Consider the following 72089-nt stretch of genomic DNA (forward strand, 5'->3'; position numbering starts at 1 on the left):
TGTTATCAAAGTAGAAGGGAAATGCCATATTCTTAATAAATATAATTTTTTTGTTATTTATTTTCTTCATGAGATTTTAAGAAACATTTTTTAAATATTTTTATTTCTTTTTTCATTGCCTGTCAGTCTTTGAAATACTTCAGGATAATTTGAAATTTAAGCATTTTGGGGGATTTTCTTTCTTTTTTTTTTAGTTTAGAAGCATCATAATTTCTTTAAACATTGAACTTCTTCATATTCATGCTGCTAGGAGAGATATAAAATTGTTGATTAGAATTTTTTAAAATATCAAATTATCTTAGTGAGTAATTTAGAGAACATAAAAATCTCAAATTCACAAGGTTTAGTGCACAACAACACACCTGAATAATTTTCTCTAGGTGTCAGCTTTCTCAATAGTATTTTCCTGTATAATATCCACTGTGTGTGTGTGTTTGTGTGTGTGTGTGTGTGTGTGTGTGTGTGTGTGTGTGTGTGTGTGCATGTGTTGTAAGGATAGACCAGGCTGAGGTTCTTGTTATTTCTTCAGGTGAGTTCTAATGAAGCACACCTATGATCAGGGACTCTGAGATAAATTTCACAAGCCTGAACAAGAGTGCTTTTGAGCTTTGGGGGAGCCAAAACAATCTTCTCAAAATTCAAGGTGGTTACAATTAATTCTCTGGGCCACAGGCTAATGTACCACCTGAATCGATATATTACCTGAATCTCTTTCTTAGGCCCAAAATTTTATCAAAGCTATCCTGTGATCATTTGGTAGACTTTTGTTGTTTTTTTGTGTTCTTTTTGTTTTATCAGGTAGTATCTAAACCACAATATCCAGACTGTCATTCTTTTTTAAGAAAGTAAAAAAATGTGACAATGTAGAGATTTGCTGCTATTTCTAGCACATCAGGTAACCGCTTACAGGTTCCCTCATTGGTTGAGGTTAGGACAACTGGCTTACAATTTAGTAGTGATGTTTCAAGAAGCAGAGAAATGATATGAAATGAAATTATGCATTATATATATATATATATATATATATATATATATATATATATATATATATATATATATATATATGAACATGTGATGACCCTTATGGGAAATTAATGCAAAGGAGATAATCATTTCCTAATAATATTTGGCAGGATTAGAAGTTTGAATTTGAAATTAAGGAATAAGGCAAAAAATGTGTTGAATACACATATTTATGTTTGTTTCTTTTTTTGTTATATATTTATATATAGCTTCACATCAGCTTTCTTCTTTTCAATTACCACAACAGTACATTTTTATTCCACTCGATTCAGCTGATAAAAATAAGACCCAATACTATTCGGTTGGTGAATTAGCAGAGGCATTAGAGTATTGAGTAGCATGCCTTGTAGTATTTATTCCATTTATCTATGTTCTGAATTATTTTTCATTTACAGATGTATATCAGCGAAGATGAACACGTTGGCAAAACAATTCGATAAATTGCAACATTCAAATAAGAAAAAAAAAAGCCTAGTGAAATTTTATTTTATCTGGTTTGAATTGATCCTATCTTGTCAATTATGCCACTCAGAAATCCGGGGTCCTAATGGTCGGTACATTGAAATGTACCAACAATATTATTGTTGGTGAAACACTTGCTAGGGTTAAAAAAATGAACAAGGGAGAGCACTTGCAGGTTAAAATAGCGACTTGAAATATTTGTTATCTACCTTGTTTCTCTGTATCGACTAACCAGATTATTAATCAAGAAGGTGGTTTGATTAATGTATTGACAGATGTTAGCGTGCTATAGTTTCACTATCTGAAGCTCTTTCATAGATCATTTGTTTTTATAAGTTCAAACGATTTTAAAATTAAAAGCGGATTGAGCAGATTTTGTTAACACGACAATTCCTCCAGCATTTTCTAAAACATTTATTCAATGGAGGAAGGGCAGTGTACAGGATTTTTTCTCAGGGCCTTCAAGATTAAAGGGCAGAAGGGATGAAGCTATGTTTACACCAGACAACTGAACTGCATACTCTCAACAGAGTCAATTCTATTAAGAACAACCAAGAGCCAGGTGAGTTTAAAATCAGGTGACAGATAAAATACAGCAAGAGTTAAGAACAGCTTAAATTAGGTTGGCTAATATTTTAGGGGTTGGAACTTGTTACATGGAAACTGTGCAGAAACTTGTTTTATATAAAAATGTGTGTGTGTGTGTGCTCTTACATCAAAAGATATAAGTATTAATGAGAAAACCAAAGAACCAGGAACCTTTTAAACAATGTCACCAGTAATATTTATTCTGTATTGAGAGACAAACACTCTCTTGTCATTCACATCATCCAAAATGCAGTAAATCTGAAGTTGTCCTATTGGAGAACTGTGACAAATGACATTATTGTTCAACAGTTATGATATAAATAAAATATGGGCCCACAGCTGTTTAGTATTTTGCTGAAAAGCCTGAGGGAACTACAGGGAGTATGGGTAGATGTTTTCAAGAAGAACCTTTATTTTCTGGTGTCTAAGATCTCCAATGAGCCTCTATCTAGGTAAGAAACATAAGTGAGGGCAGCAACATCAAACTCCCTCATTCAACAAAAACCAATCACATTAGAATGGACATTGAAAAGGTGATGAAAATGGCAGTACATAAGAATGGACAGAAAAGGTGATGAAAATGACAACATAGCCACAGCCATTTGGCTGGAGCATATAAAAGAATATAGGAATCTCTTCCAATTAAGAAGTAACAATGTGAATGAAGGTGCTCAATACACAAAGCCTTACTGGTACCAATTGGTCATTACAAGAAGAAACTACCAATATGAGAAGACAGATTTTTGATTAAGTAATCGTTGCTACCACTCAGTGTTGTTACAACTGTGCATTTTTTGTTCTGGTGAATCTACCATCACCAATTTCCATCCTACCATCACACTACATTATCATTGCTATACTATCATCACTTTATTATCACCATGACATTATCAACCTTTTACCGTACCATCTCCACTCGATTGTCACTACTATATCATTGCCATCAGCAAATATCATGAACAGCACTTTGTATTGGAGTAATCCCTTTTGAAAATGTTTCATATGTCGTGGCATATGACTTATATCTTTATTTCTTGTCTTTATGTTGATTTTTTTAATTAAAAATAGTGTAAAGGGGAATGCATCTTAATTAATGTGTAGAAGAAAGTTATATGAAAATGTGTAGATATGATCATATTTTAGTTAATGTATGCAGGAGAAGCAGATCAAATCATATAAAGGTGAGTGGCCTTTACTTAATGTATGAACGTAGGACAGATCAAATTGATACAAGAGAGTGGCTGTAAGTTAATGTATGCAGTAGAAATAGAATCAAATTGTATGGAAGCTATGTTTTTTAGTTATTTCATGCTGGTGAAATGAATTAAATTATGTAGAGGTGTATGTATGTTAGTTAATGTGCAGGACAGAGACACAGGTCAACTTAAGTAGAAAAGACTGGATGTTAGTTAATGTCTAGAAGTTAATGGTTTTTATTTAATGTATGCAGAAGAAGCAATCAAATTGTGTAAAGTCACGTGTTAATATATTCAAGGAGATCAGATAAAGATTTCCTTGCTTGAAATGAGTGGATGTCAATGTATTCTTTTTACAAATAAATCAAAGAGGGAGGTGCATGGCATGACCTTTTACAGGGCTTTTAAGAACTGATGAAAGGAAGAAAAGAAGTTATCTTCTGTTCAGAAACCTGCTTTTAACAGTGAACTCTGCTAAATTTACCCAAGCCCTAAGTGGTAGTGCTAAACTGGTGACAGATATTAAGCATCTTCCAAGAAGAGGAAACGACCCTCCAGTAGGCTTCCATACAGTTTTACATCTACCAAATTTCAGTTACAACGCATTGGTTAGTCCAAGACTGTGACAGAAGCCACTCACCTAATGTGTGTGCAGAATAATCAAACACTTGAGCATGTAATTGTGAAACAAACTTCTTATTCCTAGAGTCATGCTTACAAAACAATTAAGTGCTAGTTAATGTATGCAGGAGAGGCCACTCACATTGTGTAGAGGATTATGAGTGTATGTTAGTTAATGTATGCAGGAGAAACAGCTCAGGCAAATGCCTGAGCAATTAAAAATATCAGATAACATAGTCAGGAGAGGCATCTGCACTGAAATAGAAATTTGATACAAAATGAGTGATTCCTACTGGATGAAAATATGCCATATGCTATCGGTAAAAATTAAGTATCTGTTACTGAATAAAACTAAGAAAGAGATAAGAAAGAACAGTGGGGTCAGATTTCAGGAAACTGGTTTTCACAAAAAAGATAGCCCAAGATTTAGAAAAAATACCCTGTATTATAGATATATGTACACATTAGCAGAGGAAATCTGTATGTGATAAATATTGTTTTCTAGTTTATTATTCCCTCCATCCCACCATTCTTGAAAGCTCAAGAAGGAATTAGAATCATGAGATGCAGGCATGGATGTGTAGTTAAGATGCTTACTCCTGAACAATGTAGTCTTGGTTTTCATCCCACAGTGTGGTACCTTGGACATGTAACTTTTACTCTGTGTATGTGTGTGTTTTGTATATGCCCTTGTCTTGACAATATGTGATGATTGTTGTTGGCACTCCGTCGCTTACGACATCGAGGGTTCCAGTTGATCCGATCAACAGAAAAGCCTGCTCGTGAAACTAACGTGCAAGTGGCTGAGCACTCCACAGACACATGTACCCTTAACGTAGTTCTCAGGGATATTCAGCATGATACAGTGTGACAAGGCTGACCCTTTGAATTGCAGGCACAACAGAAACAGGATGTAAGAATGAGAGAAAGCTGTGTTGAAAGAGTACAGCAGGGTTCGCCACCATCCCCTGCCGGAGCCTCGTGGAGCTTTAAGTGTTTTCGCTCAATAAACACTCACAATGCCCGGTCTGAGAATTGTGATGATTGTAAACAAGCATGAAAAACAAGTCTGGCTATGGGAGATATCACTTTGCTTGGAAAGTTAATGGTTGGCAACAGGAAGGGCATCTGGACATAGAAAATCTGCATCATTGAATTCTGTCTGACCATGCAAGCATAGAAAACTGGACATCAAATGATGATGATGGTGATGATAATGATGAACACTACCCTTCCCTCCCTGGCTCAGTAGTAGAAAAAGTTTTTTAAAAAATACTAGAGTTGTTTTCTGTCCAAGAGGAGCTCAATCTCTCATCTATGTATCAAAATGGAATCATGGGTAAGAATTCACCCCATGCTTTTGTCTTTTAATGATCTTCTCAGATGAGAAATCTAGACTGAATGCCTACTAAATTGATGGATTCTATTAAAACTCAAAGACCAGCCAGATAGCAATGTTAACTGAAGGATTAACTAATAATAATGTTAACTGAAGGAGTGAGTCTACCAAGGCAAGCTCTGATCAAGCAGACTGATGATCAAAAAGCATTGAAAATATGACCAAATCTCTTTATCCATTTTTTTTATTCAGTGTGACTGTGTAGTTAAGAAGCCCACTTTCCTACCACATAGTTTCAGGTTCAGTTCCACCACATAGTACATTGTGCCAGTGTCTCCAGCTATAGCCCCGGGTTGATTAATGCCTTGAAAATGAATTTGATAAATAGAAACTGTGTGGAAGCCCATATTATATGTGTCTGTGTGTGTTTGAGCTTGTTATGCCAGCATTGCTTGACAACCAGTGTTGGTTTGTTTACGTTCCTGTGACTTAGCACTTCGGCAAAAAGGGAAAGAATAAGTACCAGATTTATACTGGGGTCAATTTGTTCAACTAAATACAAGGCAGTGTCTCAGCATGATTGCAATCCAATGACCAAAAAAAATAAAAAATAAAAAATTTCTTTATTTTTTTTTTTTTGAAGTGGCATAGTTAAGACATGACCATCATCAATGATATCACCAGCATCATCATCTTCATCATCATCTCCACTACCATCATCAGCAGCATCATCATCATTGTCATCATCACTACTACCACCTTTGCCACTGTCATCATCATTGTAATATTATCAATGTCATCATCATTGCCTTCATCTTCATCTTTGTACTCATCATCTTCACCATCATTTTCATCATCATCACTACCACCGAAAACTCTATGACACTAATATTTTTTAACGCTATCTTAATATCCCTAATCAATCATAATCATCATCATAGAAGATGATTGCAGCAGAAAACATTCTTTTTTAAACCTCACATAAACCCCACCATCAACCATTTGATGACAAAGATTATCTTCACATTAAGCTGTGAGATAAAAAGGACTGTATCATATTTATATAGTCAGAAGACATCCTAACATTTATGGGTTCCTGTTATCGAAACAGTTAAAAAATATTGTAATTTGTGAGGGTCATTCTTTGAATAAAACACACACACACACACACTGGTTGTATTCATGGACTACTTTTTTACTCTTTTACTTGTTTCAGTCATTTGACTGAGGCCATGCTGGAGCACCGCCTTTTGTCAAGCAAATCAACCCCAGGACTTATTCTTTGTAAGCCTAGTACTTATTCTATCGGTCTCTTTTGCCGAACCACTAAGTTACGGGGACGTAAGCACACTACCGTCAGTTGTCAAGCGATGTTGGGGGTGACAAACACAGACACAAACATATACACAAACATACATACATACATACATACATACATATATGCATATATATATATATATATATATATATATATATATATATATATATATATATATACACACATATATATACGACGGGCTTCTTTCAGTTTCCATCTACCAAATCCACTCACAAGGCTTTGGTCGGCCCGAGGCTATAGTAGTAGGAATGAACCCAGAACCATGTGGTTAGTATGCAAGCTACTTACCACACAGCCACTCCTGCGCCTAATTCATTATTTTTCTTTTGGAGTTAGAGAATTTTTCATCACACATCTTTGACCTCAAATGATTTTGATTTTGCAGCTGACTTTTCTATTTTATGTTTGCAATTTATATGTTGCCTAGTATGTGGTCTTTATTGTGTTAGTATGTGCTTGCATGTATGTGTGTGAGTGTAGTTTGTATTGCTGTGTTTGTGTGTGTGTGTGAGCTTTGTTTTCATTGTTCATGTAGGCTAATCTCAATATAAATTTATGTTTTCGTATAAATGATGCCTGGCAAGAAGGTCACAGATGTATGGCAAAAAATTATTTGATAAACCAAAAGAGATTAAATCAATAATGTATAAATTATTGATTAATTAACACTGACAATAAATAAGTGTAAGTGCTTTTATTTGCAGTATAACCCTTTGAAAGTACAAAAGTATCTGTTTCAGTATAGAATATCATGTTAAAAATCTTGTAAATCAAATACAAAAAAGAAATAATTTAAAAGAAAAATTAAGATGAAATTACTCTATTCTTTGCAGAGAAACAGTTTTTCCTCAGAAGTAGAGTATGGTTAGTTGAAATAAAATGACTATGTTACTGATATTTAATCAATAAAACACTTGAAGAGATGAAAGACAAAGTTGACTGAGACAAAATTTGCTGTTAAAGTATAGGATTAAAAATTGAAAAGGTTTTAGTCATACTCTTTATTCTTTTACTTGTTTCAGTCATTTGACTGTGGCCATGCTAGAGCACCGCTTTTAGGAGAGCAAATCTACCCAAGGACTTACTCTTTGTAAGCCTAGTACTTATTCTATTGGTCTCTTTTGCCAAATCGTTAAGTTACGGGGACATAAACAAACCAGCATCGGTTGTCAAGCAATGTTGGGGGGACAAACACAGACACACAAACACACACACATATATATATATATACACATATATACGACGGGCTTCTTTCAGTTTCCGTCTACCAAATCCACTCACAAGGCTTTGGTTGGCCCGAGGCTATAGCAGAAAACACTTGCCCAAAGTGTCACACAGTGGGACTGAACCCAGAACCATGTGGTTGGTAAGCAAGCTACTTACCACACAGCCACTCCTGCGCCTATAAGCCACGCTCTTAGTTATTTTTTTTTATTTATCAATTCTATCAATAATCTTATATACGGCCACTCTCAAATGGTGCTTTTACATCTAGCTGACGAGAACTAATCAAAATTACATTAACAAATGTAGTTTGGAGAGTTCAAAAACTAGGTCCTAGATTATTCACATCTAGCTTGTATATTTATCTAATGTTCTTCCTACAAATATCTTTGCCAGTATATATATATATATATATATATATATATATACAGATATACATTGGGTTGTCCGGAAAGTTCGTGCTGGTTTTTAAAGGAAAGAAAAAGGTCAATAAATACTTGCCGTTACATTTTTAATCAACCAAATATGAACCATTTTGTTGCACAATGCATTTCTATCTTTCCTTTAACTTGAAAATACCCTCTTACCAGAATTGAGGTGGTTTCATGGCAAATAACTCATAAAGATAACTACTATAAATCAACACAATCTTTCCGGACAACCCAATATATATATATATATATATATATATATATACGACGGGCTTCTTTCAGTTTCCATCTACCAAATCCACACTCAAAGCTTTGGTCAGCCTGGGGTTATAGTAGAAGACACTTATCCAAGATGCCACACAGGGAATTGAACCCAAGACCTCATGGTTGGGAAGCAAGCTTCTTAATCGCACAACCCAACCTATGCCTTTGGTTGTGCATGTGTGTATGTGCGTTTAAAAGTTATTTTCATCTATAAAAGTGATTGTATTCTTTTTTTTTCTTCCCACCTGTTTTAAAAAATTCCATCGGAATGCATCTCATTATTTTATATAAAATGGAGGTCAGTATAAAAATAGGTTTCACATAATGGAATTCCAGATTACATCAAGGTTTTCAGGAATGCAATTTTTTCTGTAATGTACAGGATGTCTGCACTTACATTAAATAATGCAAATGTTAACAAGAAATTTCATATAAATATTGAAAAGTTAATAATGGGTTGAATAGACGATGTTTATGCCAAATAGTTGGACAGATTCTCAGAGAATATTCTGTTGGATTGTCTTAAAAGAATGACTGGAGAATGGGGTGGGATTATAACTTTCCAAGGTCACCTTCTGAAGGTAACTTGTAAAGTGGATGCTCGCATACTTGATTTAGAATACCATTTAATTTTAATGATGATAACAATTATTATCTAAATTACAAATGTTGGTTAAAAAACACAAGGGACTTAACTCTGAAATTTAATTAATTAAAATTTATCCTATATTTAAATAATTTTTAGGAGCAGGAATGGCTGTGTGGTTAAGAAGCTCACTTCACCACCAATTAGTTTCAGGTTCAGTTCCATTGTACAGCATCTTGGGCAAGTATCTTTGACTATAGCCTTAGGTTGACCATTGTTTTGTGAGTGAATTTAGGAATTGGAAATTGCAATGAAGCCCATTGTATAATATAATACACATATATATTCTTTTATTCTTTTACTTGTTTCCGTCATTTGATTGTGGCTATGCTGGAGCACTGCCATAAAGGGTTTTTAGTCGAAGAATTCGACCCCAGGACTTATTCTTTGTAAGCCTAATACTTATTCTACCAGTCACTTTTGCTGAACTACTAAGTTACAGGGACATAAATACACCAGCATCGGTTGTCAACCAATGGCAGGGGGCAAAGACAGACAGACACACAAACACATGCATAAATATATGTGAAACCTATTTTTGTATTGTCTTCCATTTTAAATAAAATAATGAGATGCATTCTGCTGGAATATTTTTAAAGCAGGGGGAAAAAAGAGTACAATCACTTTTATAGATGAAAATATCTTATAAACACACACACACACACACACAACCAAAGGAGTCGGTATGTGGTAAGTGGCTTGCTTACCAACCCCATGGTTCCAGGTTCAGTCCCACTGTGTGGCACCTTGGGTAAGTGTCTTCCACTATAGCCTCAGGCCGACCAAAACCTTGTGAGTAGATTTGGTAGATGGAAACTGAAAGAAGCCTGTCGTATATATATATATATATATATATATATATATATATATATACATATATATATTTGTATGTATGTATATATGTGTGTGTATATCTTTGTGTGTCTGTGTTTGTCCCCCCAACATCACTTGACAACCAATAGAATAAGTAATAGGCTTACAAAGAATAAATTCTGGCGTCGATTTCCTCAACTAAAGGCAGTGCTCCAGCATGACCACAATCAAATGACTGAAACAAGTAAATAATAAAAGAATATATATATATACTATGGGCGTCTTTCAGTTTCTGTCTACCAAATCTACTCAAAAGGCTTTGGTCAGCCTGAGGCTATAGTAGAAAACATTTGCCCAAGGTGCCATGAAGTGGGACTTAACCCAGAACCATGTGGTTGGTAAGCAAGCTTCTTACCACACAACCACGATCACACCTATGGACTTTTATATATATAAAAGTCTTGGCAGTCATGCACTTTCAAAAATTCCATTTGTTCTGATATATACCTTCAACAGCCTCTGAATCACCACTGGCAACTTCACTGATCATTTTAATGTCGAACAATTTAAGGCTCCTGTTAAACCTTTCAAACTAGACATTATTAGTTAGAAAACATTTTGTATCAGAAATTGTACTTCTTCCAACAAATCATCATAACAATGTGTTTTTCAGCATGTCTGATCATCCCTACACAATCAGGAGCCACACCATATTAAGTAGCACTTCAAATCTATGAAAAAACAATATCCAGCCATTTAACAGAGTAGCTGCTTCAGCTGTTGGTCAAAGTTTATCTTTATTGTCAAAATGTGGAAATTGCAAGCTTTACTGATTTTGCCCAAAATCCAACTTTCATAAGACATCAAGTTTAACATCCTACATCCTTTATAATTCCTTTTACCCTACTGCCTTCATTTCTATTTGCAAGTCTCTTTTCGGTCATCTCAAATAAGGATAATGCACTGTACTGTACATAGTAGTAGTTAAATCCAGCAGTGGTTACTATAGAGAACGAATCCTCACCAAATAATAAAACAGCAGAATCTGAGAAAAGTGACGATATTCTGTGTAAGCAAAAATAATCGTTTTATTATTTCAGAAGCAAGAGTGTAAATGAGAAGATGAAAAGGTTGAAGTATTGATCTTGAACGGTGGGAGCTGTACAATGTGGAGAGAATTACTGTGTTATAAAAGTTAGTAATAAGACTCAGACCAGTTGAATTTATGCATCACAAATAATGTGAAGGAGAAAGGAGTGGTGAGTAACTACTGGTAAAATTGTCGCAAACAACAAGAAACAAGATATGGAATGGATATGCATGCAAACAGATGTTAAGAGCCAGAAAAACTTTAAGAAAATGCTAGTCAGAGAAAGCATAAATAAATTTAAATAATTGAATAGTAGGATTATAAGCAACAAAAGTGTACAAACAATATAGGCAAGAAATGAGAAGAGAGCAAGGTTTATAAAAGTGTTACACAGAGAATATAATTTCTCAAAATAGCACTTTTTATACCTGTAAACATATTGTTGATTTTCCTTTTAAACTGTTAAAAAATCTAAATTTCCCTGAGATTTGAATTTTAGACCATATCCTGAAATTAGTGGTAATAACTTACAAATTTTATAAGAGCAGAATTCCATAATCAGAGAATCTGTGGTGCAAGAGTTACCTGTATATTAATTGAATTTATATGAATTGAATTTAGTCATTAAACCTTTCAGTAACTTTTTAAATGAACACCTAACAACTTCAATGTTATTTGGAAAAACATGAAAGACCCATAACATATTTATGCCCCTCCTCATCTACACACACACACACACACACACACTAGGGAACCAATACTTAGTGTGTTTCCTGTGTTACAACAATAAATCAGCTGCTTAATTTTATTAAGGGACTGTGGCCATTTGATTTTCTATACCACACTTACACACTTAAGACAAGTTTGAACACTTTATTACAGCTTTTCCTATTCTTGTAGAACTAAAGATAGTAATAGGCTAAATGGTATACTGTTAGACTAAATGGTACAGTACTAGATTAAATTGTACAGTGGAAGATCTGGTACAGTGGCAGATAAAATGATACGAGAGATTTACTAGTATAGTGACAGACTAAACATTACTGAAACAGGTTAAATAGTGCAGTACCAGACAAAAAAAGGTATAGTGATAGAGTAAATACTATAGTAACAGGATATACAGTACACTGGCAGAAAGTATCAATCTAAATGGCATAGAGGCCACTTAAATGGTACAGTACCATACGAAATAGTACAGTACCATACTAAATACTAAAGTAGCAGATTAAATGGCACAATACTTGACTAAATGCTACAACAACAAACTAAATGGTATTGTGATAGATCAAATGATACAGTAGAAGATTATATGTTGCAATAGTGATTAAATTGTACAGTAGCAAACTAAATGGTACAGTAGCAGACCAAATAGCACAGTGGCAGGCTGAATGGCACAATACTAAATGGTATGGTACAAAATTAGATAGTACAGTGGTACATCAAATGACACAGATGAAGGCCAAATAGAACAGAACTAAACTAAATGAAACTGTAGCAGGCTAAATGGTACAGTGGCATGCTAGCTGGTATGATACCAGATTCAATGGAACAGTGGAAGCCCCAAATCCTATGGTATGAAACAAAATGTTATGAATTCAAACTAAATGATACAATATCAGTCTAAATGGCATTGTATCAGTCTAGGTGGTACAGCACCAGAATAAGGTTTCAGTATATTTTTACATATTATCACAATGATAAAGTTTTTTGCTGACAATTTATTTTATTAATGCCTACTACCTACCCTGTGCGTTAACTCACAGCAGGTGCCTGATATAAATGAAATGTTAAAATATCTAATAGCATGTTAAACATATGATATTTCATATCATATAATAAAAACACAAGCAAAGAAAAAAAAAACGAAAAAAGCATAAAGCTTAAAATTACTTAGTAAATGTATTTTAATCTTTTCAAGATTTAAATTATAATCTTAATTAATTTCATAAAACTATATCAATGTAATCCTGGGAGTTGAATGGTGTTTTACATCAATTTATTTCTTCAGCATCAGCAACAGCAAAATATTTATTTTTTTAGCCTCTTTTGTCAGTGTCAGCATCGTTATGTACATTTTTTCTCTCTTCTAATTCTGTTGCTGAACTATTAACAATCTATGATGAGATTAAAAGCAAAATCCTATGAAAGACTTTTAAACTATAAATAATTTTCTCTTTATAAGAACTGTCAGGCTTCATAAAATATTTAATTTAGTGTGATTCATTTGCCTCAGGTTATGCATGCTGACAATTTCAAATGATGATGAAATGGCACTATACATTGCTACCAATGACTTGAAACTTTAAGATCTTTATAGTGGATAAGAAAAAACGAAATATGAAATGTGTATATCTAGTGTATTTTGTTCTTTACTCTTTGATTTAAAATTCAAACTTCCAATCTCACCATAACTTAATCTAGAAGGGATTGTCACCCCTATGATAGCTGACCACAAGGGCACACCATGTGAATTATTTTATCAGCATCAGCAGCGTCCTTATTAAGGGCAACAGTAACTCTTGAATTACATTCAGTAGTAACAGCAGCATTTAAATTAAAATTTTCAAAAGTCATTGCCTTCTCTCTTCAGCCTCAGAAACTGTTTTACATTTGGACTGCTTCTGACTTCACACATGCTTCAAACATGACTCACATTGGAATACAATTCACATATCTGAACTTGAACATTGCCTACCTCTAATTGATGTTTGCAATGAGAAATAACTCCATGAATGATTCCAAAAGGCTAAGTAACTGACCACTTATTTTACAGAAAGTAAATAACACTGAGAATAATGAAAGAAAAATAAATTCAAGGTCAGGGGTGGGGGAGGCTCTTTTATTAGTCTTGCTATCAGAAATGGAGTGAACCAGAGATTGGCTCATTAAAAACCTATAACTAATTGGTCGTGAGCAGTGATACAAAATAAATAAAGAAAGAAAAAATAAGCAAGTGTCATTATTGAGAAGATGAACTGGCAGACGTTTTGTAGTGTATTAGTAGTAATGTATCAGTTGCGTGGACATCTGGTAAATGATATATGGTTTAGGGTGGCAAGCTGGTAGAATTGCTACTGCACTGGACAATATGTTTAGCAGCATTTCAGTCATCTTTATGTTCTGAGTTCAAATTCTGCCAAAGTTAACTTTACTTTTCATCCTTTCAGAGTCATTAAAATAAGGACCAGTTGATCACTAGAATGAATGTAATGAACCTACGTATCCCCCACCCCCGAAATTGCTGGCATTGTGCCAAAATTTGAAAACTGATGTGTGGTTTGAATCCTGTGAGTGACCTGTAACTTTTGTCTTTCTCAAATTGCTACTTGTGTCAAATATCACTTTATGCTGAAACCCTTAGCGGTTAACTTGTTCATAAAGGTATAATTTTTAAAAAATGGAAAATTTTTTAAAATACCGTTTACTTCTTCTTTTAAGAGAAGGTAAACTGTGATTTATATAATACTAATAATTCTTTCTACTATAAGCATAAGGCCTGAAATTTTGGGATAGGGAGCTAGTTGATTACATTGACCCCAGAACTAAACTGGAACTTATTTTATCGACAGTGAAAGGATGAAAAGTAAAGTCAAGCTTAGCGGACTTTGAACTCAGAACACAGAGATGGACAATATGCATCAAAGTATGTTGTCTGGTACAGTAACAATTTTGTTTAAATATCAGTTTAGTTGAATAAGCTAAGTAGATGTCACAAATTCACTTTAAAAATGTAATAAATTGTAAACATATTCTGCGGGGAAAAACAATGCAAGCTTGTTTATTATGAGTGAGAATTGCCGTTTCAAGAATTCCTCGATTTGGTATTCTGGAATTTATAAATGTTAAAACTTCGAGTTATAATACTTTGTTATGACGTCACGATAAATGACATAAACGTCATCACAAGTAGCGTACGAGTTTGCAAGTTCGATAACTCTAAAAGGAATATAATAGAGTTTATTTATGTAAAATTAATTTTAATAGTTTCCTCGTCGTTTATGATTGTTTACAGATTTTGGAGGAAGGTGCTTCGTTGAATGTTTGCTTTCTCACGGGAATTAGTAGCTCAATAAAACGAAAGAAAGTTTTGTATACGAGTTCCCAAATGGATCTAGAGACGAAATGGCGAAGTTTATGGAAACCGGATTTGAAATGTTGTCCATGGCGTGTCCTACAAGCCGATGAGTATGTCTATTTGATCAAAACTCGCTTTGGAGAGAATTGTTACGAATGCATGATTACAGACCTCACTAATTACTGGTGCGAATCATTAACAGAAAGCGAATGTTGCCAACGTTTACAGGTAAAGTTATTCTACGGATATTTACTTATTCTCTTGTTTGTTTATGTTTATATATTGCCAAGTAACAACGTTGTAATACTCATATAGATGTGTAAAGACTGAATCGTCGACATTTGTTATATATATATATATAACAGTATTAATGGAATAGGAGATGCAATATGTAATAGACATGTGGGTCGAAACGTGTTGTACCCAATGAAGTCTTATTACAAATTTCATCTCCTACTTTATTAATACTGTTACCCCAACCGCCACTACGAAGTTCCTGCAATAAATTTAAGTATGAAACTGCCGGTGCTTTACTCATCATCTGTTGATGCATTTTGTATAATTTCTCCATTATATATATATATATATATATATATATATATATATATATATATTTATTTATATTTATATACACACACATAATTAAGGGATCAGCAAAAGTTGCTTCACCACATACCGAAATTTATAAATAGCAGTTAAATACTAATTCTTCTGGCACTAATAGCGTGATAGTGCCATTCTTCTACTTCAATATGTCTCCATACCGAACTACTTGGTAAAATTATCAATTATTAATTTATTAATAATTCTTTACCCTATATATATATATATATATATATATATATATATATATATATCGTCTGCAAGTAGTTCTACCGTATTTTATCACGCCCCCTTCAGCAGGAAATTACTTAATCACCAAACTTATTCTACATTTATACTGATTTTTTTTTTTAACATTGACACAAGGAATAACACGGAGTTAACGGCCAGAATGCGATTTTTTTTCTAAGATATAGGGTCACCGGGCCAATTGAAAGTTTCCAAATTTTGGGAGAAGTGTTCCTCGTGAGATAAAACTAACGGACATCACATTTCAGTAATGGCTATCATTATATTATTCAATCGTCGTTTCAGAGTTTATTTCGAATAGTAATGAATATTTTGTGCATTGACAGAATCATCAGTGTCGAACAAAATACGTAGCAGTATTTAGTTATTGCCCTTTGCGATCTAAGTTCAAACCTTGCCTGTTCTGAATACAAGTTTGCCTTTCATCCTTCCAGGATCGATAAAATAAGTATAAGTACTGGGATCGATATATGAATTGGTTTCAAATTCTGGTACAAGGCCAGCAATTTGGGGAAAGGATGTAAACCGATTACACCCCCCCCCCCCGGTGCTCAGCTGGTGCTTATGTTATTAACTCCTGAAAGGGATGGAAAGCAAAGTCGTCCTTGCTGGAATTTGAACTCGGAGCATAAAGACGGACGAAATGCCGCTAACCATTTTGCCTGACTTGCTAATGACTCTACTAGCTCGCGACCTTAAGGGTCAGTATATATATATATATATATATATATATATATATATATATATACTACAAATAATAAATGAGTATATGCATATATACGTACATGTATGTGCATACCTACATCTACCTGTATATATAGATGCATATCTGGGTACAAGACATTGCAAACAAAATGTAGACAAAAAAATAATAACCAGAGTACAGAAAACACACAGGCCACATAAAGAACATTTTCCTTCATCAGCTGCCACCATTCTAACACTGGCGTTTCAAAGAGTTAGGGCAGGACACATCGTTAAAATGGCTCTTCCCACGGACCACAAATTAAATTTGTACCATGGAGGAATGTAGTGGCGGACAGAAAACAAGACAGGAAATCAAACGGAAAAGGCTATAAGACCAGACGTGATATATATATATGCAATCCTTTAATAATGGTACACAACTTCATTCACCCATAAACCTCCCCTCATGACATAGATAAAGAGGCTAAGCTGAAAAAGAGGGTGAATGACGTCATCTCCTTACAATGACACTCTGTAGACCAATATCGAAGGAATGCCATACATATTCTTATATAGCATCATAAAAGTGAACAGAATTCTAATAGAAGACTAAAATGAGTAACTTGTTTGGTATACTCAGCACAACAACACATGTCCAGTAGCACCCTCTAGACTTATAATACATTTGGAACCTTTTGCTTTGTTTCTACAGTAACATATTATTTAAGAGATTTGGCTGCCATGTTTAGCTAGTCAAGTGACTATGTAGAGCCACAGTCACAAATTTATCAGGAACAAGTATTCGATTACTCCTTTAGTTGATAATATTGATCCCCAGCATTTTGGTACTTTATCAACACCATAAGAATGACTAGCAAAGTGGTCCTTAAAGATAGATAGCTAGATTGGATATGAATACTACTAAGTACTTCTGTTTAATTTACTGGTTGTTCTTCATATACAGGGTGAGTCAAAAGTAGCACCTGGTCTCTGAGAAGCCATGCCTTTCTTTGTTGCTCTGCAGGTTATTACTGACAGTTTTTTGAAAGTTACTAAATCTGGATCATGTTGTTAATACTCTTTGATATCCCAACCTGTGAAACAAGAATTAAGAGTCAAAATTATCTCCCAGTTGGGAAGTCGTACATATCAAACCTAAAACAGGAATTGAGCACTACTTTTGACTCACCCCATGTATGTAGATATATCATCATCATCATTGTTTAACGTCCGCTTTCCATGCTAGCATGGGTTGGACGATTTGACTGGTGAACCAGATGGCTACACCAGACTCCAATCTGATTTGGCAGAGTTTCTACAGCTGGGTGCTCTTCCTAACGCCAACCATTCCGAGAGTGTAGTGGGTGCTTTTATGTGCCACCGACACGAAGGCCAGTCAGGAGGTACTGGCAACGGCCACGCTCGAAATGGTGTATTTTACGTGCCACCTGCACAGGAGCCAGTCCAACGGTACTGGCAACGAACTCGCTCGAATGTCTTTTCACGTGCCACTACCCTTTCTCCATCCACAACCACCATTTCTGCCTCAGAGCTGCAAATGTTTTCTTTGGTTTATTACTGTAATAACAGGTTGCTGATCCTTAGCTGAATCCTCTTTTGGGACTAGCTAGCATCTTTGTTGGAGATAGCTGATTCAGAGAGAGAAAGGGAAAGAGGAATCAATCTTAGTACTCAATTGATACTTTATTTTATCGACCCTCAAGTGTGGGGTGGTGATAAAGTTGACTTCAGTGGATTGTGAACTCAGAAAGTAAAGAGCAGAGAATTTACACACAAAGTATTGGTCAACACAAGGTTACAGTAGAAGACTGTGTTGTATGGTGAGAGCAAACTGAGAAATACATGGTTGTAATGCAAACTTCTTAGCCTCACAGCCATTTTTGTAGTAAATCCAATAATCCCCAGTCAGTTGATATTTAATCTCCCAAACTTACAGGGATAAAAGATAGTCAACCCTAGTGGAATGTGATTTCAGAGCTTAAAGTACTAATGCACTCTACTAATTCTGTAATCCCTGCCCTTTGACCATCATTATCATCATTTAACATCCATTTTCCATGCTGGCATCGGTTGGATGGTTTGACTGGAGAAGCTGGCAAGCCGAAGGCTTGCACCAGTCCCCCATTATCTGTTTTGGTATGATCTCTATTGCTGGATGCCCTTCCTAATGCCAACCATTTTACAGAGTGTGCTGAGTGCTTTTTACATGGCGCCATCACAGGTGTTTTTACATGGAACCAGTGTGTGTTTTTTACATGGCACCAGCACAGGTAAAAAAAGACTCAATATAAAATGTGTCAGTCACTGTCTGCATTAGAATAACCTGTTACTGCTGCTAGTTAAACGTGTGAAAAAATAATATAAATACACTGAAGATCAGCTGCAACAGTGACTAGATCTCTTGACCCACACTGTGTGCTTTATAAGCAACTTGCCGACACTCTCACACTGTACCTTGTATCTACAAAAACTACAATGGTGGGTGCAGTATATTTCTACATATAAATGGAGTATATTCTACACTCTCGGAGTGGTTGGTGTTAAGAAGGGCATCCAGCTGTAGAAACTCTGCCAAATCAGATTGGAGCCTCATGTAGCCACTTGGTCCACCAGTCCTCAGTCAAATCGTCCAACCCATGCTAGCATGGAAAGCAGACGTTAAACGACGATGATGACGATGATGATGATGATGATGATTCTCCTGCATGTTATTGTTGTTTAGCCTATTCTGTCATGGCCATCACATTCATTTAATGTATGTCTAGGAATACATTTCTCACTGTGTTGTACCCTTATTTATGATGGCAGTAGCTGCTGCTCTTAGCAGGTTGAGCAACCATATAAAAGTTGGTTTGTGTGTGTCTCTTGCATGTTATATCTTTAGGCTCCTGCTCATAAATCTGTCAATTGTTTATATGCTGTTGAAGTCACTGCTGGATGAAGCTACACAGTAACTAGATCACAGATTAAACATGACTGTTTGGTTAAGTTTATTTTACATCCACGGGGTGTGGATTCAATTCCACTGTATGACACTTATTATGGCCTTGGGGTGACAAATTCATTGTGAGTGGAACAGAATAGATGGAAACTGTATGGTAGCTCATCAGAGGGATTGTTTCTTTTCATGGGTGGTAAACTTCATCTATCATTCAGTTTAACATCACCATTTGGCCCCTGATTGCCTTTAGTGGAGTCTACTCTGTTACAAGTATTCAAGCTAGCTTTCTGCTCTGTGCATAACTTCCTGCCACCATTCAGAGAGCTTGAAAAATGGTCACAGTCACTGCTGTAGGTATGGGCATGTGGTTAAAAAGTTTGCCAAGCAACCATATAGTTTTGGGTTCAGTCCCATTGCATTCTACTTTGGATAATCACTGGGCTGATTGTGAATTTGATGGATGGAAACTGCAGGAAGCTTTGTGTGTGTGTGTATAGAATATCCAATTACCTTTACAATTTCAAAAGTTCAGAGAAATAAGAAAAGTAAGGATAACTTAGAGTTTATTGGAAAACACAGGCACACAAAACAACTTTTATTAGAAAAATCAGAATACTTCCACATAGGCTCCAGTGGTTGTATGCAACATAGCTTGATGATAAATTGTGGAAGTTGTAAACACAATTTATGGACACCCTATATACATACATACATATGTGTGTGTGTGTGCATTGTTAATATTGTTCATATTCCATTCTTGTTGCCACTCAAGTGAAATGATGATGTTGACATTATGACCTATTGTTCTGCTCTTTAAAAGACTGCTAATAAAAAAAAAAACCTTTTATTTGAAAAACAGAGGAGGACTGGTGACAAGAAGTGCATTAGGCTATAATATCTTGCCTCTAATAACTCCCCATCTAATCCATGGGGGGGGGGGAGAATGCTAAATGAATAACTGAATGAACAAATACTTATAGATCAATGGAAGTAAATATCCATCACATCATAAATCAGCATTTGGATGACACACTTCATGATAACTCTGGTTCCATAGAAGAAAAGTGGAGAAAGCAATGGTAGGCTACCCAAAAGAAGTACTGCAGTCATTCAGTATAAAAAAATAAAAGCAGAAAGAATTATCTTCACAGTTGGCTATTTCTTTATATGTGTAATTGTGAAGAGCTGCAGTATCCATAGTTTCTGCTTTTTTTCTTTATTGACTGAGAAATTTAGATGACTGTTGTAAGAAAAGGATTCCATAGAGATTCAAATTGAGCTTATTAACCATGTATTCTTAGTATATTTCATTCTATCGCAGGCCTCCAAACAACCATAATGGTGAAACGTACCTAGGAACTTTAATATAAATTCATGCTTCACTCTGATTTATTGATGTAGTTATAATTTTATCTCAGTTTTATTTATTATGAAATGATACTATATTTTCTAATTTATTTTACTTTGTTTTAGGAACTTAATCCCAATCTAGAAGCTCCAATTTCTAAAATTCTTGAGCATATTAAACTGAATATAGATAAAAATCCGTCTGACAATTTGAGAATTTCCAAAGATGACAAAGGAACTATGCATATATGGATTAATTCCAAACTTTCTAGGTTCCCTTTCACTTGGCAATTGATTGGAGAACCAGCACATGAAGAAATGGTAATTTTTATCAATTTTCTTTGTTACAGTTATTTATTTATTTATTTTTCTTGGATGAGTTAATAAAGAATTCATTTATCAGAAATGCAGACTTTCTAGTGTGTATTTTAGTCTAAGTCAGCTTCTAAGCCTTTTTATATATTTGTGATGAAAAATATTCTGAAAGTAAATAAAATAATTTTGCTTCTAAATTTTTCAACTATTTTGTTATTTTAGTTTTCTTTCTATTTTTCCCTTGTCATCAGGTCTCTGAGAACATGACTATTCCACTTTTAATGATGGTGTCCGAGTTGAATCGTCGCCAGAGAGAACTTATTCATATTATTTCCAAAAAGGATTTAGAAATTGAGGATTACAGAGCCCAGTCTGTTAAACTTAATCAAAGTAAATCATTTTAAATATTTTTTTGTCATTTTAACTGCTATATCTTAGACCAAACTGAGAAAGCAAGGAACCACAAGCTCCTTCAACCTGTCAGTCATTAATTTAATGCTTCTCAAACTTGCAAGAATAATTGCATGTTGTAAACTTTGATATTAATTCATAGTTTATTTGTAATTAAATAAGTTTCTTGTCAGAACCTGTGATAAAATACTTAAGATTAGATTAGTGCTGCAACATGGTTTAGCAATCATTATCTCGTCCTATGCCCCTCAGCTGGGGCTACCTGATGAACAGAAAGACCGATTTTATGACACCCTCTTGCAGATTACCTCGACGACGAATGACAGAGACCTTCTCTTTGTAGCTGGTGACTTCAATGGGCATGTTGGACAACATGCAGGAGTCTTCCATGGCATACATGGAGGCTATGGTTTTGGTTCCCGCAATGAGGAGGGAACCAGGCTGCTGGATTCTGTGATGCAAATGACCTTATGGTCTGCAATACTAACTTCAGGAAACCTGCCAGTCACCTACCGATCTAGTAGATACACTAGTCAAATTGGTTACATCCTCACCAGGAAACGGTAAAAATGGCTACTTATAAATGCCAAAACCTTCTTAGGTGAAGAATGCACCCCACAACATGGATTAGTAGTTAGCGACTTCAGGATCGGGGCTAAATGGATACCCAGAAGATGACCAGCATGGAGAAGAAGGGTCTGGAAGCTTAAGGATCCTGCAAATGGACAGAGATTTAGAAACGTGTTATTCAAAGCTTTTGACAAAATAGAGGGGGATATAGCATCACATGATGTGGAAGATAACTGGAGGTTTGTATGGGACAACCTGTTGAGGGCTACTGACCAGATCTGTGGATGGTGCAAAGTCCCATCTCAACCCAAGGTAACATGGTGGTGGAACAATGTAATTGACAGGGCCATTAGGGAAAAGAAGCAGGCTTGGAAAGACTGGAAGAATGGTGGTAGCAGGGAATTGTATCAGATTGCCAGAAGGGAAGCTAGGAGACAGGTTTACTTAGCCAGAAAAAAATTTGCCAATGTTATGGGTCATGAGGACCAAAGACTTGAGGTGGCTCGTGTTGCAAGACAGTGTGTGAGAGAGAATCGTGATGTCATAAGAGAGAAATGTGTCTGCATGAATGATGGCTCACTTGCATTCAATGAGGCTGCAAGGAGAGAGACTTGGAGACATCACTATGAAAGGTTGCTAAATGAAGAGAATGAATGGGAGAAAGAAAGTCTACCGAATGTCGACCCAACCAAGAGACCAGCTATCCGAATTGACAGTACCTTGGTAGATAAAGCAATTAAGGGTATGAAGACAGGGAAAGCCCCCGGCCCACCAGGAATCACCGCAGAAATGCTTAAAATATCTGGTGGTGTCGGCTATAGTCTAGTCACCTGTATAGTCAATCAGGTGATACATGAAGAAATCATACCCAATGACTGGTGTAGCAGCACCATAGTCAACTGCTACAAAGGTTAAGGTGATGCATTAGATACGAATAATTACAGAGATATCAAATTGTTGGATCGAAAGTCATGGAGAGGGTCATAGCCCACATACATATACATGAAAATTTGTAAATATATAAAAATTCATACACATATAAAAATTTACAAACGTATAAAAATTTATAAATGTAAATATATAAATATATGGATTGAATGAATATATACATCAGCCTTTGAATTTGTTTTCTCCCCTCCTTAATTTTATATTCCTGAAGCTCTATCCGAGCGCTACTCAGTTGAGCTGTATGAAGTGGATATCTATATCCTATATCACTTATTTCTTCCCAGTCAGCAGAAGCTATGATAGACCGTTGACCAACACCATTCAATTTTTTTTCTCCGTGTTTTTCTCCTTGTTTTCTCCGTATTCTTTCTGTTGAAGAGCGTAGCTCGAAACGTTAAAGACTTTCCGTATTCCCGAGCGTCATACTAATACATCCTTTTGTTGTTTACACCACCTGTCCTCGTCTGTTGTTGTTTTTTTCGTACATTCTCCCATATATATATATATATATATATATATATATATATATATATATATATATATATATCTGTATGTATATATATATATATATCTGTATGTATATATATATATATATATATCTGTATGTATATATATATATATATCTGTATGTATATATATATATATATCTGTATATATATATATATATATACATAGGCAAAAGATGTACACATCAACAAGAAGCAGTTTTTAAATTGTTCTTTTTGAACAGAGTTCCTGTTATAGATTGATACATTGACAAACTGTGTTCTGTTATTCTTCACTATTTGGGTAAAAATTAAATCTTCTAATATTAATATTTTTATATCATCATTTCAGAGCAATTAGCAACTGTCTACTTTGATGAAACATCCTTTGGAAACAATATGGTGCTATCAAAGGTGAGTGGATTGTTATTTTAACCCAAGGAGTCCTGATCAAGCTAACCCTATGATCAGAAACATTCCAGTTGTTACAACCCTGTCTTTTTTGCCAGGACATAGAGTTTCTTACTTAAGCCCTTCATTCCCAATTTGAATATAGCCCATAGAAGACAACTTTTCTCCACTTTTCTTGACCCTGGACTATCTCTTCTGTTTCCTACAAGGCTATCCATAAAGAAGAGCTGGATATGCAACTGATCACTGACTTTCCCTATGGAAATGTTCATCTCAGAAGTAACTCTCCAATGACAAACCTATACATTGTGGCCAACTACCCCATCTGCTATGTGTGTACCAGGTTCAGTCATGAATATCACATAGCCAATGCTACTTGGCTGTAATGCAACAGAATCAAGAAACATCTCTAGATGGACATCATTGTTCATGAAACACTTTGATAAATTTAGGAACATAAATAAAGATAGGGCAGTCACTGTCAAAGCTACAGGCAGTATAGTTGGTAACCTACAGATTAAAGAAGCCATTCAGATCAAAAGACATAAATCAACCTTCCACAACTGGTTGAAATTGAATGAGCTGCAGTGGCTACTATAGCCACTTCTTTCAGTCACTGTATCTGACAATACCTGGTCCAATTCCTTGTATTCATCACAGTCCATGGAACTTAATCCACAGCCGAAAATTCTTCATCTCTGCATATGAGATCTTTTGGTTATAGTTATGCAGAACTCATATGCTAACCAAACAGTCATGTTTCCTTCCAGTTGCTTTAATACCATTGGAAAGGATCATTTTACATGTAATATCAAGTCTTATTAAATATTTCCAAGGTAACAGTACTTATGTTTGTTATTGTTGTTATTGATGTTTAATGTTCCAACTGCATTGCCTCATTTTTTTTGTCTTTGATTAATTGATGAAGCTTAATTATTTTGTTTTATTGTTATTTCTTTCTTTCTTTTTTCTTTGAAAAATGCAGGAATTTGAAGATAATGTGAAACTGTTGGGGACAACTGCTTTTGAAAGTTATGGTCAGGATCTTTATCGGCAAATTATGACAAAATACACATGGTTGCACAAATGTAGCAAAGCAGATCCAGGTAGTTGTCCTAATTCTTTTGTAAAATTTTGTCATTGTCACCTGTTATTGTTGTCATCATCATCATCATCATCACCACCACCATAGTCAACAATCTGTTTTTCAGGTTTACAGTGGTCCCTTTTGTGAGTTTTGTCTTGGCATATCCTTTCTGTATTTATCATTGTATTATGTTCCAAGAGCATAATACAGTTAAGAATCTTCTGAATCAAAAAGTTTTGCTTTTGATTTTGCTGCAAAGTTCCTTGAACAAGTGTCTTTTATTTCATGGCCTTGAGTCAGCCTGAATCTTGTGAATGATATTAAATAATCAGCCAGTCAAATCATATAATGTGTCACTGATTCTGCTTTGGTATTATGTCAATGGTACCACTGTCTGAAATACTTTGCCATTTGCATTATAATCAATGAATAAACAGTTCCATTGATCCAATGACAGGAATACATGCCACTAAAATAGAGAAATGTGTCTGTTTTATAAAAGGTGGTTTACTCAGCCTAAAAGAATTACCATTCTCATCATTATTTATTTTCCCTTGCTGCCATCATTTACTTGCGTTTCTCCATTATTATTTTACTGTTTACACAATTCTTATAACTTTGTTCATTATAGTTTCATAAATATCATAAAACTTCATATCATAAACCAAAGTTGTTGTTTTGTTTTTTTCTGTTAATTCCCATAAAATCTTGTGTATAAAACTATACCAAGACAGATCTTTCCTCCTCTATATCAAAATCACATCTACATCTGACTGAAATTCAGATGGTTTCTTTTAGGCCCATATTGACAATATGGACAAGATTTTTTTGTCACTCGTTAGCCCTATGTGTTTCACTATCTCACAGTCTTGGCTCTCTGCAATGGATATGTTAATACTAACTGAACCCTTTTGTGACTATATTTTTTAAGAATTACACAGATTATGTGTTCCAATTAATTTTTTAAATAATCAAGAAATTGATGGGAATTTAGTAAAATAATTTTTTCACTATTATGGTGGTGTTTGGAACATAAAAGAGGTTTTTATTTCTAAGTCATGGTGGAAGATTTTAATTTGAATAAGACTTTAAAACCGAAGTAGTCTCAAGCAGGTTGATATTAAAAGAATTAACTGTCTCTGAATCATTTATTCTCTAAACAATTTTATTTTCCTACTCCAGCAAATGTACATTTACTAGTTAAATATACATTGAATGTTCCCTACATTAAATATGTTAACACTAATCTAATGTGCCATCTAGTTTGGCTATCAGTCTGTCTTAGCTAGGTTAAGTATGGTATTGATTGAGAAAGTGCAACAAACCAGACATGGTTGTAGCAACAAATCAATTAGAACAGAGCATGTTGCTGTTGAAACCAAAAAAAATTGATAAGTTTCCAATACTTGTTATGTTAGTTACTAATGCTTATCTTTTTACCATTCCTGAAGGGTGCAAACAAAAGAACTAAACCAGTTTACAACAAATTCAAACTCTGCTTAATTAAAAGCTATCTGGCAGCTCAATGTTTTTAGTTTAATTTGGTATTTTTCATTTGAAGCATTATTTAATCATTCTATTTTCTTGTATAGAAATTTCCTTTTATGGCTTAATTAGAGAGGAAAGAGAACATCCATTGCAGGTCCTTCAAGAATGTTTAAAGGAGAAAGGAATGGAAGAAACCATGACTTGTTGGTTGCTGCTGGTATCAACTTTTGTATGAATTTGGGGTTGATAGACAGATGGGATAATAGAAGAGAGGTAGATGTATTAGGTCACACCCAGCTTGCTGGTTTATCATCATCATCATCATCATTTAGTGCCTATTTTCCATGCTGGCATGAGTTAGACAGTTTGACTGGAACTGGTCAGCTGGAAAGCAACTCCAGGCTTGGTTTCTACAGCTGGATGCTCTTCCTAACACCAACCACTCCACTGAGTGCCTTTAACATGTCACCAGCACGGGTGACTTTAATGTGTCACTGGCACAGATGCCTTTTACACATTGCTGCACTGGCCATGACTTTAATTCCACTAAGCATAATGTGTCTTCTCAAGCATAGCAAACTGCCAACAGTTTTGGTCACTTGTCATTGCCTCTGTGAGATTAAGAACTATCATAATCATTTTTATGTCTGCTTTTCCGTGCTGGCATGAGTTCAGCAGGTCTGTTTCTATACAATATCTTCCCACTTGTCACAGCCATTTGTCATCACCTTTGTGCGGTCCAACACTTTGAGATCAAATTTCACCACAAATTCCCAAGTCTTCTTTGTGTTTCTTTTTAACTTCCTCTTTGTTTCATTTTACATTGTTTTCGCCCAACTTGCATTCTTCATACACATCACTTATTCATGCCAGAACAGTTTTCCCTCCTGCACAACTCACTTGATACCTCTAAAGCTGGAGTCTTTCACCCAACACACTTGTGCTCTGCTGTTCTTGCATGTTACTCTCACGCACCTAGTGGAGCATACTCCATTTCTTTTCAGCTTTTACATATCCCCATGCACAGTGCCCATAAGCACTACCATATATTGTATCACACTTTGTACACAAGTGTTGTACAGTCTACTCTTCATTTGCAGAAAGAAGTCCTTTGTTACTGACAAAGATAAATTCCCTGAACATTTTTCACTTCATCCTTACCTTGACTACAATGCTTTTGCAACACTCACCTCCACTGTTGCCATCAACTAACTATTCCTATGCATTTTTAAAATATAAAATCCTTTGTCAGCCTGCTTGCAATCCTCCTACATCTTTTTTTACCTACTTACTTTCTCTCTGTATATCGAGTATGGCCACTTTCCAGTTAGTAGTGTTCTGTTTTCTTTTGACTACTAGGTAGGTCATGCTCTTGCTTGATGGGGCTGGGGTCATTCCAAGTTAGTGGTCTCAGATATCATCACGTGTAGAGCCAACTAGATCCACTAGTGCTCTCCATTACTGCTGGTCCTGTGCCAGCTCTCCTGCATCCTCCACAGTGATGTCAAGCCTCTGGAGATCTTCCTTAATCATGTCCACCCATCTGGTGTGCGGGGCCTGCCATGATACCTCCTGCAGCCTGTAGCTGCTACGTCAAATGAGAGTAAAGCCCTGATAGGATGATCTGGTGGGAGATGGAAAACATAGGATATTGGTTTCAAATTTTGACACAAAGCCAGCAATTTTGGGAGAAGGGCTAAGTAGATTACATGGACCACAGTGCTCAAATGGTACTTATTTTATCAACCCGGGAAGGATGAAAGGCAAAGTCAACCCTGGCAGCATTTGAACCCAAAACGTAATGACGGATGAAATGTCACTAATCATTTTACCCAGCATGCTAATGATTCTGCCAGCTCACCTCCTTATATATTATATAAAATATCATCATTATTTTTACCACAATTTTTCCATCCTGGTATAGGTTGAATGAATCATCATATCCCAGGTCAATTCTTATTTGGTGTAACTGACCTCATATGTGTGTATGTGTATGTAACCGGCATAGAGGTCTGATTGTGAGTATAACTGTATTGTATGTGTTTCATGAGTGTACAGCTCTATGTATATATCTATGTGTGAGTATGCATAATGTGTATATATATAGTTGGCTGTCTATGAGTGTATCTGTATTTCTTGAATGTTGTAGTCTCTGAATGTGTGTGTATCTTAGTATTTAACAAAACATCACCACCCACCACTGCCAACTCAATAGCCATCTCTCCATGCTTACCTGATTTGGATTGGTCTTCTTCAGCACAATACTTTGATATTTGTTGCAGTCATTTGTCATCTCCCTTGCAAGGTTCAGCCAATATATATATATATATATATATATATATATATATACACACTCTCGGAGTGGTTGGCGTTTGGAAGGGCATCCAGCTGTAGAAACTCTGCCAGATCAGATTAGAGCCTGGTGCAGCCTTCTGGTTCGCCAGTCCTCAGTCAAATCGTCCAACCTATGCTAGCATAGATGTTAGATATATATATATATATATATATGTTAGATATATATATATTGTCTGTGTGGTAAGATTCTTGCTTCCCAACCACACTGTTTTGGTTTCAGTCCCATTGCAAAGCACTTTGTGCAAGTGTCTTCTGCTATGGCCTCAGGTTGACCAAAACCTTGTAAGTGGATTTGATAGACATAAACTGAAAGAAGCTTGTCGTCATCATCGTTTAATATCCATCTTCCATGCATGCATGGGTAGGATGGTTGACAGGAGCTGACCAGGTAGAATGACCCTGGTGGCATTTGAACCGAGAGTGCAAAGACAGATGAAATGTCACTAATTACTTTACCTGACATGCTAACGATTCTGCCAGTTCACCTCCTTATATATAATGTATATGTGTATGTATACACACACACTCACACATACATATATATATATATATATATATATATATATATATATATATATACACACATGTTTGCCATTATTTATTTGTATGGTAATTATTGTGTATATATTTACATTATATATTTACAGTGAAGGCGCATGGCTCAGTGGTTAGAGTCAAATTTATGACCATCAGGTTATGAATTCGAATCCCAGACCAGGCTGCATGTTGTGTTCTTGAGCAAGACACTTTATTTCACATTGCTCCAGTTCACTCAGCTGTAGAAATGAGTTGCGACATCACTGGTGCCAAGCTGTATTGGCCTTTGTCTTTCCCTTGGATAACACTGGTGGCGTGGAGAGGGGAGACCGGTATGCATGGGCGACTGCTGGTCTTCCATAAACAACCTTTCCCGGACTTGTGCCTCGGAGGGTAACTTTCTATGTGCAATCCCATGGTCATTCATGACCGAAGGGGGTCTCCGATATTTACATTATTTACTTGTGTTTATTTATCATTATGTTCTTGTAAATGTTTGCTTATTTCATACAGAAATACAAAATTCATATTGCTGCCACTGTTGTTGTTGGGGATCAGACGTTTCAATCAAGGGTACCTCTGTCTTGAAAATTTTGTTATTATTATTATTATTATTATAATTATTTCATGAAAAATTTCAGCTTTATTTTGTTGGGTGTGGTGGAAAGTGTCAGCTGCCCACAGCCAGTTAACTAAGGTGACACTTGTTTACTGATCATGCTTCACGAACCCTGCAGAGGACTCTTGCAATTCCAAGCAATGATCATTTTTGTATCATCATCATCATCATTATTACTATCCAATGTGTCCCCTTTTTAAGATGATGGAGTGGGATATGAGATTTGGTTACTAATTTTAAAAGATGAGATAGTCACAGCTGACAACTGGTATTGGTTTGTTTAAGTCATCATAACTTAGCAGTTCACATAAAGAGACTGATAATCACCAGACTTCGAAAATAAGTACTAGAGTCAATTTTTCCAACTATCCGGTAAGATAGGATACGGGCTGGCCACCCTGCATAGTTAATCAGGTCATTCAAGAAGGTGTGATACCCAGTGACTGGCTTAGCAGCATAATTGTTTGCTGCTACAAGGGTAGCAACTTTAGAGGCATCAATTTTTCTGAACCGGGTGATGAAAATTACAGAGAGTTATTGCCCAATTAATTAGGAGCAGAATTAGGCTAGACAAAATGCAGTCCTGCTTTGTCCGGGGAAGAAACACTACTGACATTATTTTCATAGTCAGGCAACCACAAGAAAAGTACTTTGCTAAGAATAAGACATTATAACTGGCATTTGTTGATCTAGAGGAAGCCTTCAGTAGAGTGCCCTGCTGTGTGATATGATGGACTCTGAGAAGGCTAGGTATAGACAAGTGGCTGGTGAGAGCTGTACAGGCCATGTACAAAGATACTGTCAGTAAGGTGAGAGTTAACCACAAGTACAGGGAAGAATTTGGTGTGCAGGTAAGGGTTTATCAAGGTTTGGACCTTAGTCCCCTCCTTTTCATCATGGGTATGACTATATGCTGATGATCTTGTCATCATAGTGAATTCCATATCAGAACTAGATGAAAAATGCCATGTGTGGAAGTAAAACCTGGAATTTAAGGGCCTCAAGGTTAACTTAGCAAGAAAACTGACAGGTCCCTATCCCCCTCAGGTAGGTTGCCATATTGAATTTGTAGGAAAGGTGTAGGCAGAAACTCCATACAGTGTACCCAGTGCAAAAGCTATGGACACACAAGAGGTACAGTGGGTTAATTGGAAGGTTATCAGAGAAGATAGTTTTCGCATGTGCAAGATGCACAGGGTCCTTAAAAACTTTAGAGACTCGGGAAATTGATTTTCTCAAATACCCTGGGGGCTCGTTAGCGGTAGTAGATAATTTCTGCTACCTTGGGAACCAAATTAGTAGTGGGAGAGGATGCGCAGAGAGTGTAATAGGATGGCAGAAATTCAGAGAGCTGTTACCTCTGTTGGCCATGAAAGATTTCTCTCTTCAAGTGAAAGGAAGATTGTATAATGCATGTATACGACAGCAATTCTACATGGTAGTGAGACATGGGCTCTGAATGCAGAGGACATGCAAAGGTTAGAAAGGAATGAGGCTAGTATGCTCCATTGGATTTGTAATGTAAGTGTACGTGTTCAATAGAGTACCAGTGTTCTGAGAGAGAAGTTAGGCATAAGAAAAATTTGTTGCTATGTGCAAGAGAGGAGATTGCTCTGGTTTGGTTACGTGATGCAGCTGGATGCTGACAGTGCCATAAAGAAGTGATGATCTCTCAAAGCAGATGGAACACGTGGAAGTGGGAGACCCAGGAACTGAACCTTTCAGGCAAAATGACAAAGGACTGAAATACCCAGTGTCTGACCATACTCAAGAAGACCCATACCCAACAGCCAAAGTATTAAGACCCGTCCTTCTGGCTGTGTAAAGCACTCATGGTGGTGCCATGTACAAGCACCTGTGTGCCCAAGGTGCCACGCAGTGGGACTGAACCCGGGACCATGTGGTTGGTAAGCAAGCTACTTACCCCACAGCCACTCCTGCCTATGGAAACACTTTGGAAATAAATAAAACCATGATTTTATTAATTTGACATCACATTTGCTGTGGAAAAAAAATCAATTGATAAAGTTCACAAAATTGATCAGGTGTGCCATAAGATAAAGGGCTTTTTAGACTAAGCTCTTTATCAAAGACAAAATGTTATTTGAGAGTAGCAGATTGAGAATGAAAGAGCATCTGACTAAAGATCATACAGTATAATTAAGATTCATGTCACTTTATTCTGAAAAAGTAAAAGAGTTGTGACTAAGAGGGTTGTTTAGTAAGATGAGGTTGACTAATGACTGAAAAAGATGAAAATGAAAGAGGTAATATCTCTTGTTGTGCTCCCGTGACTAATGTACTATTTTAACTTTTGGTTGACTGAACTGTTGTCAATCTCAGCTTTGCTTTAATCGCTCAAGTTAGTCAGTGAAATAGTAATAATATTCTGGTGTTAATTCAAGTGGCAGTGCTTACTACTTACCTACAAGAGTTTTTTATGATAAAAGAAAGAATATTTTTTGATTAATAGTTAATTGTTTGTTAATTTTTACTAAAATCTTGTAATTTCTAGATAACTAATATTTGGATAACTAATATTTATATTCCGTCTTACATTTCATTTCCACTTCCAGAAACCTTTGAAATTACAAAACCCATAGAAGAATCTTCCAATGTGTTCACAGAGCTTGCTGAACTGTCGACTGCTGTAGAAGAACATGAGCAGAAGGTTAACATTGGCCCTGACATCTATGATTGCAACCAGTGCATATTTTCAACCAGTTCTCAAGAACTTCTGCTTCATCATGTCAGCATGTACCACAGAGACTCTGCTCTAAGTATCAATGCCAACTTTGATGGTCAACTTCAGCAAACAGTTCTGGCTGATCCATTGCCATTGTTTAATGCTGGGAATATATCTTGTCCACAATGTGGTCAGCACTATAAAACTCAATATGGATTGCAGAGTCACATGAATTCTAAACACCTTGGAAAATTTCTATTCAACTGCTCGATATGCGGTCGTGGTTTTGATAGTTTCTGGACATACAAAGCTCACATTGACAAACATCACATACTAGAAGAAAAATGTGACCGATGTAATTTAACATTTCGTTTCAAAAAAAGTTTGTTATCCCATAAACGTTTCTGTGGTCGTACAAAGCACCATGGTGGTGAGTTGTTTCGATGTAACATCTGTGAGCAGACTTGTTCGTCAAAAGACTCTCTTTCCACTCACATGCGTGGTCAGCATGGCAGTCAACATTATCGATGTCGACGCTGCAATAAGATTTATAAATGGCGTTCATCATTGCGGTACCATACTGAGAAATGTTTTAATCAGCCAGTTATTCTCAACACAGAAATACCAAATCACAATCTTTGTTGCTGATGGCTGTTTAACTATTCAACAATATATAGGTCAAATTTATGTATATATATTATATTTTCTATCAAGGAGTTGTTTTGCTTCTGACAGTCTGTAGTTTTAGGTGTACTGGGTGAGGAAAGGACAGCAACAACACCAAAGACATTGCTGCTCTTAATAATTTGTAGGTGTTTTCACAACTAGGCTTCAAAATGTATTTTTGCTACAAGAAAAAAACAAAAGAAAAAATAAAATAAAAGACACATTAGCAGGCTGAAGGTTGAGGATTTGAAATAATTCTGTATTGCATCAATAGTTATGAGAAGTTACATCTGAGTTCAAATCCTATCAGAATTAGATTTGATTTTTACCTTCCACCTTGAGTCTTATATAAACAAGTACCAGACAAATAGCAGGGGCTTCTGTTTAATTCATTATTTTCCCTGTTGCCTACAAATTTGTGGATTTGTGCCAAACGATATCATTATTAGTTAAAGGACAAAACTGAGGCTGGATCTTGTACTGCTATTTTTTTATTTTCCTTTGCTTTACACACCATCTGTTTCTCATCACCTTAATCCTTTAGCATGTAAACTGGTCATATCAGGCCAAAATACTCTACCTGTTTTATGTTCAGACAGGCCAGATTCAGTCTCTCACACCTATCCTACATAATGTCATTCTAAAAATAAACAATCACATCCTCAGAATCATGAAACTACAAGGTAATGCATGATTATTCAAAGCAATGTGAATAAATAAGCATTACATTTTGACAGAGTAGTCTGAATGCTAAAGGGTTAAACTCATTCTTAATATTCAGTTTACCTTTCATTCTGCTGAAAAATGAATTGTTTTTTCTGAAATTTCTATCTTACATTAAAACATTAATTTTCAACAATTACATCTACACCTACAAATCTCAGCCAACTACCACAATAACCCTCTTAAATCAGTCAATGCCTCCTAAAGCTTTTAAATAAATCCTATTTCTTATATAAATCTAATCTAAATGTCAATTAGACTCATTAACTTTATAGATTATTTATTCAAGATAAATGTTATTATTTATTTTTCCTTAGGAAAATGATTTGACTTAATATTAAAAAATCTTTTTCCATTCTAAGTAAAATATATATTTTATAACTGATTTTAGTGTTGTTTTGTTAAAAAAGAATCTATTTTCTTTCTCTAAACAATTGTGCCTTGGCAGTTATCTTCACATCTTATGTTGTTGCTTACAGTTAATATATTTGTTGGGTATTGATTGATAATGTTGAAATTTCTTGCAGTTTTTGTTTGTTTTTGTTTTTTTCATATAAAAATTACCTAGTTCCAAAGAAAATGAATTAGATAACTTGTTACAGAAAAGGCACCTATAAGTTGCTATTTGGTGTTGCAATAGTACCAGCAACAACAATGAACCTCTGTGTGGTCATCTGACCTGTTAGAAAAAGCAGCCAAATTACACTCAACCATTTTAAAAAGAGAAAGCATATTTTTGATGATGTAGTACTTAAATATGCCAAATCATGGGATGGTCATGGCTGGAGTGCTTCTAATCATGTGTGCTCAGTCAAAGTTGATCTGAGCTCAGGCTAAACAACAAAACTGTCAATAGTGTTTACTGGAGTCAAGAGTAAAAAAAAAAGAAATTCTAATGTTCACATAGAATATATAGAGTAATATTTTGTTGTTTCTCATTGTATATAAATATTTATGGAAGTGAAATTCAAATTCTATCTGGAATTATTTAATTCAAATACCAAGATATCTGCAGAATGAAAACAAGTATGACTGTGGTTAAGAAGTTAACTTTGCAACTACAAGGTGTTGGGTTCAGTCTCATCACATGGCACTTAGGGCAAGTGTTTTCTTTCTTAACCTTGTGTTTGTCAATGGTAGAATTTGGTTGAAGGAAAGTGTGGAAGTCTTTTGTATGTGGTTATATCAACATTGGGAGCAAACTGGTACATACTCACTGAAATATCTTGTGACAATTGCTATTTACCTTTATTACATTGCCTACTTTGCATTTCATATTTTATGAGAATGGTAGAGGAAACATTAGTGAAAGCTCTGGGTTGATATAATAATCGACTTGAAGGTTGTACCCCAGCCTAGATGCAGTCCAATCACTAAAACCAATGTAAGTAAAAGAATAACTGTTTTTCTGATATGCCAAAGACAATTAGATTTTTGTCGTGCTATAATGGAGTGATCAGCCTAAACTATTATGGGATTTCCCTTGTTAAAATGTTTTGGTATACAAATAATAATTCTTTTGAATTTTGGTACAATGTCAGAAATTTTATTAAGGGATGCAGGAAGTCAATTACATTGACCCCCACCCCACCCCGTGCTCTATCAGTACTTTTTTTTTACCCCAAAAGGATGAAAGGCAGTCAGCCTTGGCAGCATTTGCATTCAGAACATAAAGAGGCAAAAGAAATACCACTAAGAATTTTGTCTGGTGCAGTAGCAATTCTACCAGCTTGCCACCTTAATAATCCTTTCTACTGAAAGCACAAGGCCTGAAATTTTGGGGAGGGGACTTAATAGTTGATTGCATCGACCCCAGTGAGTCACTGTTATTTAATTTATCGATTGCGAAAGGCAAGGTTGACCTCAGCGGAATTTGAACACAGAACATAGTGATGGGCAAAATACCGCTAAGCATTTTGTCCAGCGTGCTAACGATTTGGCCAGCTCACCACCTTGTTGCCACCTTAATAATGGTCAATATAATTCTTGATCTCTCACAACTTGTCATGACTGACTATATCATCATAGCAGTCATGATATCCTTCTAAATACTGATCCATTGTCAATAATATAAAACCAGGTTTCATTAGATTTCTGCTGTGCTAAATCCACTAGCCTAGTTGCTGACAATGTCACATGTTTCCCAAACTAACACTTCCACCTGGTCTTTCAGTGGGTGCCTTTAGCAAGGTTCACTCTCCTGTAAACACTTGGAGCAGACCTCCAGTTTTCTCCCTTTAGTAGGAGACCTTTTGGAGTAACACCACTGTCACTTGGTCTTTATATGCCTTCAGCAAAGTTAACTGTGTTTCAAGCATTCAGATCAGAATCTCCAAGTTTTCTTCCTTCACCAGAAGGCCTAAAGCCACCATTTGGTCTTTGTGTACCTTTAATGAGGTTCACTCTCACTCTGTTGTAAGCATTTGAACCAGACTAGCACTCACTGTATTCTGACAGCCAACATATTCCCTGAAGATGTCAGAGAAGAACTGGAAAGGTCTTGGTACTCCCATGAGACTATTTGCTATAAAAAAAAGTAAATATTTCTAAAGATGTGAATTTCATAACAATATTACTCACTCACTCCTTATAAATCTGAGGTTTGTATCGATGCTTAATCAATTTTATCGATGCTTAATCAATTTTATCAAGCCCATCTTTAGAAACAGTAGCCAAATTTCCACCCTGAATCACATCCTATTATCATAAAGAAAAATGCAGGATGTGTTGAGTAAGGAATTTATGCAAAAAAAAAAAGGTGACATGATCACTGCAGGAATACCTTTGATCATAAATCTGTTCAGTCAGGTCAGTCCTGGGGTTAAACAACAACAACAATCAGTTTTATGTAACCCTTTTGATACCATATTTTTGTTGAAATACATAACATTTTTTTTTCAATAACTTTTTAAAATAATGGATTTAGTAACATAACTTTGTCATTATTAAGCTGCTGTTTGGTGCATGCACTAACACGAAATTTGGATGAAAGACTTTTGTTTAGATCACTTTGAAATAGAAAATTTGTGTTATCTGACCAGGAACACAGGCAGATTGGTATCAAAAGGGAGTTGTGTCAACATATCCATTTTAATTAGCAATGATTGTAAATACTTTGATTGTCTGAGATTTATCTACATAAATTTATGTGTTTGTAAGGGACATGGCATGTCCTAAACTAAGTTTCTTTCTGCCTATTGTGGTGAATTTTTAGAGATAATGTTTTTCTTGTTGAACAAAGAGGATATTTTACATAACTTTTCATTATTGAACATTCCTTGATTGTTATATGAACTCTTATATATTTCTGACTCAGTTGTATGTTATTCTTATGAAACTGAAATATGCTGTTAACTATGCAACTTGTTTTGTAGCTAACTGTTCTGAGATAAAGTTTAGTTTTAATAACACTGCATTTTTTTCTTTATTCACTTCCATTAACTTGATTACTCAATGCCAACTCAGAATCAGTCAAGCCAACCAGGATGACTGGCAATATATAGTTATGTCCCTTTGTACTCCAATGTCAGCATTGCATTTCCATCTTCCCTGAGTTGATAAGAAAAAAAATTACAAGTTAAGTATTGAGAATCAAATGTTTTGTCTACGACCCACCATCAAATTTGTGGCATTTTGCCTATGCCAAAAAATCATTACATTGAAAATGGACATTTGTCAGATATATCAAACTGATAATTTCTAAGGTGTGGTTGAGATATTTGCTTTCCATGCATGTGGTCTAGAGTTCAGTCTCAATACACAGCACCTTGAGTGTCTTCTACTATAGCATTGGGCTGACGAAAGCTTTGTGGGTGGATTTGGTTGACAGAAACTGAAAGAACCCCAACAGGTGAGGATTGATGGTTTGTTTTTTTCAGTCATTATGTATCCAGAACTACATTCTCCAATGTGTTCTTCTTGTTTTTAAATTGTAGGTAATGAACAGCCATTTATAGGTTCTCTTGTAGTCTTCAGCATCAATAAGATCATCTAAGTAACAAAAACTATCAACTACATCTAATGAACTAATGAAGTTGATTTAATGAATTGCTGACCATTATAAATGGAGACAAAATAAGTTAAATAAAGTTGCAGGAAAATAAGGAGTCTCAGCACTGTGGGTTCTGTGTCTGCTACAACAACAACAACAATAATAATAATAATAATAATAATCATTCGAGCAAGGTCGTTGCCAGTGCTGCTGGACTGGCTCCTGTGCAGGTGGCACGTAAAAAACACCTTTTTGAGCATAGCCATGCCAGTACCGTGTGACTGGCCCTCGTGCAGATGGCACGTAAAATACACCATTTTGAGCGTGGGCGTTGCCAGTACCGCAGGACTGGCCCTCGTGCCAGTGACACATAAAAGCACCCACTACACTCTCAGAGTGGTTGGCGTTAGGAAGGGCATCCAGCTGTAGAATCTCTGCCAGATCAGATTGGAGCCTGGTGTAGCCATCTCGTTTCACCAGTCCTCAGTCAAATTGTCCAACCCATGCTAGCATGGAAAGCGGACGTTAAACGATGATGATGATGAATAATGATTCTTCTTTGTAATTTTGGCTCAAGGACAGCAATTATTAGGAGAGGGGGTTATGTTGATTAGATCAATCTTAGTACTTGACTGGTCTTTTATTTTGTTAAACCTGAAAGGATGAAAGGCAAAATTGGCCTTGGTGACTACTATTACTACTACTTATAATAATAATAATAATAATAATAATAGGCACATGGCCTGAAATTTGGGGAAAGGGGGATAGTCAATTACATCGACCCCAGTTTTTCACTGGTACTTAATTTATCAACCACAAAATTTGAACTTGGAACATAAAGACAGACGAAATTCTGCTAAGCATTTTGCCTGGAGTGCTAATGATTCTGCCAGCTCGCCACCTTAATAATAATAATAATAATAATAATAATCCTTTCTACTATAGGTACAAGGCTTGAAATTTTTTGTGGGGGGGACTAATTGATTTAATCGACCCCGGTGTTTCACTGGTACTTAATTTATCGACCCTGAAAGGATGAAAGGCAAAGTCGACCGCAGCAGAATTAGAACTCGGAACACAGCAGCAGATAAAACACTGCTAAGCAGTTCGCTTAACATGCTAACAATTCTGCTAGCTTGCCACCTTAACAATAATAATGCCTGTAACCCAATAATTGAGCCAGTATGTGTCCGCTTGATCTGCTAGAAATAGTTGCAAAATTTTCCTCAGCTCCTACATTAGTATTTTAAAGGATACTTGGATAATGTGGTCCTGGTTTTGTGCATATAAGGAAAAGGCAGAATTGTCATATTTGGATTGCTTTGGTTGTAGAAATTATCTGACCTCAGGCTAAACAGCGACATATATAGGGTTAACAAGCTAATGAGGAAACTTCTACATGGTCATTTGACCTCTAAGATACAGTAGCCAAAACTGTCTCATATCAACTCTACCATCTTAAAAACGTAATATAGGATAATGTGTACTATGCTTGGGTAAAAGAGATAAGATGGTTATTGATGAAATACCTTTAATCATGGATTTACTCAATCAGAGCTGACTTAGAGTTAAACAACAGCAACCATAATACTGGTTTTTAACTTAAAGGCTTTGCATTTCGGCAATGGCTGTAGTTAAATCCAGTGGGGATTTGGCATTAGGAAGGACATTGACATTAAGAAGGGCATCATCATCATCGTTTAACGTCTGCTTTCCATGCTAGCATGGGTTGGACGATTTGACTGAGGACTGGTGAAACCGGATGGCAACACTAGGCTCCAATCTGATTTGGCAGAGTTTCTACAGCTGGATGCCCTTCCTAACGCCAACCACTCAGAGAGTGTACAGCCATAAAAACCATGCTAAAGCAGACAGTAGAGTTTGATGCAATCTTCTAGCTTCCAGGACCTATCACTGTCCAACCCATACCAGCATGGAAAGTAGATGTTAGACAATGATGATGATGAAAAGAAAAGTTACTCTGGAAAGATTTGAACTCAGAATGCAAAGAGCCATAACTAAACGCTGCATGGCATTTTTTTCTGATATTCCATGGGTTATGCCAATCCTATATTGGCCTACATTATCATCGCAGAAAAGCACATAAGAACCCTGTCCCAAGACCCAACAAAATTCTTGCAGTATATTTGAATACATCATCCTTAAACTACAATTTTAACATTCCAGGCAATTCACTCTCTTTGCAATTGGTGAAATTGTGTTTTAATTATTTTAATTTATTTAATTTAATTTAATCATTTTAATTTATTTTCAGGTGATACTAGTGATAGCAACGAAAGTTCTGAACGTGCTTACAAAGCAGGTGGTCCTTCTTGGTTGAATGGCACTTCATACCTGGATAAAAAGGAGCCAGTAAAGAATGAGGTAGAAATATGTCCTCTTGTGACTTCACCGTCCATGTCAAAGATTTTAGAGAAGGCATGTATATCTTGTTCTCTTTGTCCTTTAATCTTCTTGTTGCTATTGTTGTTTATCCTGCATCATCCTTGATCCAGCAAACTTATGATCCAATCCACAACCACCTGTTTTATTCAGGCATAGTCTCTTGGAAAGTGTTGTTTAACTCTTCAACATTCAGATTACTTTATCAAATGTAATGCTTGTTTATTCACATAATAATGTTAATAATGCATTATCTTGTAGCTTTGAGATTTCAATGATGTGATAGTTTATTTTTAGAATAACATTGTAGGGTAGGTTTGAGAGGCTAGATCTGGTCAGTTTGAATATAAAATAGATAGAATATTTGGGCCAGATATAGCCAGTTTAAACGCTAAAGGGTTAATGTATTGTTCGTGTTTAAAACAGTAGGAAGATTTGACTGTTATTTCTAGCAGATCAAACGACTTCGTAGCCTTTCTTGGTGGCTCATATAAAACCAGGAGAATCAACTTCGAAGACCCCTTATCTTATGGATATGGGATTTTTTAAAGCTGTTTCACAGAACCCACTTTGAGGAACACTGATCTAGACTATCATGTTAATGTCTGTGGAAGGCTGAGTGGATGAAATACAAATATCCCAACTCATGGGTCATGAGTTCAAAATCTGCTGCTGCTGTCACTTTGTTATGTTTCTAGGCAGACCACTTAGTTACACAATATCACAATACATCTGGCTTTGAAGGGGTCTCTACATTATACAAGTATCCCATCAGTATTTTTTTTATTAGTGACAGCTAGTTTGTTATTTGCTAAAGGATTAGTGAATAAATTATCATATTGTGAGATGTATGTAATAGTTGACCCACATATCAATACCACATGGAGAAAAGTACCAGTAAAACATTATTGGAAAAAAGACTAGAATTTGAAGGCAAAAATATAAAAACATTTGATGTTTTGAAAATTGTATATTAGCAAGAAACAGTATTAATACTGAGAGGTAACATTTATGTCCTCTTAAATGTGGATGTTCTGTTAGAACAAGCCATACTGTTGTAGGTACCATGAGAGAAACTCATATTTGGTTTTGGTGCAAAATGCACTCTTGTTTATATAACTAGTGAGGGAGATAAATCCCTGCCATCTCCATAGGCGTAGGAGTGGCTGTGTGGTAAGTAGCTTGCTTACCAACCACATGGTTCTGGGTTCAGTCCCACTGCGTGGCACCTTGGGCAAGTGTCTTCTATTATAGCCTCGGGCTGACCAAAGCCTTGTGAGTGGATTTGGTAGACGGAAACTGAAAGAAGCCCGTCGTATATGTGTATATATGTGTTTATGTGTCTGTGTTTGTCCCCCAACATCGCTTGACAACCGATGGTGGTGTGTTTACGTCCCCGTAACTTAGCGGTTCGGCAAAAGAGACCGATAGAATAAGTACTAGGTTTCCAAAGAATAAGTCCTGGGGTCGATTTGCTCGACTAAAGGTGGTGCTCCAGCATGGCCACAGTCAAATGACTGAAACAAGTAAAAGAGTAAAAGAGTGAAGAGACCACCAGATCACATAATTCCAATCTTCCTTGGTGTCATCAATGATGGACGCTCAACCATTAGAGATAGCAGTGACTCAGCTCTCCACCAGTGATATATAGAAAAACTGCTAGAACAGGTGCTGGTGTCACGATTAGCTTGTTAAAAAAATATGTACTAGCAACAGAAGCAATATTAATACCAGCACCGTAGTAAAAAAAACTTGTCCAAGGTGCTGCATAGTGGAACTGATACCAAATCACAACACACACACACACACACATATATATATATATATATATATATATATATATATATTTTAAACGAAAAATTCGTTAAGTTGGTTTTTGCATATAATATTCCTGTTAGCTTATATTATAATGGACGTAGGGTTGATTATGGAATGTTTATTATTTTGATATTTTTAATAATATTTTTCTATCTTAATATAATAAGTATTTTATATACCTTCATTTGTTATTTATTGTTGGTTGATATATACATTCTTTTATTATTATTATTGTTGTATTTTGACCTGAAGATTAGCTATACTTTTGAATAGAATTGATTTTCGATAGTTTTAATCGATTTAAATTTTCTTTCTATTTGAAAATTGGTTATGAAACACGTGTAGTCATTTTATTATCTTTATCTTATGATATTTACTTTGTATTACATTATACTTAGACAGTGTCCTTTTACTTATTAATTTTTCTATATGTGACAGTGGATTTTCATCGATGAAATAATTTGATTAACAAGAGCTAAGTCCTTCCATGTGGCATCATATGGAGGAAGGAATGTTGGCAGACTTCAGATTTTTCTTGTTACCGTTTTTTTTTTTTTTTCGCTGTTGTTCATGCCATTGGTATTCATGATAAAAATAATGACGAAGAATATGGAAAAAAAAAAGAAAAGAAATAAGTACAAATTCTATTTCATTGACATGATACATTATTATTGTTTTCCTAGGAAAAGGAAGATACAAGAAGAAAGGAACTTCGACAGCGCCTACTCCAAGACAAAAAGAAGAGAGGTTCTAAAGTAAGGAAGCGAGCGGCTTAAATGATCATTCACAGGGTAGAGTTCATTCCAGAGGTTATTCTGCTACTAATAACTTTCCAATCATTTCTTCTAACACCACCTTGCAGCTCATACTCTTATATACAATTCCAAATCACCGTCCTCCTTTGTAATCTATATTACTGATTCAGATTTCTAAACCACAGACTAAAATAGCTTTCTCTTACCATTATTTTGTCACAGGTTGGGCAAGGTCCAAGTGTGATTGTGTAGTTAAGAAACACTTCCAAAGCATATGATCTTGGGTTCAATCCCTCTTTAACAAGTGTTTTCTGTTATAGCCCTGAGTAGATTTGGTTGGTGGAAATTTAATAAAGTCCATCATATATAGATGTATGTGTGTGTTTGTGTGTACTCTTGTCTTGACATTACATGATGGTTGTAAATGAGTATTTCTATCATACAAGCAATGTTGTCTGTTTCTTTTGTTTCTAACGTTCTACAAAAACATGTCTGACCATAGGGAAATATTTTGCCTGGAAACAGATGTGGGTTAGTGACAGGAAGAGCATCTAGCTGCAGGAAATGTTTCAGCAAGTTCTGTCTGACTCATGCAAACATGGAAAAGTGGATATTAAATGATGGTGATGATAATTAAACTACACACTCCTGCTTACAGTATTTTTCAGATTTATTTTTCTGTTGTTTTTTTTTTCTAATAGAAGTAATCAAGTTCTTTGAGACCAGTTGATTTATACCATTCATATACACAACCATAGTTATTGTTTTTTTGGTATCTTCTGTTATCTTTGAAGGTATTCATAAGCAACTTGTCATTTCTTACTATGTTTCATAAGAAATTCAAAACAATCCTGTGAGACAAATACTCAAGCCTGAAACTATCTGTTAACGAATTCGGTATTTTAAGTCAAGATTCAGCAAACTATGACCTGCAGACCAAATTCCAACTGGCTATCTTTATTAAATATGTGACCCTGTAGGCAAAAATTCTTTACTTTTTCTTCTTTTTTTTTTACTAATCTACATTTGGTTAGCATCATCATCAACGTCCATTTTCCATGTTTGCATGGGCCAGGCAGAATTCACTGTGGCAGATTTTCTATGTCCAGCAAGGAATATTTCTCCATGGCCAGCCATGCTTTCATTGAAGATTGGAAATGAAAGATATCCCTTATATGATAGTGTTGCTCATTTACAACTGTTGTGTGACGTCAAGACATGGCAACATAATACACACACACACACACACACACACACACACACACACACACACACACATATATATATATATATATATATATACACACACACATGTGCTCACACACATACATACACAGGTATGGCTCTATGGTTAAGTTTGTTTCCCAACCCTGTGGTCTTGGGTTCAGTCTCATTGTGCAGCACTTTGGACATGGATTTGATAAATGTTTTCTGCTTCCTGACACTGTCACAATACAGTTTACATGAATAATTGATTCTAAGAAAGGATGAAGGACCAAAAATGTTTACCTGTCTACTGAGAAATGCAAGTAAACTGACTGGTACCACATTTATTCCTATGCACAATTACCCACAATAGCCTCACTGACAGTGTTTAACTCTTCACTGCAATCTGTCATAGATGGCACATACAAGTCTTCATGTCATTAAATGTATAAATAGCACCTTCATTACAACAGGTGACTTTTAAAGCAAACCCATAAAATAAACCATTTCTGTTGCATTATATGATGATAATATTTTTACTAATTTTGACTTGCTAAATACATTGTAGTGAAACCTCTCCCTCGGGTATTTATTTACAAATTCGAATGTAGCAGGTAACATCTAGCCTTTGGCCCGCTTGGACCCTGCTGTGTCCATCACCCTGATTGGCTCTTATTTGTGCGGCATTTGTCTCCAGTTCTGTTTCGCGCCAGAGTGAACATCAACCAATCGTGGTCTTCTGATAAGGTCACGTGAGAGAGTGTTTTTCTGCTGTTTCTGGAGCCCCTTTTTTCTCCATAAATAGCCTTGCTTTATCCACGCTAGTTTGTCTTCGATTTCAGACCTCTCACAGGTCTGTTCGTTGACCATCTCACAGAACACAGCTCAAGCCAGTTTCCAGCACCAACACCACTGCCGCCAGCGTACACACTACCAACAGCAACCGCAGTTCCATCTCAACACTGTTTGTGTGGATTGTTTCCACCTCGAAAGAACAGCCAGAACAACCTGCGAGAATCTTCTGTATTCAAGTAACTGACTCAGCATAGAAGCCTGAACTTCACTCATGACATGTGACACTTCAGCTCTGCCTAGAAGCCACAACCTCTTATGTACAGACATTCTACCTACTGTGTAACTCTTCTATGAACGGGTATTTTCCTATCTTTGTTCAGGACGCTTATCGTCTATGTTACAGACTCTTATTCCATGCTCTGTATTTCTCATTCACACACACATATTATGTATACACACTCTTGTTTATACGAAGGCCAGTCATACATATTGTGTTATTTATATTGCCACATGCACAGACCCACAGTTTACTACGCTAATAAACTTCTCTTTATATATATACTAGCAGAAATACCCGGCTTTGCCCGGGTTAAAGAGAATAATGAAATCTAAAAACGCCATCTAGACTACGCAACCCTCAACTGTTAGTAGCTACGATACCATATTTCTACATTAATAACTCTCCAATCCATGCCAGCATGGAACATAGACATTAAGTGGAATGCCAATATCTCATCTAGGAGGGCCTTGAAATCAATATTACCAACTGGGGACTATGTGTGTCGTAGTGATAATAAAAAGACCCAAAGGAGGTCTGCAACGAAATAATTTTACTCAACACTTTGCAAGTGAATCAGTGGAGGCAAAGATGCGTCTCATTTACTTGACAATTTATGCACCACATTGCAGAAATCACAATGTAAGTATATCTGAAAGGGTAGTCTTACACTGTTGTACCGTTGAATTACAAATAATGCTCATCTGTTATGTTCAGGTTAAAATTTCATCAACATCAAAAATATATGAATTTTCATGGGAGTTATGACCGTTATGCATAGAATATAATTTCCAAATTTCATTAAGACCCGTTCAGTACTTTTGACGTAGTTTTGGATAAGAAAACAAATGACTAATGTGTGTGTGATGGGTGTATATATATATGTATAGATATCTGTATGCATGTATATATATGTATATATGTGTACATATTACATGTACATCTATATATATATATACATCTGCACATGTGTATACATATACATGTATGCATATAGATCTATATCTATATATATATATCTATGCATATACGTGTACATATACATGTATATGTATACATATACATCTCTTTCTCTCTTTCTCTTTTTCTCTCTCTCTGAAAGTATCTGTCATTATAGTATCGAAATGTGATTGTTTCAGTTAGTGGAATAACGTGTACATAAACATCTATATGTATACATATACATCTCTCTCTCTCTCTCTCTTTCTCTGAAAGTATCTGTCATTACAGTATCGAAATGCGATTGTTTCAGTTAGAATAGTTTCATTTTTAAAGTGAAAGTATTTGACATGAGTGTTTTTGTTTCACTTTTGACACGTAATACTTAAATAGTGGAGGAGATATTATGTTGCTGTGGGCTCGAACTCTGCAAGGAGTTAAAATTTTTTTTGACTAAAACACAACTGGAACCCTAAGTAAGGCATCTGTAAAATTTGAATGAAATTGGTTGCGTAGTTCTCGAGTTTTAGGGATTCACACACACAGACAGACAGACACACATTCTCATTTTTATATATATATAGATATATCTAACGGTCGTGTCTTTCTTTCCTTGCTGGCATTTTCTCGCATCTCACATGCGAGTACTCTTATGTTATACTATATAATTTGTGTCGACCGTGCGACACGTTAAAAGGAGCCTCTTCTATTCGTCACCATCTCCTTGGTTCTCACGGTCGTTCTCTACAACATAAACATTTCCAATCCAGACTACGTTCAAAGCTATACCACACAAACAGCTTGCTAAACTATGCTTCTGACCATATCATTTGATGTAAACATATTATGCAAATTTTTTAATGATCTCATAAATTATCAATTAATTGACAAATGAAATAAACAAATAAAATCAATATTTAGTATCATTTTGTTAAATATTTTAACTTCATTGTTTTGTCTTCAAATCAGATTTAAACTTTTATTTCAGGACAAGCAATGTTCAGGACAAGCAACGTTGAGTCGGCTCTGCCCCTCTGGCGAATGCCCCGACGTGTCGCGTAACGTTATGAGTCGGCTCTGCCCCTCTGGCGAATCCCCCGATGTGTCACGTATCGTTATGACTCGGCTCTGCCCCTCTGGCGAATCCCATGACGTGGCACGTAACGTTATGAGTCGGCTCTGCCCTTCTGGCGAATCCCCCGACGTGTCACGTAACGTTGTGAATCGGCTCTGCCCCTCTGGCGAATCCCCAACGTGTCGCGTAACGTTATGAGTGGGCTCTGCCCCTCTGACGAATCTCCCGACGTGTCACGTAACGTTACGAGTCGGCTCTGCTCCTCTGGCGAATGCCCCGACGTGTCGCGTAACGTTACGAGTCGGCTCTGCCCTTCTGGCGAATCCCACGATGTCTCACGTAACCTTACGAGTCGGCGCTGCACCTCTGGCGTATCCCCGACATGTCACGTAACGTTACGAGTCGGCTCTGACCCTCTGGCGAATCCCCCGACGAATCACGTAACGTTACGAGTCGGCTCTGCCCCTCTGGCGAATCCCCCGACGTGTCACGTAACGTTACGAGTCAGCTCTGCCCCTCTGGCGAATCCCCCGACGTGTCACGTAACGTTAAGAGTCGGCTCTGCCCCTCTGGCGAATTCCCGACGTGTCACGTAACGTTACGAGTCGGCTCTGCCCCTCTGGCGAATCCCCCGACGTGTCACGTAACGTTGTGAGTCGGGTCTGACCCTCTGGCGAATCCCCGACGTGTCACGTAAAGTTTTGAGTCGGCTCTGCCCATCTGGCGAATCCCCCGACGTGTCGCGTAACGTTATGAGTCGGCTCTGCCCCTCTGGTGAATCCCCCAACGTGTCGCGTAACGTTATGAGTCGGCTTTGCCCCTCTGGCAAATCCCCGACGTGTCACGTAAAGTTATGAGGCGGCTCTGCCCTTCTGGCGAATCACCCGACGTGTCACGTAGCGTTGTGAGTCGGCTCTGCCCCTCTGGCGAATGACCAACGTGTCGCGTAACGTTATGAGTCGGCTCTGCCCCTCTGACGAATCCCCCGACGTGTCACCTAACGTTATGAGTCGGCTCTGCACTTGTGGCGAATCACCCGACGTGTCACGTAACCTTGTGAGTCGTCTCTTCCACTCTGGCGAATCCCCGACGGGTCACGTGACGTTATAAGTCGGCTCTGTCTCTCTGGCGAATCCCCCGACGTGTCGCGTAACGTTATGAGTCGGCTCTGCCCTTCTGGCGAATGCCCCGACGTGTCGCGTAAAGATAGGAGTCTGCGCTGCCCCACTGGCGAATCCCCCGACGTCTCGCGTAACGTTACGAGTCGGCTCTGCCCCTCTAGCGAATCCTCGACGTGTCACGTAAAGTTATGAGGCGGCTCTGCCCTTCTGGCGAATCACCCGACGTGTCACGTAGCGTTGTGAGTCGGCTCTGCCCCTCTGGCGAATGCCCAACGTGTCGCGTAACGTTATGAGTCGGCTCTGCCCCTCTGACGAATCCCCGGACGTGTCACCTAACGTTATGAGTCGGCTCTGCACTTGTGGCGAATCACCCGACGTGTCACGTAACCTTGTGAGTCGTCTCTTCCACTCTGGCGAATCCCCGACGGGTCACGTGACGTTATAAGTCGGCTCTGTCTCTCTGGCGAATCCCCCGACGTGTCGTGTAACGTTATGAGTCGGCTCTGCCCTTCTGGCGAATGCCCCGACGTGTCGCGTAAAGATAGGAGTCTGCGCTGCCCCACTGGCGAATCCCCCGACGTGTCACGTAACGTTACGAGTCGGCTCTGCCCCTCTAGCGAATCCCCGACGTGTCACGTAAAGTTATGAGGCGGCTCTGCCCTTCTGGCGAATCACCCGACGTGTCACGTAACGTTGTGAGTCATATCTGCCCGTCTGGTTAATCCCCCGACGTGTCGCGTAACGTTATGAGTCGGTTCTGCCCTTCTGGCGAATCACCCGACGTGTCACCTAACATTCTGAGTCGCCTCTGGCGAATCCCCAATGTGTCGCGTAACGTTCTGAGTCGGTTGTACCCCTCTAGCGAATCCCCGACGTGTCACGTAGCGTTATGAGTCATATCTGCCCCTCTGGTGAATCCCCCGACGTGTCGCGTAACGTTATGAGTCGGCTCTGCACCTCTGGCGAATCCCTGACGTGTCACGTAACGTTATGAGTCGGCTCTGCCCTTCTGGCGAATCACCCGACGTGTCACGTAACGTTGTGAGTCGGCTGTGCCCCTCTAGCGAATCCCCGACGTGTCGCGTAACGTTCTGAGTCGGCTCTGCCCCTCTGGCGAATCACCCGACGTATCGCATAACTTTATAAGTCGGCTCTGCCCCCCTGGCGAATCCCCCGACGAGTCACGTAACGTTATGAGTCGGCTCTGCCCCTCTGGCGAATCCCCAACGTGTCGCGTAACGTTATGAGTCGGCTCTGCCCCTCTGGCGAATCCCCGACGTCTCACCTAACGTTACGAGTCGGCTCTGACCCTCTGGCGAATCCCCCGACGAGTCACGTAACGTTACGAGTCGGCTCTGCCGCTCTGGCGAATCCCCCGACGTGTCACGTAACGTTACGAGTCGGCTCCGCCCCACGGCGAATCCCCCGACGTGTCACGTAACGTTAAGAGTCGGCTCTGCCCCTCTGGCGAATTCCCGACGTGTCACGTAACGTTGTGAGTCGGGTCTGACCCTCTGGCGAATCCCCGACGTGTCGCGTAAAGTTTTGAGTCGGCTCTGCCCATCTGGCGAATCCCCCGACGTGTCGCGTAACATTATGAGTCGGCTCTGCCCCTCTGGCGAATCCCCCGACGTGTCGCGTAACGTTATGAGTCGGCTCTGCCTCGCTGGCAAATCCCCGACGTGTCACGTAAAGTTATGAGGCGGCTCTGCCCTTCTGGCGAATCACCCGACGTGTCACGTAGCGTTGTGAGTCGGCTCTGCCCCTCTGGCGAATGCCCAACGTGTCGCGTAACTTTATGAGTCGGCTCTGCCCCTCTGACGTATCCCCCGACGTGTCACCTAACGTTATGAGTCGGCTCTGCCCTTGTGGCGAATCACCCGACGTGTCACGTAACCTTGTGAGTCGTCTGTTCCACTCTGGCGAATCCCCGACGTGTCGCGTAACGTTATGAGTCGGCTCTGCCCTTCTGGCGAATGCCCCGTCGTGTCGCGTAACGTTATGAGTCGGCTCTGCCCTTCTGGCGAATGCCCCGACGTGTCGCGTAAAGATAGGAGTCTGCGCTGCCCCACTGGCAAATCCCCCGACGTCTCGCGTAACGTTACGAGTCGGCTCTGCCCCTCTAGCGAATCCCCGACGTGTCACGTAACGTTATGAGTCGGTTCTGCCCCTCTGGCAAATCCCCCGACGTGTCACGTAAAGTTATGAGGCGGCTCTGCCCTTCTGGCGAATCACCCGACGTGTCACGTAACGTTGTGAGTCATATCTGCCCCTCTGGTGAATCCCCCGACGTGTCGCGTAACGTTATGAGTCGGTTCTGCCCTTCTGGCGTATCATTCGACGTGTCACCTAACGTTCTGAGTCGCCTCTGGCGAATCCCCAATGTGTCGCGTAACGTTGTGAGTTGGCTCTGTCCCTCTGACGAATCCCCCGAAGTGTCGCGTAACGTTATGAGTCGGCTGTACCCCTCTAGCGAATCCCCGACGTGTCACGTAACGTTATGAGTCATATCTGCCCCTCTGGTGAATCCGCCGACGTGTCGCGTAACGTTATGAGTCGGCTCTGCACCTCTGGCGAATCCCTGACGTGTCACGTAACGTTACGAGTCGGCTCTGCCCTTCTGGCGAATCACCCGACGTGTCACGTAACGTTATGAGTCGGCTGTGCCCCTCTAGCGAATCCCCGACGTGTCACGTAACGTTATGAGTCATATCTGCCCCTCTGGTGAATCCGCCGACGTGTCGCGTAACGTTATGAGTCGGCTCTGCACCTCTGGCGAATCCCTGACGTGTCACGTAACGTTACGAGTCGGCTCTGCCCTTCTGGCGAATCACCCGACGTGTCACGTAACGTTATGAGTCGGCTGTGCCCCTCTAGCGAATCCCCGACGTGTCACGTAACGTTATGAGTCGGCTCTGCCCCTCTGGCGAATCACCCGACGTATCGCATAACTTTATAAGTCGGCTCTGCCCCTCTGGCGAATCCCCGGACGAGTCACGTAACGTTATGAGTCGGCTCTGCCCCTCTGGCGAATCCCCCGACGTGTCACGTAACGTTGTGAGTCGGGTCTGACCCTCTGGCGAATCCCCCGACGTGTCACGTAACGTTGTGAGTCGGGTCTGACCCTCTGGCGAATCCCCGACGTGTCGCGTAACGTTATGAGTCTGCCCTGCCCCTCTGGCGAATCCCCGACGTGTCACGTAACGTTATGAGTCGGCTCTGCCCTTCTGGCGAATCACCCGACGTGTCACGTAACGTTGTGAGTCGGCTCTGCCCCTCTGGCGAATTCCCCGACGTGTCACGTAACGTTGTGAGTCAGGTCTGACTCTCTGGCGAATCCCCGACGTGTCACGTAAAGTTTTGAGTCGGCTCTGCCCTTCTGGCGAATCACCCGACGTGTCACTTAACGTTGTGAGTCGGCTCTGCCCCACTGGCGAATCCCCAGCTTGTCGCGTAACGTTATGAGTCGGCTCTGCCCCTCTGACGAATCCCCCGACGTGTCACCTGACGTTATGAGTCGGCTCTGCCCTTGTGGCGAATCACCCGACGTGTCACATAACGTTGTGAGTTGGCCCTGCCCCTCTGGCGAATCACCTGACGTGTCACGTAACGTTGTGTGTCGGCTCTGCCCCTGTGGCGAATTCCCGACGTGTCACGTAACGTTATGAGTCTTATATGCCCCTCTGGCGAATTCCCGACGTTTCATGTAACGTTATGAGTCGGCTCTGCCCCTCTGGCGAATTTCTGACGTGTCGTGTAACGTTATGAGTTGGGTCTGCCCCTCTTGCGAATTCCCGACATGTTATGTAACGTAACGAGTTGGGTCTGCTCCTCTGCCTAATCCTCGACATGTCATGTAATGTTATGAGTTGACTCTGCCCCTTTGGCGAATCCCCCAACATATGTAACTTTATGGAAGCAAAAAGAAATCCATTATATACATAAGTGTGTGTGTGTGTTTGTGTCTGTCTGTCCCTCACCACTGCTCAACAACTGGTGTGGGTTTATTTATGTCCCCGTTACTTAGTGGCTCAGCAAGAGACCAATAGAATAAGTAACATGCTTAAAAAACATGTATCGTGATCGACTCTAAAACTCTATAAAGCTGTGCCCTGGCAAGGCCACAGTCTAAGCCTAATACAAGATTCTATAATTGATGAGGGTCTCTTTATATCCTTCTACTTTCTAGAAATATTGGCCAAATTTCCCTTGGATCCCACGCTACTCTCTTACAAAAAGGAATGGGCACCTTAAATAATGTAATCTTAAGCATACTTGTAAAAGTACTAAGAATACCTTTAATCATAAATCTGCTCAGTCAGTGCTGATCTTGGGATAAACAACCTCTAGAATTTTTGAACTACTTGCACATAGGTCATTAGTTCAAATTGTTACTGACATCTTTGGACACTAGACTTTATATTACATTAATCTCAGTTCACTTATCGGGAATGTTTAACATTATTTGGGGATGTCCTGCAATGGACCAGTGTGTGTCTGATCCAGAAGAGCATCCATTTAATTGTAAAAACAATTGCTCCAGCAAAACCTGGCTTCTTGCCTATGATATCATAGAAAATTAATTTGTGAAAATTTCTAAGAAATACCTTCTGCTGGATTAACCTATAGGATCTAATATACTTCATATTGAGCTTCCTCATATTTTTTAATGAATTACACCTATAATGAAAAAAAGAAGTAAAGATATTAACATTAATGATAATTATTGTAAAAGAGAGTTAGGGAAGTAATTCTGACATCCAAATTCATCAAAAATCGAATGGAAACATGTATTGGAGAGTAATTCTGAAGGAATATGTAATAACAAATCCATCTTGGATTGTCATTATGATGATGTTGTATATGATTGTTAATAACGTCTGACAGATTAAGTGTTATAACAGTGTTGATGTTTGACAGAATGTATATTATGGCAACATTAAATGTAACAGAATGCTATATTTATGTTGATGTTTGACAGAATTCATACTATATCCGTTAATGGTTGGTAGAATGCTATAACAGTGTTAATGACTGATACAATGAATACTATAACAGTGTTCATGTCTGACAGACATAAGCACTGTTATAGTGTACAGTCTGACAGAATGTTTGACAATGAATTTTATGATTTTAATATGAAGAAATTGATACATTGGTAAAACATTATTATAAACTTGTAGACATTTACAGCAATAAAATAACAAGCTTCATTATTGCAATTTTCTATTATTGTTTTTATTATAAAATATCATATAAACTACTTAAATTAAAATAACACTGTTAACAAACATTCACATCAATAACCTCTCAATAAACTTCACATTTAATGACAAGAGAACATCCACACTATCACTAGAGTTGCTAGAGATACCACACCTTACTCTACTAAAAAAATGAAGGACACAGTGTATCTAAAAATACATTGTATACTGTGTTAAAAAAGAAAGACAAGATGGTGAGAACTGGAAAGGTTTTGTTCAATATGCCTGCAGAACCAAGGCTGACCTGGGTATAAATAATTTTAAATTAGATAAGTTCGTTTCACAGTAACCTACCATAAAAATTGACCAAGCACACAGATAGTACAGTCACAATAATCAACTGCTGTATGTAACTGATTTGGAGGCACAATGGCCCAGTGGTTAGGGCAGCGGACTCGCAGTCATAGGATCGCGGTTTCAATTCCCAGACCGGGCGTTGTGAGTGTTTATTGAGCGAAAACACCTAAAGCTCCACAAGGCTCCGGCAGGGGATGGTGGTGAACCCTGCTGTACTCTTTCACCACAACTTTCTCTCAGTCTTACTTCCTGTTTCTGTTGTGCCTGTAATTCAAAAGGGTCAGCCTTGTCACACTGTCACGCTGAATATCCCCCCGAGAACTACGTTAAGGGTACACATGTCTGTGGAGTGCTCAGCCACTTGCACATTAATTTCATGAGCAGGCTGTTCTGTTGATCGAATCAACTGGAACCCTTGACGTCGTAAGCAACGGAGTGCCAACAACAACAACAATGTAACTGATATTTTTATCACTCTCCTCATCAAGGTATAAAATGTTAGGTTGGCCCCAGAACAGCATGACATCGCACCAAACAATATAATAACTTGGGATATTTTGCATAGCTTGTTACAGCTAGTTGCTGCTACATTCACCTTAAACTTTGACTATTTCTTTACGATTCTTTCTATTTCAATCTGCTTGGAAATTATTCCTTAAAACTGTTTAAATAGGTGTAGGAGTGACTGTGTTGTAAGTAGCTTGCTTACCAACCACATGGTTCCGGGTTCAGTCCCACTGCGTGGCACCTTGGGCAGGAGTCTTCTACTATAGCCTCGGGCTAACCAAAGCCTTGTGAGTGGATTTGGTAGACGGAAACTGAAAGAAGCCCGTCGTATATATGTATATATATATATATATATGTATGTATGTGTTTGTGCATATGTTTGTGTGTCTGTGTTTGTCCCCCCGATGTTTATGTCCCCCCGATGTTTATGTCCCCGTAACTTAGCGGTTCAGCAAAAGAAACCGATAGAATAAGTACTAGGCTTACAAAGAATAAGTCCTGGGGTCGATTAACTCGACTAAAGGTGGTGCTCCAGCATGGCCACAGTCAAATGACTGAAACAAGTAAAAGAGTAAATAGGTGGAGACATGGCTGTGTGATTAAGATTGCTTTGCAACCATGTGTTTTCAGATTCAGTCCCAAGTGACATATCGGGGATACGCCAGAGTTGCAGCGCCGACTCGTAACGTTACGCGAGACGTAGGGGGATTCGCCAGAGGGGCAGAGCCGACTCACAACGTTAAGTGACACGTCGGGGATTCGCCAGAGGGGCAGAGCCGACTCATAACGTTACGCGACACGTCGGGGGATTCGCCAGAGGGGCAGAGCCAACTCAAAACTTTACGTGACATGTCGGGGATTCGCCAGAGGGTCAGACCTGACTCACAACGTTACGTGACACGTCGGGGGATTCGCCTGAGGGGCAGAGCCGACTCATAACGTTACGCGACACGTCGGGGGATTCACCAGAGGGGCAGAGCCGACTCATAACGTTACGCGACACGTCGGGGGATTCGCCAGAGGGGCAGAGCCGACTCAAAACTTTACGTGACACGTCGGGGATTCGCCAGAGGGTCAGACCTGACTCACAACGTTACGTGACACGTCGGGGGATTCGCCTGAGGGGCAGAGCCGACTCATAACGTTACGCGACACGTCGGGGGATTCACCAGAGGGGCAGAGCCGACTCATAACGTTACGCGACACGTCGGGGGATTCGCCAGCGGGGAGAGCCGACTCATAACGTTACGCGACACGTCGGGGGATTCGCCAGAGGGGCAGAGCCGACTCAAAACTTTACGTGACACGTCGGGGATTCGCCAGAGGGTCAGACCTGACTCACAACGTTACGTGACACGTCGGGGGATTCGCCAGAGGGTCAGACCCGACTCACAACGTTACGTGACACGTCGGGGGATTCACCAGAGGGGCAGAGCCGACTCATAACGTTACGCGACACGTTGGGGGATTCGCCAGAGGGGCAGAGCCGACTTATAAACTTATGCGACACGTCGGGTGATTCGCCAGAGGGGCAGAGCCGACTCATAACGTTACGTGACACGTCGGGGATTCGCCAGAGGGGCAGAGCCGACTCAACTTTACGCGATACGTCGGGGGATTCGCCAGAGGGGCAGAGCCGACTCATAACGTTACGTGACACATTGGGTGAAGTGTCATTTACTGTAGCCCCAAATCAACCAATGCCCTGTGAGTGAATTTAGTAGATGGAAACTGTGTGGAAGCCCATCATGTGTGTGTGTGCATTTGTCTGGTACCACCACCATCGCTTGACAATGGGTGTTGGTTTGTTTACATCTCCATAACTTAGTGGTTCAGCAAAAGAGCCCTATAGAATAAGTGCCAAACTTAAAAAAAAAAACAGGGGTTATCACTCTTTTACTCGTTTCAGTCATTCGACTGTGGCCATGCTGGAGCACCGCTTTTAGTCGAGCAAATCGACCCCAGGACTTATTCTTTGTAAGCCTAGTACTTATTCTATTGATCTCTTTTGCTGATCCGCTAAGTTACGGGGACGCAAATATACTAGCATTGGTTGTCAAGTGATGTTGGAGGGGACAAACACAGACACACACACACATATATGTACATATATATATATATATATATATACATATACGACGGGCTTCTTTCAGTTTCCGTCTCCCAAATCCACTCACAAGGCTTTGGTCGGCCCGAGGCTATGATAGAAGATACTTGCCCAAGGTGCCACGCAGTTTAACTTAAAAAAAAAACAAACTCAAAATCCTCAAAGTGGTGTTCCAGCATGATGACTGCAGTCCAATGACTGCCAAGAGCAACAGCCTAAAACATTAAATAACTTACCAAACAATAACAGCTTATATAATATATCAGATTGTATCGCAACTTGTTATAAGTTAATATTTATCTATGAATTTGCTTTGAGATATATAAAGACATATTTATAAAACACTTATTTATAAAGACTTATCAATAAAAAGGTATCTACACATCTCTGGTTGCTTCTATATTTGTGTTCTAAACCTAAAACATTCTACTTCTCATAGCAGTTAAATTTATTCAACGTTCCACAAACTCTCTTTTATAAAATTGCTAGTGTTTTGGTACACTGTTCCACTTGCATTGATTTCTTTGGGTGGGTTGGGGACAGGGAATGAGTTATTAGATCACATCATTCTTCGTACAGTCTCAAGATTATATCATAAATTTCTTAAAGCTGTAATTTCATTTTAAATGATAATCCATATACTAGTTATTTATACACTAGTGATAAAAACACCAGCGATCTATACACAAACCATATATATATATATATATATATATATATACACACACCAGTGATTTAAACAGTCACTTATACACAAACACTTATACATCTATGTTCTATACACCAGCAAACTATATATATATATATATATATATATGCATACAAGCACATGCTTGTTACCTATACACCGGTCATCTATTCACCACTGATCTTTACACTCACCATTCAGATACCAGTTTTATTTACATTATATATATATATATCTGTAAAAAATATGTGACAGTTATTCGGAAGCCATGATAAAACTCCGAGTTTTGGATGTCAGGCCAGAAAACCACGCCGCCATCTCTTCAGTTATCTGGCCATCAAAAAAATGTTATGAAAATGACCGTTAAACAAAGGGAAATTACTATGTGATTGACCGTCATTAAGACAAAAGAGCTATAAGAATGACTGCTAAGTGAGGGGATGGAGCATTTTTTCGATGGCCAGATAACTGAAGAGATGGTGGCATGGTTTTCTGCCCCGAGATCCTAAACTCGGAGTTTTATCATGGCTACAGAATAATTGTCAGATATTATTTACAGATAAATTCCTCTATTTACATAATATCGAGGTCTCTTTCTTTCTTTTGTTGTCTTACCTTTTCTATCAATATATATATATATATATATATATATATATTATATATTTCATTTTTAACAGTGGGACTCAAAGTAGATAAAACTATAAAGAAAATCATCATCATCATCGCCATCATTTAATGTCCACCTTCCATGCTGGTATGGGTTGAATGGCTTGACAGAAGCCAGCCAAGCAGAAGGCTGCACCAGACTTGTGTGTCTGTTTTGACATGGTCTTTTTTAATCTATAATTTTATCTAATTTTGAGTTCCACCATTAAAAATAAAGTATTTCATATTCCTTTGAAGCTTGAAATACTTATGACATAAACTCTCTCTCACTCTCCATATATATATATATATATATATATATATATATATATACACATACATATACAGGCATACAATCACATGCATGCATGCATATACACATTACTTATACACCACATCACATATACATCATGTGTAAGCAGCCAGACATTAAACTGTTTGCTGCTTACTTAATTCCTTGCCGTCAATGTTGCTTGAAGCAACATACAGTTTATACATGCCATCGTTGTGTATAAACTGAATCTGGTCAGCTGGTCAATATCTCAGATGTCTGATAGAGAAACATACAGTGTTTATCCAATCTCTGACACCATAATATCCATGGCTAAAACACTTATCTCCGACATGACACAGTCCACCTAGTAGCAACACTGTATGAATGATGAATGTTCGTTTTTAATTAGTTATGATTATTTGTAATCATTCTATTAAGTCGCATGGCATGAAGTTGGTTGGGCTCACTTTCAAGCTGATCTGACCCTTGGAACCTGGACACACACGGATTTCTTCAAGTGGTGCCAGTTTAGAGCCAATGAATTGCTTCTTACTCAACAAACTTTTTGTATCACTGTATGGAATGTGTTGAAGAGATTGGGATTTGAAAAATGAACCATTTCAACAAAATAGGCTTCAGTTAAATTTTGTTTCAGTTCGAGGATAATCTGCTTCCAGCTTCATCGTCTGGAAAAAAAAAGGGAAAAAAAAAGGGAAAAAAAAATGTAAGAAACTACTGATATGACATTACAGATTGAAAGGGCTGAAGACAAATACTTTCCTCTTTGGCCAAGCCCTCATCTACATGTTTTTTGTTTTTTTTCAAGTTTCACTTGATAAGGAAAGTGACAGTGGAGAGGGAAGTTCTGCTCCCCAGCTGTTTTGTTAAAAGGTGGGTGAATGTCGCACGAATGGACTGAGTGAATGGGCCTACTCTAAGCATGCACCTGTAGACAAAGTGGAGAGGGCACTTACCCTTGTGGTCAGGATTGTTGTGGATTTTGTGGGTTTTCCACAAGCTGTCCAAAGATGTCTCCCTCTGAGGAATTTTGTTGTTATATTTGATTGTTTTTTTTTTCATTATTTACACAACTTTCATGTAAACCCACATTGTATTTATCTTGTGGTGTACATAACATTTTTCCCTTAATGTAAGCCTCATTAATAAAGAAATCATTATTATTATTATTATTATTATTATTATTATTATTTAAGGCGGTGAACTGGCAGAATCATTGGCACACCAAGCAAAATGCTTTGTGGCATTTTGTCCGTCTTTACATTCTGAGTTCAAATTCCACCGAGGTTAACTACCTTTCATCCTTTTAGGGGTCAATAAATTAAGTACCAGTGAACACTGGGATTGATGTAATCAACTAGTCCCCTCCCCCCAAAATTTCAGGCCTTGTGTCTTTAGTAGAAAGTATTATTATTATTATCATTTAGGTAGCAAGCTGGCAGAATTGTTGGCATGCTGGACGAAATGCTTTGCAGCATTTCTTTTGACTTTACATTCTGAGTTCAAATTTCACCGAGGTTGACTTTGCCTTTCAACCTTTCATGGTCAATAAAAATATGTACCAGTTGAGCACGGGTTGGTGTAATCAACTTACCCCCTCCCTTGAAATTGCTGACCTTGTACCAAAATTTGAAACCTTTATTATTGCTACTACTACTACTACTACTACTACTACTACTACTACTACTATTATTATTATTATTATTATTATTATTATTATTATTATTATTATTATTATTATTATTATTATTATTATTATTATTATTATTATTATGGTAGTGAGCTGGCAGAATCATTAGCATGCCGGGCGAAATGCTTAGCGATATTTCATCTGCCACTATATTCCAAGTTCAAATTCCACCAAGGTCAACTTTGCCTTTCATCCTTTCAGGGTCAAATTGTGCCTTTAGTAGAAAGGATGATTATTATTATTATTATTATTATTATTATAGTGGAAGGTAACAGGCTGATAGAATCATGATCATGTCGGACAAAATGCTACATTTCATCCAGTTTAATGTTCTCAGTTCAAAAGCTGCTGTGGTCAACTTTGCCTTTCATCCTTTTGAAGTTGATAAAAATGAGCACTAGTTGAGTTTTGGAGTTAATATAATTGACCAGCTCCCTCCCCCATAATTTTGGGCCTCGAGCCTATTAAGAAAGGATTATTATTATTTACAGGAAAATTGTCAGAATCATTAAAGCTTAGTAAAAGAAAAAAGAAAACAAAATAACTTGGAATATATGTATACTTCAAGTCCTTACATTTGAAGTTCCATTCCCTCTGATGTTATCTGGGTATTTCATCCTTATCATCATCATCATTTAACGTCTGCTTTCCATGATAGCATGGGTTGGACGATTTGACTGGGTACTGGCAAACTAGATGGCTGCACCAGGCTCCAATCTGATCTGGCAGAGTTTCTACAGCTGGATGCCCTTCCCAATGCCAACCACTCCAAGAGTGTAGTGGGTGCTTTTTACATGCCACCAGCATGAGGGCCAGTCTGGCGGTACTGGCAACAGCCACGCTCAAATGGTGTCTTTTACGTGTCAGTCCAATGTTTTGTTTTGTTCACATGCCACCGGCACGAATGCCAGTAAGACGAAGCTGGAAACAATTGCGCTCAAATGGTGCTTTTTACGTGCCACCGGCACAGGAGCGAGACCGCTGCTCTAGCAGTGATCCCGCTCGGATGGTGCTGTTAGCACTCCACTGGCACAGATGCCAGTCATCAAATTTGGTTCAGTTTCGATCTCACTTGCTCCAACAGGTCTTCGCAATCTGAGTTTAGTTCATAAAATATCATTCATGCTCTGGGATTCATGGTATTGACAAGCCCCCTTCCTATAATATTGCTATCCTTTGCCTACATAAAAAACCAAGGGTGGTGAACAGGCACAATTGTTAGAGCAGTGGATAAAATACATGCAGTATTTCTTCCTGCTCTTTATGTTCTGGTTTCAAATCCTGTCAAGGTTTAGTTCATCTTAAATCCTGTTTTTGCGGGTCAATAAAGTACAGTCAAGTATTGGGGTCTATGATACTGACTAACTGATCCCCATTATTATTATTATTATTATTATTATTATTATTATCGTTAAGGTGGTGAGTTGGCATAATTGTTAGGACACCAGGTAAAATACTTAGCTGCATTTTTGTCCCTCTTCACATTCTGCGTTCAAATTCCACCGGGTCAACTTTGGCTTTCATCCTTTGGGGTGGGGGGCAATAACATAAGTACTGCTGGAGTCAATTTAATCAACTCAGCTCCTCTCCCAAACCTGCTGGACTTGTACCAAAATTTGAAACCATTATTTATTATTATTATTATTATTAGTAGTAGTAGTACAATGAACTGGCAGAATTATTAAGCACACTGGACAAAATGCTTAGTGTCTTAACATTCTGATTTCAAATTCTACCAAGATTGACTTTGCCTTTCATTCTTTCAGAGTCACCAAATTAAGTACCAGTCAAGCACTGGGGTTGATGTAATCGACTTAATCCCTTTGTCTGTCCTCGCTTGTCCCCTCTATATTTAGCCCCTTGTGGGCAATAAAGAAATAAGAAATGTTAGCATGCCAGGCGGAATGCTTAGCGGTATTTCATCAGCCGTTACGTTCTGGGTTCAAATTCCGCTGAGGTCAACTTTGCCTTGTATGCTTTGTGAGTGAATTCGCTAGACAGAATCTGTGAGGCAGCCTATTGTACATATGCAAGTGTGTGTGTGTGTGTGTGTGTGTGTTTGTCCCCCACCATCATTGGTTCAATAAACGTGCCTGATGGAATAAGTACCAGACTTCAAAACATATACAGGGGTCTATTTGTTCAAATAAACCTCTCAAGGTTATGTCCCAGCATGGCCACAGTCCAATGACTGAAACAAATAAATAAAAGAGAAAATAAATGTACAAAAATATGATTTTCTTACCATTTTATTCTTGATTTTTATTTGTAGCTTAGATTCAGCATTATTTGTCTGCCTGTAACATGTATTTGTTGCTGTAGAAAGGAAACATCAAGATAATTGATTACATAATTGCATCTTTATCATTATTGATGACACAACCTTTATATTTCATATCAAATATTCAGCAAAAGCATATTTGGCCATGAGGAAATATCACCTTATTTGGAAACAGGCAAGATTTGAAGACAGAATGGGTTTCCAACTGGAGAAAATCTGCCTTGATAAACTACATCCAGCCCATGCAAATATGGAAAAGTGGAGGTTAGAACGATGATGACCTCAACCCTTGGAATTTTAGTGACACTCCAGTCTTGGAGTGTCAGTGAAGGCTCTGTGTACAGCCCTTTTCTCATGGTAAAATCATAAATAATAATAAAAAAATGCGATATTCTTTTCCCCATTAAAACATTACACTCCTCACAGCAAATGTGCTTCAATTATCTTGAACTTTCTTATTGATTGCTAGAGAGAAAGAGAGATGCCAGACAGTGGCTAATGTTTGTTAGACATTTGATTGTCTTGATATGAAAGAGATGCTGTGAATGGATGATGGATCATCATTCCCCTCATCATCGTTATTGTTTAACATCATTCTTCCACACTGGCAGAGTTTGGATGGTTTGACAAGAGCTAGAAGCCAGATGATTGCACCAAACTTTACTGTCTGTTTTTGCATGGTTTCTTTGGTTAGTTGTTCTTCTCAACACCAACCCCTTTTTAGAATGTACTGGATGCTTTTTATGTGGCACTACCACTAGCGAGGTCACTGAGTAACTTGCAAGACAAAGCCCTTCAACTGGGGCAGAAGTAGTATTGATAGATGTAGCTTTGTGCTAGGCTGTTTCTCCATTACTACATCTTTTTCTGTGGTCTGTTGTAATCCAGTTATTCCTCATTTGCACTGAGAGAGAGAGTTAGAAACAGTTATCTTGCAGTAGAGGAGACATGTGGTTACCCCATTTGGTAAAAGAGAGAGAGAGAGGATGATCAAGAAGATGTCAGGGTATGTCACAAGACATATGAAGACATGAAAGGAAATGATGAAGTCGGATATATAACAATGTTATATTTTACAGACAAGATGATACAGAACCAAGGTGAGTGGTAATGTGTAAACACATCCAACCCATGTCAGCATGAGATGAAATGATGATGATCATCATCATCAGTAATGGCAGTGATGGTTGTGTTGGTGAAGGATGCGGAGGAGATGATGTTAACATTTTTATTATTAGTATGCAGATAATTACTTACATTGACATGTGACAGTGTCGTTCATGTAGAACGACACTTCACTTGCAAAATATTTTCCACTACATAGACAAAACAAAGATAAATATACACACCCACACATGTGTGTGTGTGTATATATATATATATATATATATATATATATATAAGTATGTGTGTGTGTTTATATATACATGCATGTGTGTATTTGCACACACACACACATATATATATATATATACAATTATACACAAACACGTGTGTATGTGTATGTATATATATATATATATATATATATATCTGGCATGTTCTTTTTTTCCTTTCACCATGCCTACTGCCACCTCTAATATGCTTCTGATCTAAAATTTCCAGCTAACAATAATTGTTTATAGTTGGTTGTCTGCTGCCGACTTTAGGTTAAGGCATGAATATATTGCAACATTATTATAGTTACCATCAGTAATCTTAAAAAAAAAAAAAGAGCTTTCACTAAATACACGTTATCTACCAGATATTCCAGGTGTAGTGTCTGTGAGACACACTATAATATTTCTTGAAATAGATATCTTAATATACAATGAAAACTTGAGATAGATAAACTTTTGAAAATGTCGCACAAGTTTGCAAATACTGAGGCAGAAAGAGAAGAGCTAACAATAAGTTATATCTATGTTTCTGTCTAATCTAATATCAGTTATATTTTATCAGAGGACAAAGATATCAAGGATATTGGCATTAATATTTTTATATTTCTAACTGTACCAATGCCAAGAGAAGCATCAAATTTCTGATATCAAGTGAAGGAAGAATTTAATCTCAACTTTCACTAAGCTTCCAAAATGCACAAATTGCTAGAAATGACTGTGAAATCTCCTTTAAGTTATACATCACTCACTTGAACAGAAAGGGCACATTGGATAAAGTAATCCAAAATATACAATGTTTGGGAGAAGGATGGACTGGTTAAATCTGGGATGCCTTAGATCTTAGGACTGGTCAAAAAAGACTAAGGGTTAAAAAACAATGCATATATTTAAAGAGAGAGGACTTAACAAGAAAATAAAGCAGAGTACTGTGTGGGAATGTATTTAACAAAATTCATAATAGTTTGTATGGTGTCTTCTGTAATTTTCATCAGCAGTTTTTCAAAAGAATAATGCTTGATTTTAGAATTAAGTCTGGAACAATATGACAGACACTTCAGTTATTCAAATGTGATAATTTTACAAATGATAGCTATGAGCCAACAGGTCTGCATGGAAACTCTCTCTCTCTCTCTCTCTCTCTCGTTTCTACATTGTAAAAGTGATAGAGAGATTATGATTGAGTTTTATGCTTACTGAACTGGATGGATCAAGTGTATACTTACTTTTCAGCTGCAATCTCTCGTCTTTTCATTATTATTTCTATAACTGTCAGCAACAATAATACACCAAGAATAATTAAACAGAGTACCACATCTGAAGAAAAATTTTTTTTTTTAAATCATATCAAAATAAAAATTATCAAGTAAGCATGTTAAAATTGATTAGATTTTCGCAATTTGTAAAGTATTCAGATTTATATATAATCTGGGCAATTGGATTATATTGATTTCTTACACGACAAATAATAATAATAAGTAGAAGAAGAATGGTTTCAAATTATAGCACAAGGCCAACAATTTTTTAAGGGAGGAGTAAGTTGATCATATTGACCCCCAGTGTTCAATTGGTACTTATTTTATAGACTTCAAAAGGAAGAAAGGCAAAGTTGACCTCGGTGGAATTTAAACTCAGAATGTGAAGATGGACAAAATGCAGCTAAGCCTTTTACTTGGCATGCTAATGATTCTGCCAGCCAGCCAACTAATAATAATCCTTTCTACTAAAAGCACAAGGCCTGGAATTTTGGAGGAGAGGACTAAATTACATCGACCCCAGTGTTTCATTGGTTCTTAATTGACCCCAAAAGGATGAAAGGCAAAGTTGACTTCAGCACAATTTGAATTCAGAATGTAAAGATAAATGAAATGCGGCTAAGCATTTTGCCCAGCATACTAACAATTCTGCCACCTCACCACCTTAATAATAATAATGATCATCATCGTTTAACGTCCGCTTTCCATGCTAGCATGGGTTGGATAGTTTGACTGAGGACTGGCGAACCAGATGGCTGCATCAGGCTCCAATCTGATCTGGCAGAGTTTCTACAGCTGGATGCCCTTCCTAACACCAACCACTCCGAGAGTGTAGTGGGTGCTGTTATGTGCCACCAGCATGAGGGCCAGTCAGGCAGTACTGGCAATGGCTACACTCAAGTGGTGTTTTTTACGTGCCACCCGCACAGGAGCCAGTCCAGCAGCACTGGCAATGACCTCACTCGAATGGTTTTTCACATGCCACTGGCACAAGTGCCAGTAAGGTGACGCTGGTAACGAACACGTTCGAATAGTGCTTTTTACATACCACCGGCATGTAAGCCAGTCAGCTGCTCTGGTAGCGATCACACTCGGATGGTGCTGCTAGCGCTCCACTGGCACGGGTGCCAGTCATCGAATTTGCAAATTTAATTTGATTTCGATTTCACTTGCCTCAACATGTCTTCGCAAGCAGAGTTTAATAATAATCCTTTCTACTATAGGCACAATGCCTGAAATTTTGTGGGAGGGGTCAAGTTGATTTCATTGACCCTAGTGCTTAACTGATACTTATTTTATTGATCTTGAAAGAATGAATGGAATAACTGACCTCAGCAGAATTTGAACTAAAAGCATAAAGCTGGAAGGTATGCTGCTAAGCACAGTCTGGCATGTTAACAATTCTTATTTCTTTATTGCTCACAAGGGGCTAAACATAGAGGGGACAAACAAGGACAGACAAAGGGATTAAGTCGATTACATCGACTCCAGTAGGATGAAAGGCAAAGTCGACCTCAGTGGAATTTGAACTCAGAACATAACGGCATTTCTTCCAGCATACTAATAATTCTGTCAACTCACAACCTTAATTATAATAATAATCCTTTCTACTAAAGGCACAAAGTCTGAAATTTTGGATGTTGGGGTTAGTCTATGACATCAACCCCAGTGCTGAAATGTTACATTATTTTATCAACTCTCAAAGGATAAACAGCAAAGTTAACCTTGGCAGAATTTAAATTCACAATATAAAAAGTCACAACAAATTCCAGAAGATATTTTGTGAAACATTCTAACGATTATGCTCCAGAAAGTGTCTCCTCTTCATGGAACATATGCTCCTCATTGAACTATTTTATTATCTTTTTTGTCTCTTTAACTACAAGATAAATGGTTAAACATGGCTTACAGATATCCGAGAAATGGGATAAACAAACAAAAATTATATAAGAAAGAGGTTGAAAGATGCTATACAATACATGTATTTAATTAAAACAATAATTAACACTACACACGCACACACACGCACACACACATACACATGCACGGTTGGCATGCAGTGTTGTGAAATAAAATTTTCAACCACTTCAAACCTGTTTGGGACATATTTGGCCCAACATATTTGAACTGATCAAAAAGCTTGTTTATTTCATTACTTTACTTTGCATGTCAACCAATTATTTTGTTCTGGCCTGACAGTCACAGCACATATCCCATGGATAATTTCTAGTGATTTCTAACAAGGTAGTGAAAGCCTCTTGTCATTTTGGATTTGTCCTGTTTGGTATCTAATGCTGATGAGAGCATAAGTAACTTCAAATGCATATATTAGACCATAGGTGAATGCTATGAAATGACTAACATTTTTTCATATTTTGCTTAAAGCAGGGAATTTTCTCCCATGGTAAATCACAGTGAAAATGGCATTTTACAGATCAAATATATCCCAAACATATTTGAGTTAACCAAAAAATTATTATTTATATATAATACACACACAGACACACACATTGCATCAATTATATGCATCCTTTCTACAACACCTATTTGCATCCTCATATTATTTCAAACTGTTGAATCCAGAATCTTCCATGATGTCTTTAGACACTCATGGAAATTCATAGAGTTCTTTAGCCATTCATGTGAAAAAAAGAAACCATATCTTGCAAATCACTGAGTTGTAACATGTGGTGAACATCCATATAATACTCGATTGAAATTTAGATTTTCTTACATTTTTTTGTATGCTGGTCCTATCTCTTTACCGGCTCTATGTTCTGAATCCATATCTTACTGAGGTCTACTTTGCCTTCCTTCCCTCCAGGTTAATAAAATAAAATACTAATCAAGTACTGGAATTATCCCTCCCCTTGAACAGGCAACTTCCCAGACAATAGCAAATGGGTTCTCATTTGTCTTGTTAGTGTATCTTTTTTGAAGAATATTATGCAAACTAGTTGGATACCTTAAAACAGACAATAATGGGTACCATTTTACGAACATCATAAAACCAACAATTTGTAATTGTTTATTATATTTGGAAGTCAGGACTTTCAAACAGTATAATTGACAAAGTTTTTCTGTTTATATATATTTACTAGGTCTGAAGGTGCAATATTGAAGAGAAGCTAATTTCGATTATTTCAAAATTCCTGTATTTTTACAAATCTCACATACCCCTATAACGTCTTTTGCATGTCCAGAGTGTTATTTGTAACCCAGTTTGAGACTTACTACAGCAGTATCTTACAGTAGATTTTTTTTTTTCGTTGTAAAGGGCTGTGGAAATAATTTTATTCAGGGAGAAGGGCTCTTTACTTGTCATCACTGGAGATGATCCCTTTCATGAGATATTAGCTTCCTGTTATTGGAGAAGGATTACTCTGTTATTGGAGAGCATCTCTTCATCACAAGAAGTGCACCCCTCCAATCTCCAATCTTTTAATTGCCTATTTTAGATTTTGTGTGTGTATGAGAGTATTTTCTTTTTTTTCTGACAATTTGTCAATCCTTTTTGGCCTTTGTCTTGTCCCCATCCTCATATAGTAATGTTTCTTTCCATTTCCACCCCAACATGACTGGCACTTTATTTTATCAGTCCCAAAATGATAAAAAGCAAAGTTGACCTCAGAACTTAAAGAACAAGAGCAAATACCACAAAGCATTTTAAAAGATGCTCTAATGATTCTGCCAATCTACTTATAGAATATTAAAAAGAGAATATAGAAATATCTGAATATAAACTTCTAACTTTCTATCTTCTATCCACAAATATGAAGAGAAGAGAATGATCTGATTTTGTTCAGCTTAAATCCAGTTGATCTACAATTTATAAATTGCTTGTCATAAATATTCTTATAAATAGCTTTTTCTTATCTGTTTGATTAATTTATAAATTGTTTTGTACATAAGAAAAGTATCTCGAAACTCATAGTTTAAATTGGGCATTGAAAGATGTCTTCACCAAGTTTAGTTAGTTGAGCTTTATAACTAGTAAGACAATTGGCTTTATGCCCAACTAATGAAGATACCAGGAGAAACCCTACTGTTAATCCGTTGTTCTTGCTTCAAAGTCGGGATGTCAATGGCCAAAAAGAAATGTTTTGTTAAAATACTAACTTGACTGGTATGCAGATGTTTATTGGCACTAATTTATGGATATTTTGGTGAAACAAGATTGTCTATCATTCATGCCATTTTTTCAATCATGTTAAGGATGTCAGGAACTGAAACTTGTTAGTTTAGCTCCAGGACTGCTTTGATGAAACAGATATATGCTATTGCTGCTGTGAACATCTTTTATTCAGGTATAGTATATGCAACAAAACTTCCATAAACTAGAAACTCTTAAACAAGTAAAACCTTCACCAGAATTTGATTTCCTATGATGGGCAATTGCACAATACCAATGTATGGTATAACATATGCAAAGACACCATCATAAACTAAGAAACCAAGAGCTTTTAAATAAGTTTAATCATCATCATCATCGTTTAACGTCCGCTTTCCATGCTAGCATGGGTTGGACGATTTGACTGAGGACTGGCAAGCCAGAAGGCTGCACCAGGCTCCAATCTGATCTGGCAGAGTTTCTATAGCTGGATGCCCTTCCTAACACCAACCACTCCGAGAGTGTAGTAGGTGCTTTTACGTGCCACCGGCACGAAGGCCAGTCAGGCAGTACTGGCAACAAAAATACACCACTTTGAGCGTGGCTGTTGCCAGTACCGTCTGACTGGCCTTCGTGCTGGTGGCACGTAAAAGTACCCACTACACTCTCAGAGTGGTTGGTGTTAGGAAGAGCATCCAGCTGTAGAAACTCTGCCAAATCAGATTGGAGCCTAGTGTAGCCATCTGGTTCACCCATCCTCAGTCAAATCGTCCAACCCATGCTAGCATGGAAAGCGGACGTTAAACGATGATGATGATGATGATACATATATATACACACACACACACTTCCCAAGGTGTTGCACAGTGGGGCTGAACCAATCCAAGACCTTATGGTGGGGAAGCAAGCTTCTTAACTATACAGCCATGCCTGTATCATCATCATTTAACATCTGCTTTCCATATATATATATATATATATATATATATATATATATATATATATATATATATGTATGTATATATGCTTAGAGACAGACATATATACCTATAAATGGGGGAGGATGACAGAGGCCAAGAGAGCAATCAATCAAAAAGAATAATTATTGTACCATAGTCACTCCAAGTGCTCATGTTTAAGAGAACAATTAAGTGATAGAATTACTCAAAATTGAATTGTAGCTATTATGCATGTTTGCAGGTGTATGTATGAATGATTTTTCCGGCACAGAATTCAAACTAGTCTCTAACAAAGTAGCAAGACCATTTTGTTTAAATTAAGACAGTTCCTAAGATTCATAAATATATGTACTGAATACTTACAGAGTTATCTGAAGAAGGACACATTGGGTAAACTAAAATGTTAGAAGAGAGTCATAAAGCTATTTAGCAAGGGGCCAGAAAATTTTATTGCAGTTTAGTAAGCAGGATGCTATGTGAAGCACACATCCTATTAAAAATTTGTTAATGTAAAATTGATGGAGCGCTGATCAGTTGGTTGACTTGAATTCCAGAATTTTCTAGGAACAGGAGTTGTACAGTGCAAAATGATTTAGTCATGATTTAGTTAGTAGTAATGTGTTTTTCTGATAGAAGAAAAAAATAGTGATAGCTCACTAAAGTTTGGATGTAGGAAAGTGATCAAAGGAGATTAACAGATGCAGACATATTCAGAATGACAAACGATTCAGACACTTAACTACCACCAATAAATTTAAATGTTGAGTTCAAAGAAGGTGACAAAACCTGCACTGCATAACATAACATTAATTTCTTAGTCTCTAATACATTTTTAAACTGTTAGCATAAGGTGATGATAAATATAGTTGTACTAGCAGAAATACCCGGCGTTGCCCGGGTCAAAGAGAATAATGAAATCTAAAAACGCCGTCTAGACTACGCGTCATCTTTATATATAGAGATGTATATACACACACGCACCCAAACACACGTATATATATGTATATCAATATAAATATATGAAAGTCAATGAAGTTTCGTAAAAGAAGGTGATCATGTACATACTTTCTTGCTGTTGTGATTATAACACCTCGTTGTAAACAATGTTCCTTGTTTTCCCTTGCGGAGCATATACAAATAGGTTTTTTTTGCTGCCCACTCTTGAGCAGCCAACATACAGTTGTCCATGTGAGAAGCAGGGCTCTTCCAAGAGAAGACCAGCTACAGACAGTGTTTGACCCTGAGATTTGTTTATGGACATGGCAAAAGTCACACGATGGGGGAATTGTAGTCTTCTGAATGTAAAAGGAATGTCTGCTCCTGATGGAGTAAGAGGAATTCTTGGAATAAAGACGTCATCCCCTTTTGCACATCCAGAAAGAATGGTAGCCTCGATAACGTGTGACATCATTTTCTTTATCACGAGTCGTGTTCCATTGCAAAGTCTTGGTGGTTCCAGATTGCGGAGCAGCATAACAGGCGTTCCAACTTTAAGTGATAATATGTGGGGAGGTAGTCCTGGAGGCTCCAACGAATTGAAAAATTCAGGCGGATAGTTCACCACTTCATTTGTATCTGGAACTGTATCAACAGACTTGTAAGTTTGAAGATTGCCGGGAAGAGAATGCATCAGGTGCTGATTAATTTTTGTAACAGCTACGTTTTTTGGAGCTAATATTGCTCTTTCACATAGCCAATTGTGATTTTGGTAGTTTTGTTTAAAGTTGGGAAAGACTTTGTGTTTGAGGTCATCTACAGAATTAACAACAGAACAAAATGGCCATACTTCTATTTCTTCTGCAGCATCGAGAGGCACCTTGCCATCACCAATTGTCAAAATGCCCTGTGCGAATTTTTTGGACATTTGGTCGCCGTGTAGCTGAGCTCTCATGTTAGTGTTAAGAGTGAGGATAGTAACATGATGCCACAGGGTAGAGGACTTTAGACATGCTTGGACCTCATCTGCTCTAGTGCCT

General features: G+C 37.7%; 2 protein-coding genes and 1 long non-coding RNA gene across 6 annotated transcripts in view; 1 reads left to right on the plus strand and 2 right to left on the minus strand.

Moving 5' to 3' along the window:
* Positions 1 to 14773: 14773 nt before the first annotated feature.
* On the plus strand, positions 14774 to 47358 carry LOC106868470 (non-homologous end-joining factor 1). Of its 2 annotated transcripts, XM_014913741.3 has the most exons (7): positions 14822 to 15339; positions 21086 to 21280; positions 21526 to 21664; positions 24041 to 24102; positions 25085 to 25205; positions 40527 to 40690; positions 43156 to 47358. In XM_014913741.3, exons 1-7 carry the CDS (start codon positions 15142 to 15144, stop codon positions 43246 to 43248), a joined length of 972 nt encoding a protein of 323 aa, XP_014769227.1. In that variant the 5' UTR covers positions 14822 to 15141; the 3' UTR covers positions 43249 to 47358. The 2 variants fall into 2 exon arrangements, with proteins under 2 accessions (XP_014769226.1, XP_014769227.1); XM_014913740.3 differs by lacking the exons at positions 40527 to 40690; positions 43156 to 47358 and adding an exon at positions 32762 to 37668 and having other exon boundaries at positions 14774 to 15339.
* LOC128247274 (uncharacterized) lies at positions 42817 to 53425 on the minus strand. Its single transcript, XR_008263631.1, has 2 exons — positions 53248 to 53425; positions 42817 to 43033 (listed from the first exon to the last, which is right to left on the minus strand). It is a non-coding gene; the product is annotated as an uncharacterized LOC128247274 (long non-coding RNA).
* A 5100-nt stretch (positions 53426 to 58525) lies between these two features.
* Positions 58526 to 72089, minus strand: part of LOC106868471 (uncharacterized) — a 374724-nt gene continuing 361160 nt past the window's right edge. For 2 of the 3 annotated variants that reach the window (XM_089349730.1, XM_089349731.1), the window contains 3 exons: positions 65014 to 65104; positions 62376 to 62446; positions 58526 to 59108 (listed from right to left, as the gene is read on the minus strand). In XM_089349730.1, the coding sequence (XP_089205856.1) occupies positions 62416 to 62446; positions 65014 to 65104 (122 nt within the window). In that variant the 3' untranslated portion in view covers positions 58526 to 59108; positions 62376 to 62415. Of the gene's footprint in view, positions 59109 to 62375; positions 62447 to 65013; positions 65105 to 72089 lie in introns of those variants that run through there. The other variant, XR_016241222.1, reaches the window with a different exon arrangement.

Source organism: Octopus bimaculoides, chromosome 3 (genome assembly GCF_046866305.1).
Source record: "Octopus bimaculoides isolate indiv1 chromosome 3, ASM4686630v1, whole genome shotgun sequence".
In the NCBI taxonomy this organism is placed as follows: domain Eukaryota; kingdom Metazoa; phylum Mollusca; class Cephalopoda; order Octopoda; family Octopodidae; genus Octopus; species Octopus bimaculoides.

What these genes read in the sequence shown, in the direction of transcription:
- LOC106868470 (XM_014913740.3), top strand. Translation starts at nt 15,142, where the DNA reads ATGGATCTAGAGACGAAATGGCGAAGTTTATGGAAACCGGATTTGAAA. An exon ending in AATGTTGCCAACGTTTACAG is followed by an intron (nt 15,340 to 21,085) that starts GTAAAGTTATTC and finishes ACTTTGTTTTAG; the next exon opens with GAACTTAATCCCAATCTAGA. An exon ending in ATGTAGCAAAGCAGATCCAG is followed by an intron (nt 25,206 to 32,761) that starts GTAGTTGTCCTA and finishes TTCCACTTCCAG; the next exon opens with AAACCTTTGAAATTACAAAA.